Genomic DNA, 72,089 nt, shown 5'->3' with positions numbered 1-72,089 from the left:
CTCTGACAGCCAGGGTCATATCTATTCAGGAAGGCTTTTGCCACCAGCCCAGGGTTTTCCCAGTCCACCCTCTCCCCACCCCAGAGGACTCCTCTTGACCATCATCAAAAGAGGCATCACTTTGCCTTCCAAGGTGGTGAATGCGCGCACTCCCAGATCTGTATTTTGCTACATCTTTTAAAGGTCTGCCACCTATAGGCTCCCTTGGCTATAGTTCTCACCTTTTATTTTCTCTGCCCCCCTCCTCTTTCTCTGGCTGAAGATGAGCCTTATTCAGCCTTGAGCCCTGTTGGATCTCAGCCCAGCTCTCCGAAGCTCCCTCTCATCATGATGCTGTCTCCTTCCGGGACTGAATATTTTCTAGAAATCTCTAGAATCTGTCCCCATGGGCGTCCCCGCCCTCTGTTCCTCTGCCTTGCGGTTCTCCTGTCTCTGCCTGTGGCAACACTCCTTACACATAATCTGTAGTTTTTGGGGTTGTCTACATTTTTTTGTTTTATAGAAAATGCAGTTTGTGAGAATTTTTGGTTTGTTTCCATTTTCCCCTGTTATTTCTCTGTACATATTTCAGAGGAAGTGGGAAAATTCAGAACTAAATTGCCCATGTTCTTTCTAGAACCAGAAGTCTTGAAAACATACTATAAATATTTTTTCTTCATAGAAAAATATTTTTCTGTGGTGGATAGAGTGGATTTGCACTTAGCATCCATTCAGTCTCCTTCTGGTGAATCTTCTCATACTCCTTGCAAAAATGTCTGGGGGCGGGTTTGAGGTTGTGGCTATCAGAAATAGCCATGTAGTGTTTTGAAGGCCGGAGAGGCAGAGGCCATCTGCCTGCTGTTCAGCTTTTCTGCTAGAAAGCACAATCCTTGAGACACTGGGATTTTTCTTCATTGGAGATCCAGCATCCAGTCACTTACTTTGTAACAGTGTCGTGACCTCATCCCTAGATCTCAGCTAAGGCAGTGCGCTGTTTTTAAAAATTTTTATTTTCAATTGTGGCAAAATGTATGAAACATGAAATTTACCATCTTAACCATTTCTAAAGTGTATAGTTCAGTAGTGTTAAGCATATTCACATTGCTGTGCAACCAGTCTCCAGGACTTTTTCATCTTGCAAATCTGAAACTCTGTAACCGTTGAACTGCAACTCCTCATTTCCCCCTCCCCACAGCCCCTAGCAACCACCATGCCATTTTTTGTTTCTATGAGCTTAACTATTCTAGATAGGTCATAAGTAGCCTCATTCAGTATTTGTCTTTTTGTCACTGGCTTATTTTACTTAGCATAATGTCCTCAGGATTCATCCATGTAGCATGTGTCAGAACTTTTTTCTGTTTTAAGACTGAATAATATTCCATTGTTTGTATATACCACATTTTGTTTATCCATTCATTCATTGATGGACATGTGAGTTGCTTCCACCTCTTGGCTATTGTGAATACTGCTGCTGTGAACATGAGTGTAGGCCGTGTGCTTTTGAAGTCAACAGTTCTGCTGACAGCCTCCTGATTCCAATCTGCCTGATTATAGCAGAGGCAGAAATTTCTTTGGCAGGGCAGTCCTGCAGTGTTATTCGGCAGTGTGCTTCTCTGGCTCTTCTTTTTTTTTTTTAGTTTCTTAAACAACGAAATCCCTTTCTCTTTATGCCTATTAGAATAGTTTTGGTTTCCTGCAATTGGACCTTGTCTCATTCAGTTGTGAGTTTCAAAATAGTTACTGGCAACAAAACCTCAAGTATGGTAAGCTGTTCGGTTATCTGACTTATTTGAGTTTGCAGTAGGGACAATCCAGTTATTAATGGAAAATGGGACATGGCAATAGCAATATACAGTCATGTGCCGCATAATGACATTTCAGTCAACAATGGACCGCATATATGACGGTGGTCCCATAAGATTAGTACCATATAGGCTACGTGTGTAGTAGGCTATACCAACCAGGTTTGTGTAAGAACACTCTATAGTGTTCGAACAGTGATGAAATTGCCTAAGGACACATTTGTCAGAACATGTCCCCATCATTAAGCAATACATGACTGTAGTTATCTAAATTGTCACTTGGACTAAAGACCTTTACAGGAAAGTCTTGGGCAGGCTGAATGGTTGCTGTGATGGGCCATTATGGAGGGACTACAAGGAGTTGAGAGTGAGCTGGCTCCTTCTGATTTCTGCAGAGATTTAATGAAAGAAGGGTAAGGCTTAGGGTTTTAAATTCTCTGTTCAATTAAAGGCAGAGAACCAGGGACCTTCTATGAATACTTTTAAAAATGTAATATCTCTTGGCACTTCAGAGATGGTATAACCAAAAATCAAATACAGAGACCAACCTTACAAAGTATGTTTAATTCATAGTCTTTTCTGGTCTCTTCTATGAAATTTAGAATGTTGGTTGGGAGAGAAGGGGGCCGAGAATTGGAATGGGGACATTTAGGGGGATTTACATTAATCATAGGATCCTGAGCCCAAGCTTCACTGTACCTTGCTTGTCAAAAGAAGAGGCTCCCCTGGGGCTGATCCAGCGGCATAGTGGTTAAGTTTGCGCGCTCTGCTTCCGTGGCCTGGGGATCACAGGTTTGGATCCCGGGTGTGGATCTATGCATCACTAATAAAGTCATGCTGTGGCAGGCGTCCCACGTATAAAATAGAGGGAGATGGGCACAGATGTTAGCTCAGGGCCAATCTTCCTCAGCAAAAAGAGGAATAATGACAACAGATGTTAGCTCAAGGCTAATCTTCCTCACCAAAAAAAAAAAAAAAAAGACGAAGAAGAGGCTCGCTTTCCTTTTCCCTAGGAATGAAGGTAGAAAATATTGCTATTGAAATGGGCTTACTGATTTCAATGCTGATGATGGTGGCAAAGGTTGAATGGCAACTCTCAGTCACCAGAGCTAAGACAGGCATGGTTATCATAGTAGGCAGCAGAGTAGGAGGGGTCACCAGAAAGGCTTGACCTGCAGAGAACTTTGGCAATAGCTGCTGGATAAATGAGGATCCTGAAGCTGAAATAGAAGGGCAACTGATCCTATTCTTCTATAATACTCTAGATCTGGCAAACACAGCAGCCTGACTTGAATTATCACAGTAGTGAGGCATGATTTCTCAGGTGATTTCCAGAAGTCCATTAACAAAGAAGAGCATTAAAGTAAGAGCACTGTGAGAAGGCTAAAGTTTGTTTTGTAGATATTTATGCTGCACTTCACTAAGGGATCTGTGACCATTTATTGAAGTTGCTGTGTACCTAGACTTCTCAGGATTCCTGGGCTCCACTCTGATGCTGAGGCTTGCCACTTAAATATCACTGCATTCTACCAATTACAGTGGGGCTGTGGAGCTCAGGTGATGAATGGAGTTTTGGCGGGAGGCTGTCTCGTAGTGGATACAATGGTTCCACAGACATACCCTGGTTATTTCCCTCATTTATGGATGTAGATTTTAAAATAGGAATACTTGGCAATTAGCGGAATGTGTACATTGGCTCACTAACTTATGAAGTAAAGGCTATTTTGATGCAAGTGCCAAGAGGAAGCATTTGTAACCACCCTTCCCTATCAAAAGACCTAACCAAAAGCAATATCGATTTTCTGGGCAATTACAGACATTAATGTCATCTTCAAACCCTTGAAATAAGTAGAGGCGGTGTTTCCTATCATGTTCTCTTTTAACTTGGTTTTTGGTCTTGGAGAATAAAAAGGGATTTTTTTGTTTTTAAATTAGTAAGGTGGTGACTCAAATCTTAATTGCTATTCCAGATGCGCTCAATTTTCAACAACGCTCTAGCATATGGTTTGCAGCCATTGATTTGGAAAATACTTACACTGAACCAGCTGGAAAGACTTTTCATGCCCAGGGCCAGTCAGAGCTGGCAGCTTTATGGCTTATCTGTTAGAGAGAAACATATATATTTGTTTATGTCTATATATACACACTCACATATATGCACATGTGCATATACACACGGACTCACACACATTCATCACAAATGTGATGTGTGCTACTTTCAAAATCCAAATCCTTTATAAAGGCCCTTCAAGCCTTATGCCTCTTCTTATTGGTGGTAGTGGGGTATGGGGCAAGGTGCAGCAATTTATGTTTTATATCTTCGTTTTGGAGATCATATTCTGATATGTCCCAGACTCCAAAAAAATCATTGAGGTGGAAAGACTCTGCACTTTCCTGAGTTATATCTCCTTCTGGCACATAGCTGTTTTACAAAGGTGTTTACAACATCTGCTACTTCCTGCTCATAATGGCCTATTGTAATGATATCATCAATATAGTTGGCCAGCAGGATGTCCTGTGAGGTTGGTGATTCCATTAAAATGTAGTCACTATTTTAATGTGGGGCACAGACTATTATCTGTTTTATTTTTAATTTTTTTATTGAGATAAAAACCCCGTTAACATTAACTTTACCATCTCAATCATTTTTGTGTACATTCAGTAGTGTTAAGAATATTCACATTGCTGTGCAACAGGTCTCTAGAACTTTTTCATCTTGCAAAACTGTAACTATATGCCCACTAAGCCCTAATTTTCCCTCCCACCTCCCCCAGCTCTTGGCAACTATCTTTCTATTTTCTGTTAATATAATTTTGATTACTTTAGATACTTCATATGAGTGGAATCATACAATATTTGTCCTTTTGTGACTAGCTTATTTTGCTTAGCATAATGTCCTCAAGACTTGTTCATGTTGTAGCATGCGACAAGATTTGCTTCTTTTTCAAGGTTGCATAATATTTCATTGTATGTATATACCACATTTTCTTCATCCATTCATCTCTCTATGGACATTTGGGTTGCTTCCACCTCTTGGCTATTGTGATTAATGCTCAAATGAACATGTGTGTGCAAGTATCTCTTCAAGATCCTACTTTCGTTCTTTTGGATATATACCCAGAAGTGGGATTGCCAGACCATATGGTAATTTTATTTTTAATTTTTTGAGGAAACTCCATACTGTTATCTATAATGATTGCACCATTTTACATTCCCATCAGCAGTGCACAAGGGATCCAATTTCTCTGCATCCTCACCAACACTTGTTATTTTCTGTTCTTTTGATAGTGGCCACCTGATGTGTGTAAGGTGATATCTCATTGTGGTTTTGATTTGCATTTCCTTATGATTAGCGAAGTTGAGCATCTTTTCATACACTTGTTGGTTATTTGTGTATCTTCTTTGGAGGGTTGTCTATTCAAATTCTTGGCTCATTTTTTAATCAGGTTATTTGTTGTTTTGTTGTTGGGTTGCAGAAGGTCCTTATATATTCTGGATATTAACCCCTTATCAGATATATGATTTGCAAATATTTTCTCTCATTCTATAGATTGCCTTTTCATTCCAATGATTGTTTCCTTTGATGCACATAAGTTTTTAAGTTTGATATAGTCCCATTTGTCTTTTTTTGCTTTAGTTGGCTGTTCTTTTGGTGTCATGGCCATGAAATCATTGCCAAATCCAATGTCCTGAAGCTTTTCCTCTATATTTTCTTCTAGGAGTTTTATACTTCAGGGTCTTACATTTAAGTCTTTAATCCATTTTGAAATAATTTTTGTATATGGTGTAAGAGTCCAACTTCACTCTTTTGCATGTGGATATCCAGTTGTCCTAGCACTATTTGTTGAAGAGACTGCACTGTTGTGGAGTCTTGGCATCTTGTTAAAAATAACGTGGCCATACGTATCTGCAATAGTTTATTTCTGGGCTCTATTCTGTTCCATTGGTCTATATGTGCCAGTACCACACCATCTTGATTACCGTTGTTTTGTACTGTTGTTTTGAAATCAGGAAGTTTGAGGCCTCCAGCTTCATTCTTCTTTTTCAAGATTGTTGTGGCTGTTTGGAGTCCCTTGAGATTCTATATAAATTTTAGGATGGTTTTTCCTATTTCTACAAAAAAATGCCATTGGGATTTTGATGAGGATTGCACTGATTCTGTAGATTGTTTTGGATAGTATGAACATTCTAACAATATTAAGTCTTCCAATCCACAAGCACAGGATGTCTTCCCATTTATTTGTATTTCTTTGATTTCTTTTAGTGATATTTTGTAGTTTTCAGTGTAAAATCTTTTACCTCCGTGGTTAAGTTTATTCCTAAATATTTTATCCTTTCTGATGCTATAGTAAATAAGATTGTTTTCTTAATTTCCTTTTTGGATCGGTCATTATTAGTATATAAAATGCAACTGATTTTTGTGTGCTGATTGTGTATGCTACAATTTTGCTGAAATTGTTTGTTAGTTGTAACAGTTTTATTTTTGTGGAATCTTTAGGGTTTTCTACATATAAGATCATGTAATCTGCAAACAGAGATAATTTTCCAATTTGGATGCCTTTTATTGCTTTTTCTTGTCTAATTCCAGAGTTTGTTGAATAGTAGTAATGAGAATGGGCATTCTTGCTTTGTTCCTGATCTTAAAGGAAAATCTTTCAGTCTTTCACCATTGAGTATGGTATTAGCTGTGGGCTTGTCATATATGGCTTTTAATATTTTGAGGTTGTTTCCTTCTGTTCCTAGTTTGTTGAGAGTTCTTATATGAAATTATCTGTTTTATTTTTGATGAATATCCCAAGTGCTTAGAACTGTGCTGACACATAATAGGCACTCAATAAATATGTGTGGAAACAAAGAGAGAAGAAAAAGTCTAATGGTGAGAAGACTAAAGTCTCTATACCCTAAATCATCACAAATATCCAGAGAGTAGGCTCAGCCCTTGAGATAAGAGAGGGAAGGTATACTGTTGTGTATTCTGTGAAAGCAATGTTCTTCTAGTGTTCTTTACTCATTTGGACAGAGAAAAAGCGCGTTCTAGATCAATATTCAGCAATGCACTGCAGTAGCATTGCCATGCTCTAAGGGTTGGCTCAATAAAAATGGTGGAGAAGAGAGATGCTCACAGTGATAAGAGCGAAGGGAGAAGAGGGAGTGATGAAATCTCCAAAGTTACACACCGTCACTTTACTTTATTTTGTTAATAAGAAGTGAATCAATTACAATTACAGCCCAAACTCAAAGGGAGGTAATTAAGCCTCATCTCTTGAAGGAAAGAGTATCAAAGAATTTGTGGATATGTTTTAAAGACAACATTAAGAATATGGAAATGCAAGAAATATACTGAGAGAAAATATTCACAATACCTATATCTGACAAAGGATATATTCTTTTACATATATAAATAAATATATTTATATATTCTTTTTATAGTATAATGTAAGAAGACAAACAATCCAATAAAAATAGGCCAGATTTTTGTACAGACAATTCAGAAATGAAGATATATAAATGGCTAATGAGCACAAAAAAGATGCTCAAATAAGGTACCACTACATACTCACTAAGTGGCTAACATATAATAAAATAATCTCAATACCAAGTGTTAGTGAGTATGTGTGAGCATGAGTATAGCAACCAGACCTCTCAAACGTTGCTGGTGTATGTGTAAAATGATACCGCCATTGTGGAAAACTTCTTGGCAGTCCCTTATAAAGTTAAACGTACACTTACCCCATGATCCTACAATCCTCCTTTGAGGTCTTTACTCAAGAGGAAAAAAGACATGTCCACAACACATCTTAAATATGAGTGTTCGTAACAACTTTATTCATAACAGCCATAAGTTGAAAACAACCCGAATTTCCATCAACAAGTGAATAGAATTGAGATATAGTCATATGACGGATTACTACTCAGCAATAAGAAAGAACAACGTGCTGATATATAAAATAACATGGGTGGATCTCAAAAGCGTGGTCTGGAGCAAAATAAGCCTGATACAAAAAGAGTACTTCCTGTATGGCTTCATGTATATGAAATTCTAGAAATGAGAAATCTAATCTCTAATGAAAGAAAGCAACCAGTGGTTGCCTGGGCCTGAGGGAAAGGGGAAAAAAAGGGAACTTCCTGGCGTGATGGAATGTCCTACATCTTGATTATGGTGGTGGCCACATGGGTGTATAGCTTTGCCGAAACTTGTAGAATTGAATGCTTTACATGGGTGCATTTTATTATATGTTAATTACTCCTTAATAAAGTTGATCCAAAAAGGAAAAAATAATATTTGGCAGCTGGATAAAAGACCTAATATAAAAGACAAAATTTTAAAGATTTTTCTAAGTAAGAGAATATCTTGGTGATCTCAGGGTAAGAAAGGATTGCTCAAAACCACAAACCATAAAGAGAAAAAAACATGACCTGTACACTCTTTTCTCACTCCAAGTTTGTCATTTATGTTCTCATCCATGTTCTTTACACTTGCGGCAGTTATTATTAGTGTGTCTTTATTTCTAGGGAAACTTTTCTGAGTTTTCTTGACAAATGCACTGAAGGTTCCATATGTCCAAATATGCTTTCTCTTTCCTTCTCTCATTGTTATAGATGGACTTTACATTTTTAAATTTCTTCATATCAGGGAGGCTTACCTGTCTGAGGACACTCGAAATCGTTGTGGTATAGTGGAAATCTCATGCAATTCAGGGTCGCTATTCATTGTGTGAACATTGGTCACACTTAAAATCTTTAAACTTCAGTTTGTTTTGCTGCAAATTAAGATTTCCTGGTGAGGATAACATGAGCTAATAAATGTGAAAATACTTTGTAAATAGAAGAAATAAATAATTTACTCATTCTTTCATCTCTATTCTTTATACTCACAATTTTCTTTACCCTAGTTATTGGGGACAAGTATCCCACTTCATGGAAATAGCTAATCCTAGCACTTATTGAGTTCTCTGAGTCGTTTTTCCATAAATTATCTTTTACCTGGTTTGTATCTTCAATGACATCCTCTCTATTCGTTCTAGTTCTTTTGACAACAACATATTTCTGTCTACTATGTAGTATGAAAAACAAGCAAACAAACAAGAGAAATCTTTTTCTTACTGATCCTCAGACTCCCTCATCCTAGACCCTCTCTGTACCCTCCTTTAACATTACTACTTTCATACACTTACCCCTCTCTCTTTATCCCGCTGGCATCTACCTCCCACTCCTACTCCTAATCTGAAGTGGTGTTTTTAAAGGTCAACAACACTCCAATAATCAAATAAAAGAAATATTTTAAAACTTTACTCTCTCTATGCTCATCTTCTCTGCAGCTTTTGATGCTATGGACCACTCCCCTTCTTGATTCCCTCTCTGCTATTTCTCTTTTCTCATCCTATCAGTGTGCTCTTTGACCTCGGTGTACTATAAGTTTAGCCAATCAAGCTTGCTTAGGCACTTACTCTTCTATCCATCTTCCCTCCTGAGTCATCCTCTGCTGCTCTCTCCACCACAAATAGTCTCTCCTCTCAGTTTTTAAAGCCCAACCCTTTCATGAAAACATTTTTGACACTAACCAGTGAATTTTGAGTTCTCATCCTTCCTTTAAACGAATGCACCCCTAGAACTTTCACATTTCTATGGCTCTTCCTTTATTTTGTTTTTGTCTCTATAATTTACTGAATTACTCATCCTCACTTCAGTTTAGAACTAATTTGGAGGTAAGATATAGTTCACTTATATATATCGCTCACAGAAAGCCTCAAATATCTTGCACAAAATGGGTATATAATCATAGCCTATACAAATAAAAATAAACCTTAGAACAGAATGTTGTAAGGAGGAATCGTATATCTGGTTTTGCCCATTATAAGCATGAGAGTGTGCTCACTTGTGCTACAATAGATATCATTAAGGTACATATTCATACTTGAGACTTGGTGTTCTTTATCTATTATGAAATCAAAAGGAACAGCATTGAGAAGGACTCATATCACACCGTGAGATTAAAAATACTTTATTTTACTATAGGTAGTTTTAAAGGGGGAAGGCTATATTTTAAAATTAATCATCGTATTATATGGTTCAGGTAATGCATTCCCTCTTTTAGGATGAAAGATTGAGAAAACTATTCCTCCAGAACGGTTAGTTATGGCAGAACAGAAAGCAAACAACCAACCAAAAGGCAACCTTGACTCTTGAATTCTAAATAGACTTTCAAAACTCGGAGCTGAGATAATAGATTTAAAGGAAAGGTTTTTAAGTGTGAAAAGCCTGAATTTGGAGAATCAACAGCTCAAAGTTCATACCATGAAGTGTGTTTTTGAAAGACTGCAGGATGATAAGAGATAATTCTGTCACTAAAAATGAAACAAAAATATCCATAGAGCTGGGATGAGAAAAGCAGAGATGGGAAATAAAGCAAGAAAGTTAGTCTTTGATGAGTGTCTCAGCACGAGTTACCCCCACTCCTGGGTCAAAGTCTGGGAAGTTGAGGCAATAAAACCATGAAAAGGTTGAGTATCTGAGAATAGATGAAATTTTGTCCAATCTGAACTTTAGACTTGAAAAACGACCTCCGTGTTTTCGTTGTGCCAACACAGCACAGAAGAGTAGAGTAGACCTGGCAGCTCAGATGGAAGAGCCTGGACCTCATGGTCTCCACGTGCCCTGCAGATATAAGGTAGGGTCACTGATATCTCTGTTCTAGATTCCATGAGATGATGACCTCTGAGCTACAGACGTGACATGGCCCAACTGAGACAAGTTCATGATGGGGTATAAATGCTCCCCTCTGATGCCATGATGTTCTTACAGAATACCTAGAACTTAGGTGTTTTCCTAGGGAGAAAGAAGTGATTCAATCTAAATCTTAAATACCCAGGAAGAACTGGGATTCCTTGATCAAATGTTCTGCCATCAGGATGAATGGCAGTAAGAGGCAGAGAAGAAGCTGTAGAAAAATTTTTGAAAAGCAAAATTTTTGCACAACTGAATATATACGACTAAAATGCCACCTGGGGTAACATACTATAGTTCAAATGTTGGGTTGCAACCCATTAGTGAGCCATCAATTTGTGTGGCGCATCTAGCATTTTCAAAATAAATAAAATATAATTTAAAAATAAAATAGAAAATATTATACTACATCGTGCATAGTAAGGGTAAATGTTATTTTAAAGAACTCCTTTTCAGGTGTACACACATGCATATGTATACTGGGTCATAATGTGAATATATTTCTTATTGTGACCAGAGTTTTAAAAGTATTAAAACTCTTATTTTGGAGTATAGGTAATTGATTCCAATGTACAATTTTATTTACTTCTCATAAAGGAACTGGAGATAATTATTAATCAAAAAAGGGTAAAAAAGTGTCCTTTGTTGGTATTTCTTTCACAGAATAATGCCATTCCTTACATTCCTTCTCATGTAGAAAGAGCTGTCGAATCACCTGGTGTTACGATGGTTGTGCAGTAGCATTTAAAATTCCGGCTAGTTTGCATAAGCTAACTGAAATACAGACGATTACCAGAACAAAAATGATGGTTATTCATTATAAATGACTGAGAAGTCAGGAAACTAGATTACTGCATCCAGACCGTGAAAACAAGACCCATAATACAGCTGGGTCTGTTCTAGAGAGGCAGGTGGGGTTTTCCTTAATTCTAGTCACAGACTTTCCCACCTGGCTCGTGGTATTTATACAGGTGCAATCAGAGCGTCAGCCACGACACACACTGCCCCTTGTCTAGCCAAGACAGATCAAGGGTGATATGAGTATCCATGAGAATCCTCACTAATGAATTTAAATTAGTTTTTGGGGGGCCTGAAGAGTACTTGCAATGTTACTAATAACTTCTTCCTGGGTTAGACACAAGTTTCATCCATTTTTTCTAATTCAATTACGCCTAGTGTTGGAGTAACAGTCCATGCACTGCACATGCCACTGAGTGGGAGCCTGACTCCCTCATGTACCCCTTTGTGTAGCTCTCCTGAGAAGCCCTTAGTTTACTCATTTTGGAGGTTTCTAGGCGTCTTCTGAAAGTCTCTAGCTATTACACTGTATGCACAAGAGAGTGCTGCTCATGTTAGTAGGGCACAGATTATCATAATAAGAGTGAGTTAATTATTGATCCCCTGCACTGGCTGGCTGATTTCTTGAGTGGAATTAAATAGTTCCTGCAAAGCTGGCTGGAGAATCTTAAAAAAAAAAAAGAACAGACTAACTACTGCAGGCAAAATGGTAGATCTGTTCTCAACTCTGGTGAGGTCAATGCCACTGACGTGGCTGTATAGGTTTCAGTGGAAGTATTTTGTTGATTTCCCTAAGGCTAAAGATGAGCTTAATAATGTGAGGAAAATTCAAGAACCCGAAGGGACCAGTAAAATGAAATATACCTTCTGATGTTTCAACTGAATAGCTATTACATTTTTGTTAGCAGGATCAGGTTGGGGATGACAAATCCAGTAATCCATTAGATTATCTCTCCTTTGGTGGTAGAGAAAGGCTATGGGAGGTCAGACTTCTGAAAATGATATATATGTGTAAAAGCATATTGATAAACCTTTTGGGGCAATTCTAGGGGTTACCAGAGTACAACAACAAGTAAGAAAAGATAAATGGTCCAACAGCCTAAGGAAGATGACTTGTGGTTTTCAAAGTAGAAAACATGGATCCAAGGATCAATGCCTAGAAGCTCACCATAGTACTTTTGCTAACAGTATCTGATAAGGTCTTTTTATCAAAGTTTGAGGGCATCTTCTTCTAGAAGACTAAATCTCTGGGTTTTAGATCATTCAGAGTTCGCTTAGTAGAAATTTATGGGGAGGCTGCTTGTACTTGTTGATGATCAGACTGGGCATGTGCAGGAGTCTGTTGCAATACTTGATCATGTCAGCATGCAGCAGGGACTGAAGGTGAAATTCCTAAATACATGGGGTGGCCTCTTACTAATGCATAAGGTGAAAGCTGATGAATCCCCAAAGTAGTTGATTTTGTTGTCATTAAAGCTAATGAAATACTTTAGGCCAAGAGAAGTTGAGTGTCTCTGAAAGCATTGCTAATCTTAGTCTTAGAATTTCATTTATTTGCTCTACTTTTCCTGAAGATTGGGGATGAAGTTTTTCTTAGTAAAAGCCAAGGCTTTGCAAAATTCCTTACTGAGAGTTGCATTGAAATGTGTGCCCTGTCACTGAAGAGATGGGTTAGATTTCCTCATATCACAAACAAAAAAATCAAATGAATTTTTCACTACCATCAGAGCCTTCCTTTCCAGCAACAAAAAGCCTCAATGCATCCTGAGAATAAGCAATGACCGAAAGACACTTACAGCCCCCTTGTGGGGTACAGTGGGTTTGATTCCTGTCCATGTGCCGTCTTTACAGTCTTGACAGGATTTTGTTGTTGGCAATTAAGATGTACACTGGAAACATCCTTGGCAATACTATTAAAAATACCCAGCCAATGATGATTCAACATCATGGCCAATTTAGGTATGTTATCACGGGTAAAATAATGAAGCGTTTTTTCTAAACTCCAGAAGATCATTTTGTATGACCACACAACAATTTTGTGAGCACCACGATTACCTTCAAGCAGTGTGCATTCTGACCTTCCCCAATGTTTTTTCTCTGAATCAGGGGCTTATCTTTGGCAATTAATGATGGCCTCTTTGAATCTCTCCAAGGCTTTTCCTCTTTGAGTGGTATGGGGGCAATAACCTTCATGAATGATGCTTGTTTCATATAGTGGCCAGCTAGGTTATTATCATGAGATTCTGGATCATTACGCTTGGAATGAGTTGCCACTTTTATTGTGGCTAAAAGTTTAATTTGTTTCCATTTTTAATGTGAGTTTCTGCAGAGGTCAAGACACCTCTTTGACTCCTAAGCATTACCTACCTCGTGGCCCATCCTGCCAACTGAACTTCTGCCAGTATAAATACTTGCTCTTTAACTCTTGCGTCTTGGTTATCTAGAGCAGAGTGATCAATTCAGCCATTTGTTGGATTTAAGCTCATATTCTTCTGGTGAATTTCAGTCTGTGATAATATAGCCTGCTTAACATTTTCTGTTTCTTATTTTTAGGTACAAATAAATTTAAATCAGGGTTATCTACGGAAATTTCCAAAAAACTTCTCCCACAAAGGTCAAACAGTTACGGGATTCTCCTTCCTTAGGTAGAGAAAGGAGAATTGCTGGGTTCCAGGTGTTACAGCAATGGATCAAGATATTTAAAAGAGAAAGTAACAACATTCCCTTGAATATTAGTAAGGTGTCTAGTTGAGAAGTGCTGACAGTCTGCACGTTATGGAGAATCATCATATTTGTGGAGATAAGAGAACTACATCAGCTGAAGCTTTCTCAAACTCTGCCACGGCAGCCTTTACACAAGGTGCATATGCACGGGCCAATGAAATAAGCAATAGTATGAATAGTCCATACTGGTGGACATTTGGGCTGTTTCTAGTCTTTTGCTATTAAAATAATGAAGTCATGAATCACTGCGAATATTTCACACATGTGCCAGTCTATCTCGAAGAGGAAATGGCTTCAGGAATAGCTAGAACCGGGGCAAAAGGACGCTGGCAGAGCCCGCTGTGTCCATCCCCAGCTCTCCTTCTTGGGCTTCATTCTCACGCAGGCTCTTGCCACATTGCCCGGATTGGGCTCTGTCGCTAGACTCCTCACATTTAAATCCTGGCTCCACCACTTACTGGTTGTGTGATTTGTGAAAGGTACTATTTCTTTGATGTTTCAGTTTCCTCATTTTAAAAATGGAATTAAAAATAATTACTATTTTATAGGATTATTTGGGGAATTAAATGAGATTATACCTGGAAATTATTAATACCTTTTACTAGAGTTCCTGGAACATAGTAAACACTGAATAAATATTGGATATTATTATTATTGTTATTTTTCTACATTATTATTGAACCAGTCACCATGACCAGGGTTAAATGCCCCTGTAAACTATATGGATTGAGAACATAAAGTTTCTCAAAAGAGATGCTAGAAAGAATAAAAAATTTATATATACAAATAAATAAAATACATTGTATTGTAATCACAAAGTACCACATAAAACTAAAATTTGAATAAAGGTGCATAGGGAAGAGAATGAAAGCAAATTTATCAGAAATGTAATAGCAATTATGTTTGAATGGTTGGATATTGGTACATTTTTTAAAACTCCTATGTTTTCAAAAATGTCTATATCAAATATGTATTGCCTTCATAATAGTGTAACCAATAATCCATTCAACAAAATCTTATGGAGTGCCTGCTAGCTACGCACTCCTCTGGCCATTAGGAATGGAGGAGTGGGCCAGAGGCAAAATTCCCTGCTCTGTGGCGCTCACATTCCAAGGACAACAGTACTCTATTAAAAATCAAAAGAGAACCAGATCTGGATTTGAAAATAGAATTGTCAGCAATTTTACTTCGATACTTGCAGCTATGTGAAGGTCAGAAAGTCACTTAACATCTCTGAGCCTCAGTATCACCTAAAAAGCAGGGATAAAAGACCTACGTAACAAGGTTACTGTGAGAACTAAGTAAAATAATGGGTATGTGAGTGCTCTAAAATGTTAATCATTGTACAAATATATAAGATGTGATTATCGCGGACTTTTCTAAGTTAAGAATAATACTGTCAAATTATTTTTATGACAAATTGTGTATATAGAAAGGATTAGATGATGCAATATATAAATCCTTTTTGGTGGAATTGCTTGATAGTGTGAAGAGCTATCTGAATGTAAATTCTTCAGTTTTACATGATGAAGAAAGTGGACTTGAAACTATCCAAGATCTCTTATTGGTTACAAATGGGAACATGAAAGAATCTTTGGATAAATTTCATAGTTGAAGTTATTATCTAGGAAAGGTATCAGATTTTTACCACTCCTGAAATGCATTTCCTAAATTCTGCTTAATTTGCTAAAAATTCTTTTACATTTAAGCTATAACGAAATCCTCTTAAATATGGTTGAACATGTAAAACACTGCTTTTTTGTCCTGCCATTTCATTTTCATCAAATATTATTCTTTAGCGATCTCATCCAAGTAAAGAGTGCGTGGAGTTACGAATCATAGAATTTTATTATTAAAAGGAACATTAGGGATTCTCTAATCCAGTCCCTCATTTTACATTGAGAAAGTGGTGCTCCTGAGAAGCTAAATGACTTTCGCTCACAGCCGTGAGGTTACCATCTGAGGAGGGTCCCTTGGTTTTTGACTCCCAGTTCAGCCCTAGCAGCCTAGGGCTCATTCCAACAGAGCCAGACCTCTCAACAGTTTATGCCCTTCTATAAGTTTCCACAGATCCCCGGGACAGAGCACCCAGTGATGTAGGAAATGAAAACTTAACAGTTATGTTGTTAGATGACATCAGCATTATTTTTCCATAGAATAGTTACTATTTCTTTGGTTGAATTTTCTAACAGTTTGCTTAGTTGAACTTGTCCTTTCTCTTCCTCTTGGTCCAAGTTGCATTAATTGTCACCCCAATGCTTCCCTTCTAACAATCGAACTCTGGACTTCAAGAGCAGAGCAAAAACATATCTCACCCTCCACTTCTTGCAGGTTAGATTTAGATCTTCGTTTCGAAGGAAACAAGAGGATATCTTTAAACTTTTACACTTAGTTTAAAGCAGCCCACGCCATTTGCTTATTACTAAGATTCTGATTTGACCCACTATTCTTATTTGAAATCCCCGAAATCTATATCTTAGAGACAGAAAAAACAGAACCTTCCAGTTGTGCTCCTGACTTTACAAAGGTATAAGAAACTAGCACTGGCCCGTTCCATGGCTCCCACTAATACTACGTGTAGCATGGGCGATTCAGACTCCCCCCAAAAGAGCCCTGTGCTGGCTTCATCTACTCCTGCCTTGCAAGGGCCAGCTTCTCTGGAAGGACTCTGCATTGTTCCATATGTGACAAAACCCAGCAGCAGCATCCTTTCCAATGACTTTACCCTTCTTCTTTTGTGTCGTTTGTGGCTTGTTCTTACTTTAAAGGATGTCAGGATGTAGAGTTTCTGTTTCTGCGCTAGCTCGGGCATTTATTAGTCCTCATCGCCTCCAGCTCTGGCAAGCAGTGTTTTTAGTTCTACCCAGAGGCTTGCAAACGACTGGTACCTCGTAAGTTTCACACAGTTGTTATTAATGATTACTGCTCCTTCTCGCCTCCATGAGCAAGAGTTGGTCAGGACTTGTTTACAAAAAGAAACTACTCTTTGATTAGACAGGGAATGTCTTAAAGTGCAGCTAAAAGGAGAACAGATTTATAGGCCAATCTCTCATTTTAATGTTTTTATTGCAAATCAGTAAATGCGATTTCTAAAGTAAAGCTCAATGCAAATATTTTTAATGATCAATGTTATTGCAAGTTGCAGACATGTAGAGGAGCAGAAATATATTCTCCTGACCATCACTTTTCCCATGTAAATCTGAAGTTTATATTTGCATGGAATTTTGATCGTTGAAAATACTTTTTGACCTGATCGTCATAATTATTTTTCAAGTTTACTAACTAATTTTGAAATTGTGCCAGAGGATGGAGGGGCTAAACAAAGGAAATATTGTAGGAAAAAAACCTTTTGAGTAGGAATCAAGGAACAGCCTCTGTGACTTGCTGTGTGACCCTGGGCAACTTGCTTCATCACTTGGAGACTCTAACTTTAAACTGCAGTTTGACTGGATTAGCTGAAAGAGCTCTTCCAGGATTAATTATCCGTAGTGGTCTCTATCTCTGTGGTTTTATGACTTGCTAGAAATTACTTGGTGTGGAGGGGTGAGATTGTTTCCATTCTGTTTCTGCATTGTTGACAAGGTATATTGTTCATTTCTCATCATTTGAGCCCATCTGTTTCATAACACTGCAGATTTACAGTCCTTGTCTCAGGGCACCCACATTATCTATATTGCAAATGTGGAGGGTCACAGAGTGTTTTTAATAAGTTAGGATCAAAACAGCAGGACCATTACATAAGCTTCTGAGAACAGGCATGTGTTAAGGAAACTAATCACAGAAGCTCAAGTCATAACATTAAGCAGACCCAAAAGAGGGGCATTTACCCTCTATTGCAAACAGTCATTTTTACTTGGCTCTTGGCAGAGAGTAATGTTTGGATAATATATTTAAATGGTAGAATTTGCCAGCTCCTGATGCACAGGTTATTATTAACACATACTTTTTCTTCTTTTATCGAAGTGATAAATTCTCCACGGTTATTTTGTGATGTAGGCAGTGGGAAGTCATTGAATTTTACAGTTTCAAAACGCATGTGCTTTCCAAGACTCTGTTACAGCTGTGTTTTCCAGGGAGTCCAGTCTGGTTTATAAGTAGGCAAAACCTTTGGTTTATAAGAGGAAACTTTAGTAAAACTAATGTCGACAAAAAGAAAAAATTTGGAGGCTAAGGTTTTCTTATCTGAAATCAGATTTCATTTCAATGCAATTTCCTCTTTTGATCCTGATGTCTGCAATCTTGTCAGCAACCTTGAGTTTATTTATGGCTCCTTGGTATAATCTAGCTATGTGTGAAAGCCTGGTACCGGGCTTCCCTGAGTGCCGTGGTGATAGAGGTCAGTCCAGAGCAGAATCGTGAGGGAAGCAGCTGTCTTTCCTCTGTTCTGTTTGACCTGGCAACAACACATCTAGCCGGCGTTAGAAGTGGGCTTCTACAAGAGATGAAAATTTAAAGGTGGGTATATAGATGTGTATTTTGTAGACATATACATATATACCTAAATAGGCATTCAAATATGACCTGGCAAGTTGAATTTGGGAAGAGATGGCTCAAGTCAAAAATAGTAAAAATCAAAAGATTGCAGTGGTCTCAAAGCAGCAATTTTCAGTTGTATGTTAGGTCTTCAATCAAGACTAACGCCATACCAAGGAAAGAAAGTCAACAACACGGAGGGAGTTTCCACATTCTTGAGTTTCTGGCACTTAGACTCTATATCTTCTAGAAAACTCGACTCCCTTAAAATTTTGACTTAACATTTGTAAAATTTTCTTAAACAATCAAGTCTGTACCTAAACTTGAAGATCAAGTATTAAATACAGCTGAAATAATACCCTCAAAGGTTGTTTTGTTTAGTAGCATCTTTCTTTTATCAATTGAAAATGATGAAGAGATATTTGTTTGGGTTTCGAAATTCCATTTGCTCTGTTAAAACAACATTGCAGCCAAAAGCCCCTAATGAAAGTTTCCCTGTGACAAGCCTAAACAATGATCCAATAGGAATGAGAAACCAAACTAATGAGAAAATGATGTGAAAGGCCAGCTTTCTGCTCTCCCCGCAAGGATTTTAATTACAGAGAAATCAGCAGCTGTGCCAGGGGTAACACAGGAGTGCTGGCCATGCAAAATAACACCTTGGAGGGGAATGAATTTAAAGTAAATGGGCTGGAAATATTGGCTTTCCAAGCAATCAACAACAACACATGAGGGGAAACACGGAGCCTTTAATTAGGTTAAGTGTGCTGATCCCAGACTTCTCTGTAGCATCTGATTCCAGTGGGTGCAGATCCTTACTTGTGATCCCCGATTAAATGGGAAAAGAATCTTTCATACGAACTGTCCGTCACAGGTCTGGGAGAGCAAGATCTCATAAGCCATTGTACATTTTGCCCACTTAGGAAAGCACGTGTTCTCTTGACTCTGTGACTCACTGCAGGAATATAATGTTATTCATTGTTGTCATTGTCTTTTTGTACAGCTCAACTTATACAGAATATCTTAGACAAAACTTTTTTGTCTCAGTTTAAGACGGTTTATATTTTTTTCTCTTCCTGCTCCTTTCTATAGGAAGGTTATAGTTGAACTTAAATTACCTAAAACATGCTCTTATTAATCAGCCCACTAATGAGAGGTCCAGATATGCTGACGAGTACGTGAAATACCATTGTGTCAACCAAGAACGTCACAGTTTTCTCAAATGGGTTCAACATAGTAAATAACGCAAAATCCAAAGGAAAAGAGAAGCGGCTTTGAGGTTTTGTGACTAGGCTAAGCCCGAGCTTTTATTATTACTTTGCTCTTTTCATGAGTATTGCCATAGGCTTGACCCACTACTTGAATGTCGTGTTACACCTCGGAAGATGAAAGAGAATCACCCCGGCTGAGGGAAGAAAATAAGCACTTCAGTTCACCAATAAGGAGTGTGGCAAGGTGTGGCCCTATTCATTCACTCTGGGCCTCCCTTTCTTGGGGACAGGCAGCTGACCATGCATGGTGACACTGCCCAGTCCCTCAGGGCTTTCTGCTGAGAAAAGGCCTGTGTGTTGGAGTCAGGCTTGAGTTCAGGGCTCAGCTGTATGATCCACACAGTTTGCTCAAGCTTTCTGAGCCTTGGTTTGCTGAAGTAAGCAGCTTGTTGAAGACGACCTTGTTAGTAGGTGGAGGAGCTGGCGTTGGAACGGAAGGCTGTCTGACTCTAAGCTTGTGCTAATTTATTCAAGTTTCATTTTCTTGGTGACGATGCGTGTCTCACACGTAGTCAATACAGACGGGTTGAAACATAGATGGATTTCATTAGAAGGCTCGACTTCCTTCCTGAGAACTTCGCAAAACTCTGGCTGCTGCTTACTTGGTGACAAGACGGCTCTGAGAAGCCACGGCTCTTGGCTTTCACGGAACGTTCTGTGGCTGCGCTCGATCTGCAGCTCCCATCTGCTCCCGTGGCCCAGGTTCTGCTGTACGTTGTGTGTATGTTGTGCCGATGCGAGAAACCCAGAGGGGAAGAACTTCTACCTTTTAACGAATATGCAGATGTCAGAGGCAGGGTCGTGCTCATCGTCTCCTGACTGGTGAAAAACGGGGCTGCATTCTGTCAGTTCTTTTGACCTCCTTTTCTTATTTAATTTATATCTTAATGATTGAAATTGCTTCTAAAGAATTGGATGCCTTCTCCCTTTCCTTCCAAGCTGAAATATTTGGGACTCGGAAAATATTTGGACTTCTCTCTGTTGGCTGTACATTGTTACTGCTGGAGCCAGGAGTAACCTCAGTAGGCATTTGGCCCAACTTGGTTGTCAGAAAGAATAGTGTTCACTAGACTAGACTTTCTGGGAAGGTAGTGACCATGTCTGATTTTTCCCTATTATATATCCAATACCTAGTGTGGTGCCTGGTCCGTGGAAAGCACTCAGTAAATATTTGCTGAATGAATGAATGAGTAAAAAAACAGTGACTTTAGTTTTAGAATGGTTTATATACTCATTCATTCATTCAGCAAATATCCAGTAACCTCATACAGTGGATACATTCATTTAGAGGCTTAGGGGTATTTTTACACCAAGAACATTCTGTTGGATTCACTAGAAAACTATATTTTTCAATTCTAGACATGTGCTGGAAGCATTTTTGATATTTTTCTAAGGTTATGAGGCAATATTTATTTCATTCAATATACCCTATTTTTTAGGACAGCATTAGATTTACAGAAAAATTGTGAAGATAGTACAGAGGGTTCCCATATACCCTACACCCAGTTTCTCTTATTATTAGCATGATATATTAGTATGGTACATTTGTTATAGGTAATAAACCAATACTGACACAATATTATTAATCAAAGCCCATACTTTACTGATATTACCTAATGTCTTATTTCTGTTCCAGAATCCCATCCAGGAGAGCACATTCCATTTAGTCGTCATGTCACTTAGGCTCCTCTTGGCTGTGACCATTTCTCAGATTTTCCTTGTTTTGGATGATCTTGACAGTTTGGAGAAGTACTGGTAAGGTATTTTGTAGAACGTCCCTCAATTGGAATCTGTCTGATGATTTTCTCATGATTAGGGTGGGGTTATGGGGTTTGGGACCCAGGAAGATCACAGAGGAAAGTGCTGTTTTCATCCTTGATGTCAAGGTACTTGCTGTCAAGATGACTTATCTCTGTTGATGATGACCTTAATTACCTGACTGAGGGAAGGCTGGTGTGGCTTCTCCCCTGTAAAGTTACTCTCTACTCCCTTCTTCCTTTCTATACTGCACTCTTTGGAAGGAAGTCACTCTGCACGGCCCATTCTAGGAGTGCAGAGCTATGTTCCACATCCTTCAGGACAGAGTATCTACAAAAATTATTTGGAGTTCTGCCTGGGAGATTTGTCTCTTCTCCCTCATTTATTAATTTATTTAATCATTTATTTACATCAGTATGGACTCACAGATATTTATTTTATACTTTGGGTTTAATCCAATACTACTTTACTGATTTTTTTGGCTCAAATTGTTCTAGGTTTGACCATTGGGAGCTCTTTAAGTTCGCTCCTGTGTCTCTTTGACACACCTCCATTCCTATAATTTTTTTTTAAGCAGTTGGTAGTCTGCAACCCTTATGAGGGCCTTCACGAGAACCAGACCATGCTGGCACCCTGATCTTGTTCTTTCAGCCTCCAGAACTGTGAGAAATAAATTTCTGTTGTTTATAAGCCACCCAGTATGGTATTTTGTTATAGCAGTCCAAGATCTGGGTGCTAGCTACGCTTATTGCGATTGGAGTGTCATTGCTTCATTGCTTCTAGGTCCACTCAGTTGACAGAGCATGGAAATATATGTGTGTATACTAATCCGTGTATATACACACACATTTTTCCATATGTAACCATCTATATCTATATTAATCTTAACAAGAGTTTATACCAGCATCTCGAACTTTATTCTAGTGGATCATTCTAGCCTCTTCTTGCTTATCAGTAAACTCCGATTGCAACAGTGATAAACCTGTCTTCCTCCATCTTATATAGGTTTACCTAATAGTACAATTCCAGTGTACATGTATAACAGTGTCAGAATTGTTAACGCTTACCCCTGTGGGAAACAACTTTATCAACTGGATTACAGTGCTTATGTACAGTTTCTTTTGCCCTTAGTCTTACAAACTCCATTCATTTCCAGTTACTTAGGTCAGTAACCTTTCCTGCATCCATCCCCTTCAGTGAGGTGGTTTCATGCATTTGTAATACAATTACATCTTCTGAGCAAAATCTGTATTCCATTCTGGGATCCCTTGACTTCCTAAATGATTCTTTTAAATTTATATACATTAAGGTGTACTCTTAGAAAATAAAACAGTAAAAATAAATAAGCTAAGTGATCAACTCATGCAATTAATAAATAGTATAAATGCAAAGAAAGCAGAAGGAAGAAAACAATAGAGATAAGATGAGAAATTAACAAAACATTAAGCAAAGAAACAATTTAGAAGATTAAAGAAACCAAAAGCTGCTTTCTTTGAGAAAAATAAAACAATAGACAAGCTCTTGGGAAAATTTTAAGAAAATAAGACACCCATAACTTTTAAAATAATAAAGGAAACAAAAGTATAAATATATAGAATATTTAAAGATCATAACATAATACCATGAAAAACTTGAGAGCAGTGCATTTGAAAATTTAAGTAAAATGACAAATTTTAAAGGAAAATATGAATTAAAACTTTGAGTCAAGAAGAAATAGAAAGAAGACCTGAGTAGAATACAATCAGTAAATAAATGGAATAGTCATAACACTCCAAAGGATAATAGACCAGATGGTTCACAGGTGTGTTTTATCAAATATTCAAGAAACCAATAACCCCTAATATCATACAAATTGTTTCTAAGGATAGAGAGGAGGAAAGCTCCCCAATTAATTTTGTGAGGCAAAGATAACCTTTATAAGAAAACCAGACAAAGGCAGTATGAGAAAGAAAAATTAGAAGGCATTCTCATTCTGGAATATGAAAGCATAAATCCAAGACAAATATTTTATGGTTATTATATTCTATATATGGTTTCTGTGAAGACTTTATATCCTCTGTGTATTTGTATAAAATACACAAAATTTTTTTGTAAATACATATAAAATCAGGACTTGCACAACAAACCAGATGTTGGCATTAACTGTATATTTTATCTTACCCAAAACGTAGATGTAATAATCATTTTTATTATATACCTTTAAAAAATACTTTTCAATTCTTAGTTTAGGCCTCTAAGGATCCCTTGAGAGTAGTTTCAATTTACTTTTTTATGGTCATTTAGTTTAACCAGAATTTGGAATGAGCATGAAATGGGAATTTTAAAGGTATTTGCTTGAGCTCCTGTCAGAGAAGAATGTCATGACATTTAACCCCCAGAGGAACAGAACACTAAACCTGAGTTTCGGCCCTCTTCTGAGCCTGCCATGTCAGTTCCTGCCCCGAACACTCCAAAGAGCAGCATGCAAAGGAGAAAACCTCAAGGTGTCTTGAAGTTGTTTATCATTTTCATTCTGGCAGCATTGTTTGGGTGAAAAGATTAGAGACTTTCCTTCCCCACTAGTCCCACCCCAAATAGGAAACTGATTGTGTTTCCAGACACGTGTAGAGTGAAGAACTGCTTTGAGAGGATTGGGTGCCTTGCTCTTGTTGGATTAAGTGGGTGGGGGTAGAGGTTTATGAAGGGGATAGTAAAAGAGAAGCCAGGGGATGACCTGCTTTTAACCCAACCTCTGTGACACATGGATTCAGGGACAATTTCTGCATAGAATATCAGCTTCACTTGCCAAATGTCAACTTGAACAGTGTGGAACAGAAACATGGATCGTCTCAAACAGTGTTTAATATAAATGTTAATATAAAAATCACTTAAACTGGGCTTTAGAAACGTTTCCTTTGAACTCACATTTGAATACATTTGTCCGATTCTTAGAATCCTGTGTGCATTAACCTCTAAGCAATATTCCATATTGTGGGATGAACACTCCCACAAAGATACTGGTGAGACTAAAGATGAAGATGAGGTCTGGAAGTATTTTATATATATTAAAGAAAAAATTATTCTGACACTTGTTAAAATGGTAGGGCAGAGTTTCTTCAGGACTATGGCAATAGTTGTAGAGACTACTGGAATGGAGTTTTACGGTAGGGAGGAGAAATTGGGTTCAACTGTGGATACAACAAAGAAAAGTACAGATTTATAGCCAAGGAGCGGGGTGGGGGAGGGGTCAGTGAATGGAAAATTTCTACGAGAGAGTGTGGTGGTTCTTGCTAAACTGACCTAACAGGATTCTTGCAGAAGGCAGGCCAGGGTGATAAGATAATGCCTGGAAGGTGGTAAGGGATGAGGAGTTTGGTCAGATGTTGAAAGTTATTAGATATACGGGGGTGGGGGGGATTCTGGCTAAACTGACTTAGCAAGATTCTCGCTAAAATTGGGCAATGTAGGCCCTATAAAGATGGACGCTGAAGATCCAGGCCTAGAAGGTTTAGAGGAGCCTGACTACCATTAGGTCAAGGAGAGAGTCTTTTGTCACTTGTTGGGAAAGGAAGCTCATATGAAGCAATGAACACGGGAGAGTTAGGTGACGGTTTAGCACTGAATTTGAGGACGGTTTAATATGTGACTGATATAGGCCATCACTGTGTGTTTATACAGATACACACTGTACACATCTGAGGGGAATGTCTGGGAAGAACCAATGTTTTAAAAAAAGAATGAGGTCAAGCTAACATGGAATGTGGGCCAAAATATCAAGTTCAAGGAAAAAAGCCAGTTGAAAACTATGTATTTAGTATAATTCCATATTTGATAAAATGAATAATAATAAGAAATATTAGGTTATATACAGAAAAGGAAAAAGTATTAGAATGTGAACAGAGTTGTTAAAAATAGTCTTCTTTGGGGGCCGGCCCGGTGGCGCAAGCGGTTAAGTGCGCGCGCTCCGCTGCGGCAGCCCGGGGTTCACCGGGTCGGATCCCGGGCGTACACCGACGCACTGCTTGGCAAGCCATGCTGTGGCGGCGTCCCATATAAAGTGGAGGAAAATGGGCACAGATGTTAGCCCAGGGCCGTCTTCCTCAGCAAAAAAAAAAAAAAAGAGGAGGATTGGCAGATGTTAGCACAGGCCTGATCTCCTCACAAAAAAAAAAAAAAAAATAGTCTTCTTTGGGGAATGGAACTAGAGTGAAGGTTCAAGTTTCATGTAATGTGTTTTAGTAATGCTGTAGTTTTTTACCTTAGCAATTAGAAAAAAATATGTTCAAAGTGGGGGAGGGGCAACAGGGCCCTTATCCGTCCTTAGCTTCGTCCAGGACAGCTTAACCAAAGGAGCCATGTCAACAAACTCACTGGCCCCAAAAGCAGTACCTGAATCGTGTCATCAGCTCTCTCCTTCCCCGGGTGGGGCACGCAGTTCAGCTTTCAGCCTGGGACTCAGGCAGTGGCTGTGTGAGCTTCCTAAATGCCAAATACATAGGAAGAATTTAGATGGGAACACAAGTGTAATAAAGTGAATCAGAAGAAGATCAGTAGCAAGTACTCAATGTGCCAACAAAGCAAGTCTTTAGTAGAATGAGCACAAGTCCAACCAACTTTAAAGGTAAATTTGTGCCACTGGATTCCATGGAAAGCACAATCAGAGATTTCCCAAAGGTGGGGAATGAGAAGCATTCCTTCCAACATTGGCTTTATCTAAAACCCTGGATTTGATACTGGCACCTCTTATTAGCTGTGTGATGTTGGGGAAGTGACTTAACCCCTCTGACTCTTGGTTTCTCCAGCAGTGAAGTGTGGAAAATAATAGTATTTACCTCATAAGGTCATCGTCTGGATTAACAACATCAAGCTTCAGCTCAGAATATACTCTCAGCTCAGGGCTTGACGTATAATGAAGGCTAGGAAATATCTGCTATTAAAAAAACTATAATAAAAGAAGGTAAATATGTATAAGGACAAAACAGAAACAAAACCAAACCAACCACAGACAGCTCTTTATATGCTAAAACACAAAAGCATTAAATAAAGGTTTATTGGCATCATATTATAGACACATTCTATCACGTGTAAGCAGTACAGCAAATTCTATGTAATGAGATACATAGGCAAATACCAAGCAAGGTTGTTGTGGTATAGTGTAAGACAACATTAAAATGGGAAAATTCTACACAGTAAGAGGAACTTAGCAGTACTTAGTGAATTATTTCTCTTCTGTCTCCAGCTCTCCATATTTATACATGTCTAAAACAATTTGTTTATAAATGTCCAGGTCAAGTTTGAATATATTTTAACTCCTCTCCATTTTTATGAATCTACGCCTCATGTGTTCTATTCTGGTGACATTCTGGTTCACTACTAAGCACCAGAGCTCTCAATCGCACAAGTGGAAGTGGAAAGACGCAGACATTTGGTAGCTGTATCCACTTTGTATTCATTCTGTGACCTTGAGCACATTATGTAATTTCTTTGTTCCTTGGGTTCCTTGTCCGTTCAATGAGAATAAAATAATGTCTTCATGTCCAGGTTGTTATGAGGATTAAATAACTATTTCACATGGCTGGCACTCAGGATGTGCTTAAAGGTCGTTAGTGTCCCTACTTTTCCAAAAGGAATCTTAGAGATCATCACTTTTCTCATTTTACAATGAGAAGCTCAAGTCCACAGAAGTTATAAAAAAACACAGGCCAAAAGTCCCATTTCTACACTCTTTTCACTGCTGTCCTTTCTCTTCTTAGCTTGTTTAACTTCAATAGAGAAGAGAAAACTCAGTGGAATCAGAAAGCATTCTTTGCCTCTTTTTAATATAGGTAAGCCACCAAGAGACTTTTAAAGTAGGAGTGAGTTTTATGAAAGGTAATAAGTAGTCTAAGAACTGTTTTAAATCCTCAGAGATATTAAAAACAGAAGTTCTGTTCTTTCAAGATTTCCATAGCAGAACATAAGTATTCTGTATGCTTTGGCACCAAAAACTCCAGAACTGAGTATTTATCTGCACATTTCAACCCAGGCCTCCCGGAATGCTTGCCTGTGGAATTGGCAAAGGAACTGGCCTTCGGATTTAGAGCAGTCAAGTTTGCTCAGCACACAGCTGTATTTGAAGCACAGCTCTCTGCCATTAGTCAACGGAGCTTGGACAAAATGCAAGTAATTTAAATGTAAATGCTGTGACCTTACCCAGCTGTCATATCTTTGTCATCTTTTTCCATACCTGAGATCACCCATGGATAACCCAAGAGAACCCGTGATCATGCGCGTGATAGAAAACAGCAAAATTCGGCAACCTGTAATTTAGATCTTGCCCTCTTTATTTGAGGAAGAATGGCAGGCTTTATTCAGCAGGAAGGAGATATTCAATACTACCATTTAAAAATAGTCAGCTAAAAGAGTCTGTTATTTCTTTAAAAATGTGTTTTTAAAATGACATTTTACTGTAATAAAACATTGCATTTTATTTGGTTATTTAGAAAATATATGTATACTTGTTTGTCTCTCTTGCTTGTCTCACTTGCCTTTTTACTTGTCTCAAGTAACGTTCTTACCACATCCAGAAAAAGCTGGAAACGTTCAATGTCGCCAAGGCTACTTGTGGCTGCTATGATACGTGGAAACTCAACCATTGGAAATGGGCAGCATTTGTTACTCTACCCGTTGCTCTCAGCAAATTGGTCGTTTAGCAAACTGTATTTGTTGTTATAACTATTAAACAGTTAAGCCACAATCTAGTGATTTTAGCCATATGGATCTGCAGACGAGCATGAAATGGGTCAGAAAAATGCAGAAGCCTATGAGACATTTCTGTGGCTCTTGAGAGTAACACACTCCTTCTCAAGACTGCTCGTTGATCTGGCATTGTGGAACTTTTCCAGCCTGCCTGGTAAAAGTAGCTAATGCATTAATCTTATTTAATAGATCTGAGTTCATTTTATAGGAAGGGATGAGACTGAACAGTCAAACCTCTAACCCTGCTGTGTATTAATGTACTTGGTTCTGTTTACTATAAATAATTTTTCTCAGAAGTAAAACCCGTCATAGTTATAATTAAATATGGACATTTTGGGGTCTTGTCAAGTATATCTTAAAACAATTGTTTATATTATTCTGTGCTGCCCTATTTACACAAGTTGGAAGAATTATACCAAGAGCTAACTATAGACAAAAAATGGGTATTTGCTTATTTCCAAATTATGGCAATTTGATTGGATATGAATCTTGGCAGGTATTTACACAAGAAGAGAGAGACCGGAAACATTTTGAAATTGCTGCTTAAAACTCATCAGTTTCTGACAATAATACTGGATGCAAAACCAAAGCAACACATTAATTGCATCTCTTAGTTGTAAGACGGTTATTTTTTCCAGACTCTTCTGTCTGGATCTCATCATCCATAATGAGAACCCATCTGATTTACACCATAGTCTCAATTCAAAAAATTATTTCAAATTCTAAAATCTTGGGACACATCCATATCCTGGGAGGCTGCTTGAGGTGTCCCTGACTCAGTTTCTAGATTTCACATTTCTAACAAGTTTCAAGAAAATTTTACACTTTTCTGAAAGTTCTCCCCTGTAGCATAATGGGATAGTGAGTGACATTAATTCTCATTTCTGCTTTTTACCAGGACTCGGTGTCCCTCCCTGCATTTCTCTCCCCCCACCCAACACTTGTTCGGTAGCTGATGCCACTGTACCTTTATTAGTATCTGAATAATGATAATACAGCAATGTAACTATGCCTAAGGCCTTGTACTCTTCAATCTTAGAACCAATTATTTTCCTGTGATGGCCATCAATAGGCTTCTATTTCTTTTACACTTGAAAGAATATTTGAAAACATCTTTGAAAGAGGTATAAGGGTGGATACGAAAAGCCGTTCTAAGTAACTTCATCTCTAAACTTTGATTACTAAGTTATTCTCAAAGGTTGAGAAGGAGGAATACAAATAAACAGAAATGAAGGAAATCTACCCAGATACATGATCAACCATTCCTAAGGAATGGGAATGTCTATCAGTGGGACACAATTTTAATAGAGTGGATGGAGATCTAGGTCAAATTTTCCAGTGTAAGGTTGTGTGTAGGACAGAATCCAAAACCTTAATAAAATTAAGCTATATTAGATCTCTCACTTCTCTTGATCTCTCAGGCTCCTTAGGGAAAGAAATTAGATAAAACTATACTTTTCTTCATGCTCTAGTTCCTCTCTCTGCTCTCCTCTCTCCCACTTCCCACTTTCAAAACAACAACAAAGGCCCAAATCCCAAACCACTGTATATTTTTATGGCCAAAACTCTCTGGGGAAAACACAACGATGAGTGTGCCCTGATGCCTCCCAGGTCCTGCGGACACTACAAAGAGTGGACAGCTGGAGTCTGGCAGCGGTCACTTCGGGAAGAAAACCCAAGGGCAAGTTCCCAGCCGATGTTATCTCTATTACGCCATATCAAAGGGGGGAAGGAAGTGGCTGGAGATGCTCCAAATGACCTTGTTCTTCAAGTGAGATGCTAGTTTTTGTTTTGTTTTGCTTTGAGGCCAGCCAGCGAATAGAGACAAAGAAGTACGCCCTGGGTGAGTCGCCGCACGCTTTCTGGAGTGAAGAAGTGCTTACAATGAAGTCCTGGAGTGCATGTTAAACTGGGAGTACAGGAATCTGGGTTCTAGTCTTAACTGGTCTTCAATGTCCTCATCTGTGAAATGAGGTAGTAGAACTAGATGATCCCTAAATTGGAAGAGATCCTTTTTGGTTTCAGGTCCATCAGATCCCTTGAATTGTGTGCAAAACTGAACGTGTGTGTGTGTGTGTGTTTTCGTTGAAGGTGTCTGCACCTCCCAAACTATTAAGAACCATTAAGCCAATTTCAAACTCTCAAGATCATCTAAGTGACTTTTTTTTTTTATTGAAGTCACTTTATTTGGCTTTTCAGGATGCCAAAATAATAATTTTTTCAAATGTATTCTGAGTAATGAAAATGAGGAATACGTATGTCCTTTCCAGCACTAATCCTTTAATGCGCGTTTAAAAAATTAATCTAGACATTGATTATAAAGTAATTTAACCAAGAAAATCATCTGCTGTAATTTTTTATAGATTCTGAATAGTTTTAGATTTAAAAAACACAGGGCTTATCTTTAAACAATTGACTAATGATCTTACAACCTCAAGTTTGTGTGTGCATGCAAACTTAGATTAGAATACTTTGTCTCTAAAATTAACCACAAAAATCTTTTTTCTACAGGTTTGAAGTTGTCAGGTATAGGTTATACACACATTCTTGTGGAAATCTGAAATGGTTTTTAAGAATAGGTTGCTTTGAAATCAGAAATAAGACAAAAAGCTTATTTCCTTTTGGAAAATGATCCACAAGTGACTTTTTTTCTCCCAGGAATGGGTGATTTACATTCTGGTACGAATTTTGGAATCTGGGCAATTCCACTACTTATCTATTTCAACTGTGAGTCCGTTTTTTTTATTTTTCTGGTTTTCAATTTCTTTTTGCACCTGAAAAATAAAGATAGTGAACTTGAGCTAAATGTCCTTAAAGATTCCTTCCTCCTCAGTGATTCTCTGACTGTCCTTGGGATGCTAAGTGCCCTGTTCTCAGCTATCCTGGAGCTGAATGGAGACAAGGTGGTGCTTTCATATCAGCTACTTTCTGTTCATTAAGAACAAGTTTTTCTTTCTTGTCCTCAGTGCACCTGAATGCTCCTAAAATCTAAACACATAAGTAAATAAGACAGCTTTATTTTTAATAGGTTTTCCTCTTTCTTTATGAGTGATACAAGTTTCACAACGTATATTTAATGTTCCTGTAATTTTTAAAAGGCAATTTTCACTGAGGCTGTGAAAGAATTCTCAGATTTATCCAGACTATGTAGAAACCACCATCACAGCTGGCTGAAAAGTAAAAGCTTGGTTAAATTGACTTGGCCTGGTTCCCAGGGTTTCCCAGGCATTTAACAATGTCTGAGCGTTAAATCCATCATTTTCAGAAGCTGCAAAAACTCTTTGATTCACTGTAGTCCCATTTAGCACATTGCTCTGTAATAATGTATTTGTGAGTAATATGAGAAAGTGGATTGTCCTTCCAAAGGCACCAATTTATAACTTAGGATATAACATCTCTGGGATGTTGTCAATTTTAAAGTTCTTCCAAGTTGGTTGGTTACATGGTCATTGTGTACATGTTCTTTTTTTCTTTTAAAAAATTATTTCAGGCGTCATTACTGTTTTGTGCAGATGTGATAAATTTTGTTTTGATATCTCAACACTGATGAGTTGGATGATACCTTTACAAGACGGATGTTTTCTCCTAAGGTGAGCAGAGCACCTTTCATAAGGACACCTCTTATACTACCTTAGCCATAGGGATTCTATACTCCACAGGAATGGGACTCATGCACGCCCACCACATGACAGGTGGTGCCAGCATGTGGAGGGCAATGTAGAGGTTAAGGGATTATACCTGTCTCCACCTGTATTTACAGAAACACTTTGTAATTCAGAATCATAGAATCCTACAAAAGACAATGTCTTATGATAGAAGGTATCCTACAATGTCATCTTATTCAAATCTGTCACCACCTAATTTTGTAAACGGGAAAGAGGGACAATGGGAGGTGACATATTTTCTTGAAGTCAGATAGCTTAGGTGATTGTAAATTCCAGACTCTTCTGAATCCTGGTCCAATGTGCTCATGACACCTCATGTATAGAACCTATGAAGAATGAAACTATCTAAAACTGGCCTTTTGTATGGAGTCTTTGACAAATGGTATCTCTTTCTATTTGCCTAAATTTTATCTTATACCTAAATTGCTTTCTAAAAATTCATGAAAAATCAAAGTTAAAAGTATCAGACTGTTAATGTCACAAAACAGCAGCTCTGTAGTTTTCTCACTACTAATTATAGTTCTAACTGATGGTTGCTAAGCTGCTTCAGCCAAAAATTAAAATAATCATTTTGCTAATATTCGAGCAGATGGAAATACTTGGAATATCCCAATTTTGTACTTAAAATAGATGCTTATTTTTAAAATAAAGGTAATACATTTTAGGTTATTAAGGATGATTTGTTGAATACTTATTGAGCCACAGTGTTTGGTTTGTCTTATTCTTTTGAAATAAGTCCATTGCAGCTCTCTGAACTCTCACAACAGCTAGCTCCTATCCAATGTCAAAATACAAACTGTAATAACTGTCTCTAATGCCACAGTAACTTTAGAGAGATGCAGCATGCCCTTTATAACTATTAAAAAAGGGTCAATTCTGGTGCCAAATTACATAAAGACACAGTTTTCGGGACAGAATAGAAATTGAATACACCAAGGTAGCTGCTTGGGAAAAAGAACATTATATAGTCTAATATCTTTAATTTTATGTACATGAATATAATGTATGTCAACTTTGTACATGAGATACATACAGTATTTAAACATTTTACTCAACAGATAAGAATTTACAATAGCAATATAACTGACTAGAGGCCTGTCCACTTAATATACTTAGATTAGATCTGTACTTCAACAGGAAAAGAATTTAATAGTTTACAATCATAGAAACACTGACATTTGAAACAAGACTTTATAAAATAATTTATATATATCCTAGCATCTATAGAGAGGAATGATTTGCATTTGTGGATGTGTGCAATGAATGGAATATTTTAAATTTTTAGGTAATAAAATAATTTAGAAGCAGTTCATGCAGTGGTCAAAGCGAGGGATGGCAGTTCCTTCAAGATGTCCTCTATCTTTGACATCAGTGGCCATCAGACGCACACTAGGTACCATGGGGGCACACTAGGACAAGTCCCTCCAACAATTACTTATATAAACACCAATATACACAAGTTGATATCCTTCATTCCACAGTACAAGTTTGGGTCACAACTTCTCTCAGCTGTGGGAGTAGTCAGTCTATACTTAAAGTGATATAATGTCCCTCCTGGAGTTCTACGTAATATATCTCTAGACAAGGTAACTAACAGAACTTCCTGGTTTTCACGACTTTACTCTGATACTTCACAGAGTGCCCCCCAGGTCCTATGACATAAACATCCAGCAGGTAAGATTTTCCAGGCTGAAGACCTTTAATTGTTTCTGTGGTCACTGCTTTTTGCAGGTTTTGACTGTGGAAATATTTACAGAGGACCTTTTCTGATTTCTTCCTTATATCTGGTCCCAGGCATTGGTTTTGTTCTCTTCTCTTCTGGTCTTCATTGTAGTTTTCATCCACTTCCTTTTTGTAGATGCAAAACTTGTTCCTTTCCTGAGTGCCCAGCCAAGCCACGGTGGCCGAAGAACAGGTGCGTAGCTTGTCGAAGGCTTTGATTCTCGTGTCTTCAGGGAGAGAGGGAAAAGACTGCTTACCAGGCCTTGTGGTAGCTAGGATTTTCAACATAGATGCTCCTTTCTTGTTTCCTTTCAGTCGAATGAGATATTTTGCTTTAGGTTTTCCTCTAAGCTGAAACTGCCGAATGCCCTCCACATTCTGAGACAGAATAAGTTTCCCATCCCTTCTCACTTGGATTTGGACAGCGTCCAGACAAGAGTGGATAAAGAAGGTGACTTTTTGGTGAGAAGAGACTGGAGCAAACCGTAGAAACTTCGCTCCCTTCCTTTTAACAAAGACATCTGTAACTTTCCCATCTTTTAGCTCAACTGTCTTCTGTTTCGCTTCTTCCTTGGTCCTGGCAAAGGTGCCTACGTAAGCAGTACTCATGTTGCTGTTGCTGTTGGCCACGAAGACGTCAAAGTAGTACTGTGTGTCGGGTTTCAGATCCGAGACGGTGAAGATGTTCTTGTTTCCTATGCAGATTTTCTGAATGTCCACCTTGGGCCTGGAGTAGACATGCCGGCCCAGTTTTGGAGAAGGCTTTGTTAGGAAGCTGCGTTCTTTACCAGAATTATCTGAAGGAAATCCGAAGTGGGCAAAGTCAAAGGGGCTGAAGTCCAGACCAGGTTTGGGCGCCATCATAAAAGCATCATCCGCACTCAGTTTTGCTTCCACTGCACAGAGACTTTTGAAATTGTGCTCTTTGTTGATGACCACACAGTACTGAATGGGCTGTTTCAGCAAAGAGGCTGTGGGGCTCGGTTTCCAGGCCAAAGTGACCGTGGTGCGGCCCAGGGAGGTAACGTCTACCCTTGGGTCATAAGGTAACTCGGGGTAGGGCTGATCAGACTCTGGAGTTGTGGTGGCATAGACTTTGAAATGGGTGTCTTTCTCTGTTGAAAGAAGCTCCAACTGATATAAACCAGATGGAGAACTTGAAGATATAAAACACTCCACATCGTTGCCTTTGTAGGAGAATAACTCTGTGCCTTCCTCATTAATGATCTGCTGCTTCTGCTGCTCCAGAGGCTCTGTATCACCTAGAAGACACAAGAGAAGCACAGGATACACGTCAGGGCATATGCTGTGGCTTGCCAACCTTAAGTTGTGTTTTTAAGACTATCTTAGTTTTTCTCCATATAAAAATAACAAATGATCCTAGTAGAAAATTGGGAAATGGAGAACAAGATAAGAAATCGTCCATTAATTCAAGATCCAGAGACAGTCCTTTATTAATATTTTGGGTTATTTCCATCCAGTCTTTTCTTTCACATATTTTTATGCAATTGATATTATTCTCTTATTTTTCTCTGTAACTTAATAACATTTATTATCATGCATATATGTACCTAGACAAACCTCCATGTTTGAATCTTGTTTTTCTCTTTCAATATTATATCAAAAAAAATAACACTGTTGGTTAATTTTTTGACCATTATAAATAATGCTCTTATATATGTGTAAGGCTTTTCTGATTTTAAGTTCTTTCTTCAGGACAGACTCCAGTTAGTGGAATTTTTAGGTCAATGACTGCAAACCTTTTAGAGATTAATCCCTACTGTCAATCTGCTTATCAAAAGGATTCTGTCGGTTTGCATTTTGACTGGCCAGCCATTTCACTGATTTCACTTTTACTAGTAGGACTGGGCAATCTCATTAATATATAGAATGTAAAGCACCAGTAGAGACCTAATTTTCAATGTATAGAACATGTGTCCAGGAGCAATGTAGGGGAAGTATTGAAACCAAACTGATTTTTTCCATCTTCTGTTAGTGTTCATATCAGATATCACACACACATCCGTGTGTAGGTTTAAGGTTAGAGGCCCTGGAGAGGACTGGGTAGCCAGAGTGGGAATGAACCTTTTCCAGCTTGTCTCTGCAGATTGAGAGTGAGGTATATAGGATTTCATATTCCTAAACCAGGAGATTAACACAATCATCATATGACTATTCATCTTCTCCATCTCAGTCTCATCACTCCCCCTATGCACTGTCAACGTTTTCCTAATGACAGGGTTCCCTTCATCACTGTGACTATCGCAGCTTGCTAGCACCCTTTGCTTGGCACCCATGGTCAAGCCTTCACCTTTAAACTATGATGTCTTTGTCCCTTAAAGGGAGCAGCATCACTCCTGGGCCTCAGACAGACTCTTCTCATTTCCTCGTAGCTTGTTATTTGCTTTCCACCACCTACATCTTCTTAAAGGTGTAACTCACTCCTCGTACTGACTGTCTTCTCCTCCTGGACTTGTAGTGGTGCTGAATGCCCTTTGCTTCTCTCTGTTTCCACACTTTACTCCCCAGAGATCAGAGGTTTGTAACCTTGACTGTATATCAGAATCTCCTGGGGGGACCTTTTAACAGTCCCAATGTCCAGACTACACCTCAGGGCAATTAAATCAGAACCTCTGAGGGTAGAATGCAGACATCGATAGTATTTAAAGCCCCCAGTGGTGATTCCAATATTCAAGCAAGACTGCAAACCACAGCCAGAGAAGCTAATCCAAACCTCTTGTCTTTTCCTTGCTCCTCAGTCCCCACACCCGTCTCTCCTAACCTGTTATTTTACCAAGATCACTGTCATCTGATGCCATCCCCCATTTCCCTCATCTCCATCACAAAATTCCCACTTCACCTATGCTTCTATGCTGATTTTCCTTACTAACAGAGCGCTGTATGTTTCATGAGCCTTTTAGCCATCCATGTAGAGGTCCAGGGCCACATCTGTCACCCTGCTTACCTGAGCCTTCCCCGCTTGCCTCTTCGGGCAGCTCCTGGAGGCCCAGCTTCCACTCTAAAGGTGCATCGCAGGGAGTCACCGTGACTGATAACGGAGTATTGTCTTCCTCAACCATGAAGAAGTACCTGTGGGAACATGGACCACTCAGACTGAGATAATTCATTCTAACACTTACAATCATGACTGACTGGAAAAATCACTTGGTTTAATTTTTATTCATTTAACACAGAATAAAACTAGCTGTTTGACACAAATCACGATACTTTCAGCATTATCTGTGGAAGTCCCATAGCCCAACCAGGTAATTATGCAACCAGATTTACCATCAACACAGTGTGAAACAATATAAAGACGTTGAACCAAAACGTCTTATTTGGGTATTATTTGAGTTAAGAATCAACACTTACTGGTTTTGGGGTGTTATTTAACATAGGCCCTGCCACTGCAAAGTAAGTCACAACCAAGAGGAATTTCCATCTATGTTGCCCTCCAGGTGCTGTGTTTTCCATAAGTTTGGTGACAAATTTGTAAGTTACCCTGAGGGCACTGTAACATCATCACCAACTATTTCAAAAGATCATTTTCACAGCATTGTAATTCTAAAATGCATGTTGGTCTCTGGCAAAATAACCCTGTGTTCATGTTTTTACATAGTGACTTTATTCACAGCTTTACTACTCCATATCTTTTTGGATAGAGGTATTTAATCACCATTTGTGAAACGTTTTTAAAAAGTGAAGATCACTGTGTTAGTCAGTGGAAAGACCCATTTCTCTGTCACTAAGATTGTTACTGCACAAAATTGGGATTCTGTTGCCCAACGTGCATAAAAAACCCAATTATTACAGCATCAGCTTTTGGGAAAAGAAATCAGCTTTATTGCTAAATTGATCTGTAAGGAGACAGAGTCATATGCTCTCAGATCTGTCTCCCCACCCAGGGCTTGGGGCAAAATTTATGGGATGAAGGGCAGGGCGGTCTGAAATGTGGAGATAGATGATTGGAGGTAAGGAGAAGTGAGGTAATTGATGATCTGTGCAAGCATAGACAAGCTTCTGTTCTTCACAGGATGCATGTTCACAAAGTGGTGGTGTTAGTATGATCTGAGGGTGGAGTCTTTAGCTCTTTGACATCAACAAGGTCACTTATCGGGCATTTGCGCAGGCCCAGTTGATGGGCTGGTGAACTGGACAAGGGATCTCAGTTCCTGAAAAATCACTCTTAATTACTCTGTTGATAAGATGGGGTCAGTTGAATTGGTCCCAAAGTGTCTGTGGTTACAAGATTTTATGTTGAATTAAATTATCTGGTGATTTTTAAAACAAATTTCAAAAAATCAAAACATTCTGCTCTATGCTATCCTTTCAGATTTTTTTTATGACGACTCAAAAGACTTTCTAAGGAGAATAAAAATATTGCCTCACTGTAACAATGCTATATATTCTTATTCTGAATAACTTAGATGGTTTCATTTAATTATTTTTCAAATCCTATAATCTTGCAAATGAGGAAACAGTGGTTTCAGGTCTAGCGGGCCCAGAGTTACTCACTGGTTCCACGGCAAAGAATAAGCAAGTTTTACCTCCTGTAGATTGTACCTCCTGGGTGTCTGTTTCCTCTCCATGCTCTCCATATCCATCACCAACACCCTCTCCAAACTGCCCCCTATAGCCCTCTACTCCATCAGTCCCCTCTGCGCTTCCTTCTCACCTCCCAACCTCTAACCCACGGAGTGAAGGACGGTCTGTGCTTGCATATCTCTTCTCTAACTATGCTCATTCCCTGTACGATCTCACCCAGGCTCATGGCTTTAACCTCTTGTATGTCAACAACTCCCAAATTTCAATTGTCGGCCTGAACTGTTACCTAAATTTTAGATACGACTATCTTCTTGCCATCTTCACTTAGATATTATTGAGAATTTCACACTTAAGGTATCTAATCCAAAGGTCTGATTCTCTCCCCCAAATCAGCTTCTCCTGCCGTCTGTCTCTTCTCAGTAAATGCCAACCCCAACCTTCCAGTTGCTCAGGACAAACATTTTAGAGTCATTCCTGACTTTTTCTTTCTCTTCCACTCCGCATACACTGAATCAGCAGATATTTTTGGCTCCACCTTTGGCTCCCAAGAATCCGTCACTTTGTTCCACTTTCCCTGTTGCCACCTGATCCAAGCCACCATTCTTTCTTGCCTGAGCATTGCCATCGCCTTCTGACTGGTCTCCTTGTTTCCACTTTGACCCCCTTCGTTTATGGACCCCCTTCCAGGTGATGTGATCCTTTTATACCCAAGTCAGAACACTCCCTGCTGCTCCAAACACTCTAAGAGCTTCTCCTTTCATTCAGAGCAAGAGCCATAGAACTTGCAATGATTTGGGTCCCCAACCAAATCTCTCAACTCACCTCCTGCTGCTCTCTCCCTCCTTTACGCAGCTCCTTGCCGTCTTTGGAACATCTAGGGCCTGTGCCCCTGCTGTTCCTCCACCTGAGGCGCTTGTCCTCCAGCTGACCCTGTTCGCCCTGTCACTTCCTCAGCTCTCTACTCAAGCCCCGTCTTGCCACAGACCTACTCTCACTGCTTCTGTCAAAGATCACCTTCCTACCCAGGAAGCTCTCTTTCACCCCTCTTCATTTTTCTCCAAAGCACTTATCACTACCTGACATACTAGATATTCCTTTGTTTATGTTTTTATGTTTTCATCTCCCCCAACTAGAATGAAAGCTACAAGAGGGCAGAGCTTTTGGTTCATTGATGAAAACTTAGACACGAAGAAAATTCTTAATAAACATGTGTTGAATGCATTAATGAATAGGTTTAGATTTTAGCTTTTGGGGAAAGTCCTTAATTGTTCACAGAGCCTAAAACTTCCTCAGTGGTGGGGCCCCTGCCTATCTCACTGTCATGTCACTGTCCCTTTTGCTTTCTGTGCTCAAACCACATAGGGCTTCTCTAGTTCCCAGACCCCACCCCGCCTTAGAGCCACTGAGATGTTGTTTTCTCTGTCTGAAATACACCCCTTTGCCCTTACTAATATTTAAATGTCACTTCTGCAGGGATACCTTTTCTGACTCCTCATTCTGGATCAGGTTCTCTTACACACACTCAGAGTTGCCTATACTTTTTACTTTGGGCATTTATTGCAATTTGTAACTATATATTTATATTATTATTTGATTAATGTCATTTTCCCCACAAGGGCCCACTTAGAGATCATTTTCCCATGTTGTTGTAGTTCCAGCATTTAGCACAGATTTTTGCATGTAGTAGGTACTTGGTAAACAATTACTAAATGAATGAATAAAACTGAAGAATTCTAACACCAACCTTATTGTTCTAGCCTGAGCATACTTACACCTAGAGTCTGTTTCTATCTGAAAATACAGAATCCAAATGGAAATATATGTACTTTCCCCCCTTCACTATTCAAAGATGAATGAGGAGATGGAGGGTGGAGATAGGGCTCTGGGAGGACAAATAAAGACTCTATAAAAGCAAAAACAACTTGTTCATAGAATAGTAAAGTTAGACAATCATCCAGACAAAATAACTAGACGATTGAATTGTTTACTGTATGGAAATTTCATGTATCATAAGCATCCGAAAGACAGGTGTCAGATGGTTTAATTTTCAATTCAGTCCACTTTTTGGAGAGTAAAACTTTGTTCCTTTGGCCAGGTTGCATGGGAGATATTAACCACATACACACAACCGAACCTATCTATATCACAAAGAAATAGGTATGACAAAATAATTTATCTGACTTCAAGTAAGCAAAAAAATATTCAAAACTTTTGTTTTTATTTGCTTTTGGTTTTTATGTGGGTAGCAGAGCTAACCAATGCTGAAGCAGAAATCAATGTCCAAGTTCATCTATCACCTTCTATTCTCATTTCAAACAAGAAAGTAGTTTATTTCCCAAAGTAAGCAACTCTGTCTTAGTAACTTAAATATAGGCCATAAGTAACCAATGACAAATAAAACCATTGCATTCCACAAGGTAATCATTATACACATAAAACAGCAGGGCGTTCCTCTAAGTCAACATTTTCATATGGAAGCACTTATGATTAGGGATAAAAGATAATCTGAACAAAGTTTAACGATCTGACAAACATTTATTGTCTACCATGCACAGAGCACTCGTGGAGAGGGCAGCAGTCAGAGATGATGGGGCCTGCGCTGTGTGCTGCAGGTATTTACTGGCTAGTGAGGGAGGCAGAAATGAGATGAATATGCTCCAAATTATAATGCCAAAACTGAAGGATAAACACTCTGTGAACTATTTAGACTTTGGAATTTACGTATAAACATAAGCATAATTAATGAATTTGTTGTCTTTGGTATTGACTGAGGCCAAACTTTATCTGGAATTTCATCTTCAGCTGTAATATCAACAATGTCTAAGTGTGCCTCTCATTGCATATTTCAGCTCTAGAAACGATGTTTCTATTGTGGCTGCAATTCTTTACTTAACTAGTGTAATTTAACATTTCATCCAAATGTAAATATCAAAGCCCTCAATCATTATTTGTGGGAAAAAAGAAAGCATGAACAAACAAATGAAAGAAAATCAGAGGAAGGAAAGGAGTATGTGCTGACTGTTTTGAAATGTCTTGTAATAAAAACACGTGGTTTCAAAGAAAAAAATGTAATTTTTAAGACAACTTTTAGAACTAAAACTTATTATTTTTTTTGTGTGTGAGGAAGATCAGCCGTGAGCTAACATCCCATGCCAATCCTCTTCTTTTTTGCAGAGGAAGATTGCCTCTGGGCTAACATCCGTGCCCATCTTCCTCTACTTCATATGGGACGCCGCTACAGCATGGCTTGACAGGAGGCGCATCAGTGCATGCCTGGGATCTGAACTGGCGAACCCTGGGCCACTGGAGCAGAGCACACACACTTAACCACTGCGCCACCAGGCCAGCCCCAAAACTTATTTAATTTTTAAGAGACTAGAATATTTGATTCAATGATATGATTACATGATGTGGAATACTGTATTTAAAAATATACTGCAAAGCAGCGCACAGGTGCTTTTGGGAAATCACAGTAATTTTTAAAGAAAAATTTCAATTCATTCAAAAATTTCAAGAGAGAAAATAATATGAAAAGCAAAACGTGTTCAGCAAGAATTCAGCTAATATTTAAGACATTTGAATTATTAGGACTGCCTCCTATGCCCTTTCCTGTTTTCACAGACTGAGCATAGTGAGTACGAGGACACTGAGTTCTTTCAATGGAATCATCCTTGCATTTTGTGCCTTCACTCTTTTTTTTTTTTTTTTTTTTTTTTAAAGATTTTATTTATTTTATTTTTTCCCCCCAAAGCCCCAGTGGGTAGTTGTACGTCGTAGCTGCACATCCTTCTAGTTGCTGTATGTGGGACTCGGCCTCAGGATGAACGGAGAAGTGGTGCCTCGATGCGCACCCGGGATCCGAACCCGGGCCACCAGCATCGCAGCGCGCGCGCTTAACCACCAAGCCACAGGGCCGGCCCATGTGCCTTCACTCTTATGTCACTGAAATGACATAACTGAACTGTCATTGACATAAGTTATGTCAATGCTATAAATTGAATGTCATTGAAAGATTCATAATTATTTTATATATTACTGATACGTCAGTTCCTAATCTATTACATTCATTCAAACAAATAATTTCATTGAGGTTGGGCTGAAATGATACCCAAACAATACGTCATGTCAGTCAAAATAGGAAAACTGATCACCTGCTATCATTCAGACTGACCAGATGGTAAGAAGACTGGGCCATTTCGCGGAAGGGGTGCACTATCTTCCATTAGTACTGCCCATCAAAGCTGAAGTGACAGGAGAAAAATGACCTAATGACTTGACACAGCTCAATCTTTGGAAAATGGATTATTGATGATGTGACATGGTTTTATCCTTTGGAATGCCAATGTATCCCAGGGTAAAAGGAGAATTTGTTTTTAAAATATGGTAGAGAGAGGTTTTGGCACTGAAAAGTAAGTAATACAATTAGTTTATATGCTATATATACATATATTTATTTATATGATTTATACGTAATTTTTAAAGGTCAAAATATTCAGAAGCATTATGTGAGCCCAATTTGTTGATGCTGGAGTAAAGGTAAATGAACAGTGTCAATTTTTATGACTATTTGGTTTGATTCTCTCAGAATCTGATCCTATTGGTCAAAGAAATATTATTCTTATAAGACAGCGCAAACCCTTGAAGAATCACATGTACTCAATTAATTTCATTTTAATCTTACAGAGTTCTTCTTAGGAATTTCCTACTGTTCTGAAGAAAACAATCATTCCAAAATGTAAGAAATGCAAAGATTGCCCTCTCACCCAAAATGAGGTCAAAATCAGCAAGAATCAAAGAGCCGCAATTTTATGTTTGGAAGTTGCACCACCATTTTTTTCTTACATAGAGAAAATAGACAATGCTATTCAGAGGCTGATTGCACATTTTCTAAACTAAGTCTAAAAGATTACTTTCTTTTTTAAAGGCATCTTTTATGAGCTTATTGATAAAGTACTAAAGGAAGAATACCTTTTAGGTGTGTCTCTAAAGAGATAACTGCTAATTTCAGCTCCATCTGGAATTACTGACGAATCATGAAAAAATGCCTTGTCCCGGATCTGCATCTGAAAAAGCTCCTCATCTCTAGTGGGTAACTTCTGAGTCCTTGAGCTGAGTGGTAACAGCAGCCACAGCAGACACCAGTGGAGAGGCACCATCCTGGGGCAGCAGAAATGAACGCTTAGGTTAGTTCTGCAGGCAGACACTGGGAAAGCTGCAAACTTTCTAAAGGGTTAACACTATTTTAGTTTTGACAGAAAGTAGAGCTGCATTATGTATTTTAGATACATGCACATGGTCTTGAAGTTCAGATATTCAAAAGATTTTGAAATGAAAGGACTCTTGGTGCATTATTTCCCTGGGTATTCAGAGAAAATCCCCACTTCATTATGGCAGAAGCCAATACGGTCATTGTAGATATCTGTATACAAAGGCCTCAAAGCTTGAACCATGACATATGTCACAGACACCCATTGAGAACCAGAAAATTACCACCGCACAATTATTTTTATTCTTCCTTGAAGTTTGACTAAGGATTATGCATGTATAATATTATTCTTATTCCTAAAATCAGATTTTCATAAAGCAGATATTTTTAGAGATTATAAAGAGAGATTTAACTTTCTGATAGGTTGAGTAATTTGTCTAAAATCACAAGGTGAGTTGTTCGCCGATGCCTAATTATTATAGATAACCAGGCTCTTCAACACAACATTTATATATAAACTTTTACCATATTAGAAAGTGGACTTGGATTCCCACTCTTGGATCAAGTAAGACCATGGGAAAGTTGTATAGTTAGGTCATTTGTCTTCACCTCCAGCAGAGTTACGTATTTTCAACTCCAACAGAGTATTTTCATTGAGTTACATTTTGACGTTCATCACTGACTTTCATCAAAGATCCTATAAGTAATTACGGATCGTCCTCTACTGCACTTTGCTGGAGGGATGTTGCAAGGACACCATCTTCTACCTGTCTCAGCATCCCCAACAGGAAGCCTCAAGTAGGCAAGTTCTTTTCATGTCAAGCATTAGTGAAAGGCTTTGCTTCCTCTGAGGACTTGGTGCCTTTTTTCCTCACAGACAGAATGATGTAAGTTGTTTCCCTTACCTCTTTGACAACACACATCAGGAAATTCAAGTATTAGGGAAATATAGTGTTTTTACATTTAAGTACCTTAAATAGTGAAAAAGTCAAATGCAAAGCAAATATTTGTGATAATTTGAAATAAAGTAAATGCCAGTTTTATTTCTAAATAGTCGTTACTATAGCTATGAGGTCACCTCTACTTAAACCATCATTTGACTTTAATTTTATCTTTCTTTGAGTTCTATCAAAGATAGATTCATGCAACTGAAAATCTTTTGAAGAGAATAAGCTTTTCTTTTTTATGAGAGTGTGAGAAGCAGTTTCTTCACAGTGAGCTTACTCAAAACGTTCATTTAACTTCTCTTTTTTTTTGACAGTTTTCTCTGCCCTGTGTTCTGCAGTTTTCCATATAAAATATGTGCAGTAATTGAGAGTTCCTATGTACAAACCATGGGGCTGACTTCACTAACTGCATTATTGCACTTAGTCCTCACAAGAACCTTGTGAAGTAGGTACGATTCTTATGTAAGAACAAACCTCCTTTTACATAAGCAGAGAAAGGATATAAATCCACGTGCATCTGACTGCAGAGCCCAAACGTTTATCCTTTATACTCTCTCTCAAGAAGGCCCTAATAACTTCTTACAGGAGGCTCGTATTTCCCACCCTCATTTCTCAATTGTATTGTAACTGAAGGAAAACTTGACTGAGAGCTAAGAACCTTGACTTTTCAGTTTCAGTTCCTAATTAGATGTGTAAACTTAGGCAATTGACTTAACCACTCTGGACCTCAATTTTCTGAAGGGTTTGGAGAGATGATGTCTAAAACTCTCTCAACTCTGAAAATGAGTGATGATTCTGAGACTGAATACCAAACTCCTCTTGCCACCTAGCTAGCCGTTTAGGAAGAAGACCAGGCCTCCTCAAGGTTCATTGAATAATCTGTCCCTCGGACATCCAGACGACTGTCAAGGTGAAATCCAAGGGAAGCTGGGGAAACAGCAGGAGCTCACGTGAGTTACTAACAGCAGACAACGTCATATCTACACAGGATGCCTGGACGGATCAAAATCAAAAATCAGGGAACCTATTTGAAACAAATAGGAACGTGGTGGACTAAACTGGATGGGACCTCCACTCACAGCCCTGAATCCCTCCCCTCTGATGCCCTTCCTCCTGTAGCTAACAGAAATGGAAGATCTGAATGGAATTTGATATGCTGCCCCTGTTAAAAAATACTTATTATTTCAGCATAACAAAACATATTCAGTTTACTTTGTAGTAACATCCCTGAAGCTTTGCCTCCTGAGAGCAGAAGAGGCCAGACAATAAAATATGTCTCTTTAGAAATGGTTAGAACGTGGCTTTCCACACTTATTAGGAACTGAGAGCAGACATGCCACGGCAGCGCTTGAGCGAGATGCTGCACGTATTTGCCCTAGAACCACTCACGGGCAGCCTCACCTCATCAGGCCCCGTGTGTGCACAGAAAGCTGTCAGTCGCACAGTACCATGTACCATTGAGCAGGATGAGTTGCCCAATGCCCCGGGATATTTGGGATATTTAGGTCAGCCCAACAGTTAGAGAGCTACCTAGTTATGACTGGTGGGAATTTTCCCAGCATCCTCAGCTGCCCGTGGGAAGAACTTTCTCTTTATGAAATCAGCTAATGATAAGAGAGGAATCTTGAGTTAATAACAACATTAATAAATTTTGTTCTGTACATGCTGCACGCCAGGCACTCTTCTAGGTGCTTTATATATATCATCTCACGCAATGCTAGCAACAACCCTATGATGTAGGCATTATCGCTTTTTTCGTTTCAAAAATGATCACACTGAGGCATGGACAGGTAAGATCATACACTGAAAACAATATAGTGTGAGAAATATGAACCATTTATCATGAGAGACTTTAAAAATGTGGTAAATATGATTATCATATATTCCCCACATCAGCTACTTAGAAATTTAATATTTAGTCAACTGAACAACTTCAGATGATGGGATTATGCTGAGTAAGTGTTGAGAGACAATTCTCCATGGGTCTCTGCACTTGTTTTTGCATATCTTGGGAGCAGAAGAACTGCCTGCCTTTGTTCCCGATTATCTTTTCAAGGATGTTTGTGTAATGAACAGCCTTGGAAGATAAAGCCTCTGGCGTGAAAAGCAGGCATGATTACTACCCATTGTAAAAGATCTGGGTTCCTTACGCTCAGGGCTCCTCTCTGGTGATAAACCCCACCATATGGGCTGGTGCCATTGGTCCTCTTCGCATCATCCTGTGGGAATTGGGGGTCAGGGAGCCAGTGGGAGAAAATGATGATACTGTGGATTCTGTTATTGCTCTGAGTAATAAAGTCCTTTGTCTCTGACCCAGGGGTCTCGTGCCATCTACCATCCATGAAACTATGGCAGGCTCACTCGTTAGCTTGCAAGTAGGGTAACACCCTAAACTTCACAGTTCTTGACACTAGCTTTTACTTATTAAATTACTTTACTGGCTTATCTACTTTACTGGATCAGGTAGACATTTTTATTTAGATTACCACCAATAGGGAATAGACTCAGCAAAATTATCTTTTGCTTTCTTTACAAAAAATATCATATTTCCCCAGCTAAAATTCTATCACATCACACTTTTTGTTTCTGAAACAATTCTAACCATTTTAATTGCCACATCAACTATGAGCAAAACAGATACTTTTCACAAAAGTGTTTAAAATGAGTATGATCCCTTTTTTCTTTCCTTTTTATTGTATCTATATGAGAAGATGGATGTTAGCTGAACCTACTGTGGTAATCATTTCACAATATGTGTAAATCAAGCTATCATGCTGTAACCTTACACTTATACAGTGAAGTATGTCAATTATTTCTCAATAAAACTGAAAAAAATTAGCATAATCTCAAAACACATGACTTTATATCCTGTAGGATTATAGTTTTCAAAATGTTATCTAATAACATTCATCTATTGTTGGCAAAAAACGTACTCAGTTCTTTGGGACAGTTCATTTTGTTCAATTTGATCAGGTTACAGGCAGAAGTTTTTTAACAAAATGTATTTAAAAGGAGCATTGAATATAGCTAATCAAAAAATTATTATGCAGACATATTGTGCATATGTTTACAATTTATATTCACTGATTCAAATTTAAAGCCTTACTTAAATATTGTTTAAAGGGTAGTTTTAAGGTTTTATAGATTTTTCTCCTACCAAAAAACTGTTGTCTCTCAGGCATTCAGCTTAAGAATTAGCCACCTTAAATAAATAACTGAAAATACATTCTTCTTAAGAATAAGCCTTGGGTGACCCAGTCTATAAGAAAAGACTTTTCTTCTAAGATTACAAAAGTGCCCTCTAATGGCATAACTTTTCCTCTCACTTCTTTTTGTTACGTCTAGGTATCCAGAGCTTATCTCGACAAAGTTTAAATTAAATAACGATTCTCAGAATTTCTCTTTCAGCAGTATTTCTGTTGTCATGGGCATCCGGTGGATAACGTCGGAAACGTGTCTGTACAAGAAATCTTGCTATCTTTCTACAATCAAGGGTCTAGTTCCAACAGAAGTCAAAAGTTGCTAGATGATTCCAAACATTTTTGTTTTGCTAGGCAGATCAACCACCTTGGTTGCACAATTATTCACAGCCCAGAAAAACAAGGTGGTGTTATCCTATCACTGACAAGATTGACTTTGACGGTTTCAGCGGAAAAGTTCTGATGAATCACGAATATAGATGCTAATAGAAAACTCTGATATCGTTCATGTTGTCAGAGGCCTTCTTCATATTTGGCATACACCTTTAGATCCTGTCAAATCTAAAGAGAGAAAGGAAGAAGGACCTAATGATTTGATACACCTCAATCTTTAATCTCAATGATTAATAATCTAGATTATTGGTGATGTGAGATAGTTTTACCCTTTAGAATGCCAATGTGTCCAAGATTAAAAAGAGAAATTGTTTTTGAAACACAATTGTCCAAAGATTAACCATGTGTTCTGTACTTACAAAGGCAGAGAGAGGTGTGGGCACTGAAAAGTAAAAAACTTTAAATATAATTAGTTGATATGATACATACACACACACGTACATATATTTAAGGTCAAATTATTTAGAAGCATTATGAGTTCAGTTAGTTGATGTTACAGTAGAGGTAAATGAGCAGTGGTTCTAAAAGAAGAAACTTTTACACAGAAAAATTTATTTTTATATTTGCTACTCCCTCTCTGACGAGCGGGTAAACACTACGGCTCAGGAAGAGTGGAGAGGAGTTTTCTTTGAACGTTTTAGGACTATGGTGACCGGGGCTGCTTCTCCCACTCGTCTGCTTCACCTTCTCTGCTGGGCTCTCTGCTCCCTCAACCCACACAGGAAAGTGGAGGAGGATGGACTGTTTGGGATGAACCGAAGACCAGTTTTAAAGAAAATGCCAATGAAGGAAAATGAAGCATTGTTATTGTTCCATCAGGGGTAGGGAGTAGAGCAGATGATGAATAACTGAGAACATATAAATAGTTCTAAGACTTTATTTTCAGCATTGATTTGAACTTTTTATTCTACAAAGCCTTTGGTGTAAAGTAAATGGTCAAACTGACCTGGTATATCCTTTTCCTACAAACTCTGGAAATGCTTGAAAATTGTTAAATGGTCCAATGGTAAGCAAAAAAAAGAAAAAGAAAGAAAGAAAAACGAAAGGGAGCTTGAATAATTTACCAATGTATCAACTAAACACCCAGGATGACTTCCATCACCACAAAAACACAATATGCCTAAAAGCAAATAAAACTTGCCCCAGGATGTCTACAGCAGTTCCACTACTGTCATTTTGCAAAATTTATCCTCAATTACATAAGGTCAGTTAGTCAATTTACTATCTTGGTTAAACCACTGGCTCATTTAGTGAAAACAAAAATTTATTGAAATTGTGTAAACAACGATTATAAATAAATCTGTTTAACTTTTTGCTACTTTAAAAAATATATTAAATGGCTTTAGGGCTGGCCCCGTGGCTTAGTGGTTAAGTGTGCGCACTCTGCTGCTGGCGGCCAGGGTTCGGATCCCGGGCGCGCACCGACGCACCGCTTCTCCAGCCATGCTGAGGCCACGTCCCACATAACAGCAACTAGAAGGATGTGCAACTATGACATACAACTATCTACTGGGGCTTTGGGGGAAAAATATATATATATATTAAATGGCTTTAACCACAAGTCCTAATTGAGAATGTTGTCTTGAAAGTATGAAAATATTTTAAACCACTAATGAGCTTGCCTGTAATATTTATAGACTGCTGTTTAGTTATCTCACTCATGTAAGAAATTTGCAAATCTGATAAACAAAAAGTTCTTTCAGGTTTTCGTTTAACTGTCCAAGGCTCTCTGACTAGAGGTGTCAAATAAACTAAAGGCATTGTGGCCTCTCTCAGCACTCCAGATTCCTCAGAACAGCAGCCCACAGCTCTACCTACTGTGAGTAATATGATGAAAACAAATTCCTCCATCCCTCTACCACCAACCACCCAGGTCCCACAAGTTCCTTGCAGAAACATGTGGATGTATTTGTAAAAAAAAGTCATCAAGCTCTTAGAGACATTACATGTTACAAATCTGAATAAGATCAGATTCATCAGTATAAATTGCCACATAGAGGATACAATTTAAAAAACTCATAGCGTTATTAAGATTCACTTAAAAAGTATCTAATGCGCCCAATCCCGTGTAGGCCACAAACGTGAAATAAATTTACGATGACCAAAAAGAAGGACGGGCATTCTGAATTTACTTGAGGCAAATGCATCTGGAATAAATGAAATCTAACGTTTAATTACAGAGAGTGGAAAGTGCATGATTATAATTTAGGGAGGATCATTTCAAGGAATGGTCCGCCACAGAGATTTCTGTTATTTTCTTTTTCTTTTCAAATGCAAATATTTAGTCTTTTAACTTCTATTTTTACACTCGAGGGCATTTGTTTTTGGTTGAATCATCCATGCCGCATCTGATAATAAATCTGAAGCATCTGACCTAGCTGTAAAGAAAAAAAGGCAGCCTTGATTGGGGGAATGGCCCCCGTGTCGGTCACAAACGCCCAGCTTGGACATGTAGGTTCCCTTAAGCAGAAACTGAGCAATAAAAAAGCTGAACTCCCAGACGCTGTTTTGTTTTGTTGTCTTTTGCAAATAATGAAAATGTTAACCGAAATTAGTTGGTCATTCTTATAAATATAGAAATACCCTCTGCTGTGGTTGAAAATTTGAGGGAAATAGAGCATATTGTGGTTTGGTATGTTTCCATATTGGAAAAGGGTGACATGAAGCAGTGGGAAGTAAAGGGCTCCTGGTCTGCCCTAAGGAGCGGTCGCTGGCACGTGCTAGGTGCGTTCTTATTCCGAAATAACTGTAGGGTACACTGCGGTACGCTAACTCCCACAGCCCAACAAAGCACAGGCAGAGTAGGCACAGAATCCAAGGGGTAAAGCTCTCTAAATGCAGGCTGTCATCACACAGTGGAACGATTATTAAGGGTTTTAGAGTTCATTATGTCAATAATCTATGGATTAGGGACCCTTGCATGCATTTCAGCTGCAATGATTCCAACCTCCTCCACCACGTCTCTAAATGACTGCCAACTTTCATTCTGGAAGGAAATTAAATTAGTATGAAAAAGCCATGTAAAATTAAAACATGCCAAAGATTGGAATAAAGTTTCCATTCTGTCATCCCCTCCCCTCTGATCCTCATGGTGTGCAGTTCATGGCGGGGCCAAGGCTAGGGCATTCTAATTTTAAAAGTTGGCCAAGCCTACAGAATAAGAACAGCTTGAAAGAGGATCAGATCTTAAAGTCAGTAACCCTGTATTCCCATCATCATTAATGCCAATAAAAAGAATAACAAACAATAGAAATGGCCAAAATAAATGCACTATAGATAGGAGAAGTCTTTGATCCAGGAAGCCAGATCATTTCAGTAAAGAATGGAGTAGATCTCCTAAAACGCATCTAATAGGTGATTAGAAGATATGATAAATTCAAAAGCAATTTAGAAGATAATGCAAAGTAAAACTGGAACAAAATACTGAATATCTTCCTCCTATCAAAGTTTCCTCTGTGTGTGTAACTGAGATAGCTGGGATAACTTCCACTATCTTAGGAGAAGCTAATGATTCCTGGAATAATGAAGGCCCCTGAGAGAGGAATAATATACTTGGTTGCTTTTCTTACTTTAGTTTGGCAACTAAGCCTTATTTCCTGTTGATCTGCAACAAAATGAAAATGACTTCCTGTGCAATGTTCCCCAAAGTAGTTAACAAACTGCACACCCCATCCTCTACTGAAATGTAGCTAAGATGGGACATGGCAGCATGCCAGGAACATCTAGCAACAGCACATATCAGCCTAGAAGGTAAGACACAAATTGTCATGGTCAACAAATACCGAACCCCTGCTGTGTGTAACAGCCTAAAAATACACTCAAAGTACAAAGATATTTAACGTGGACCCATTCTGTTCTGCTGTTTACAATCGAGTTGAGTGGACATTAATCATGCACAAAAGTACCCTGCAATATAAGGTAACACACCAGGAGGAAAAGGGTGGCTCGGGATAATAAGTGTGGAACAGAGTTGGTGTGAAGAATCACCAAGAGTTGGTGAAGACAGAGCAGGACTCAGAGAGGAAGTAGGATAAGGAGAGAAGAAAGAACTAGATTTGGGGAAGGGAGATGGAGGCGGGGAGGTCATGGAGCTGAGGCACAGAAGTAGAAGTGCATCAGTGGGAGTTAAAAAAAATGTCCATTGAGCACCTTCTGTGTGCCAGACACTGAATGATGTGCCAGCAATACACGACATCCTCTCTCCTCAAGGTAGGTACGGTTTAGTGAATAGGGAGGAAGAAAATATTGTTACATAGGGATAAAGAGAGATCAGTGGGGAACTAATTGTGAAGGTTTGTAGAAGCAAAATCTACCTTTATAAAACTTAGAAAGCTAAAAGATAATTGCCTAATGGTTTACAGCTGGTTTCCTAGCAACTGCTGAAATCCCTGGGAAGAATTCTAAGAGGGCCCCTAAAGTTTCATAACACATGGTAAGACCACAGGGAAAGAGTATGGAGGCAAGTTCAAGTCTTTCCTCAAGACAGGCTACTTTTTCAAAGATCACTATTTGCACTATTTCTCTTTTCCGCACAGAATTTCCCTCCCCTGCTGCCCTCAAGGTTAGGAAGCAGGTTCAGTGGAAGGATCACAGACAGAGAGTCGAGACACCTCCACTGTAGGCAGGAGCACCATCCATGTTGATGGCTTGTTGGCCCTGGTGTTCTCCATGGTACCCTCTCTGTGAACCCCTGAGAGTCTAGGGTTAGCTTATCATATCTCTTATGAAAGCTGGCAGCTAAGACAGAAACTCAGCTCTCAAGGATACACACTGCAATTTGGGCTCCTCTGTATCTAATTCTAAGACAAGAAAGAAGAGGCTAAGGATACAAGTGAAGAAAAACCAACCTACTTTTATGGAAACGTATCTACCCATTTCATGTATTTAATAGTTACTATTGTAGGTTAACCGTGGGAGAGGGTTTGCCACAACTATGGTAACAGCACAGAAGACTATTAATGTTAATTTCTATTAGCAAGTAAACCCAATTCTAATTCCCTTGGAAATAATCATTAAGACACTAGAGGTGAGTTGTAGACTTAATGGAGGTTAAGACTATAGTACCTCAATTATAGACTTGATATTTTTATAGTTATTTTAGGCAAGAAGGGAACTTTTCAGTAAGATACTCCATAGATTTCTTAAGATATGAAAAACTAAATATAGTCAAAAGAGCTAAAAATCAAGAGAATAAGAATTTTCCAAACACTCCTTCCATACTCGAAACTGAACTGGGTGATATGAGGGCTCAAATGAAATATCCTAGTTATTTATAATCTACTCATAAAAGCAAAACTTATTTTCTCAGGCAACAGAGCCCAATAATGTCAGTACAGTCACTATTTTTTTACTCAACATATATGTAATGGAGCCTTGATACATGCAAGTCACCTTCTAGAGACAGTGGTGATCTCATGAAGCCATGTTCTAGTGAGGGGGATAGTGCACACACAGATACAGAAATAAGAAAGCATGACTGGTGGGGTATTCATTGTTATACAGAGAATTAAAATAGGCCTGTGTGAAAGTGTGTGATAGCCACTAAATATTCCACTTTAGCTGGAATATTTAGAGAAGGTTTTTTGGAAGACATTACATTACTCTGAGATATGAACAAGAGGAAGCCAGTGAAACAAATGTCAGGAGAAAGAGTATTCCAGCAGAGAAACCGCTGATGCAGAGGCCCTAAAGTGGCACTAAGCTTGCGGTATTGACGAAAGGAAAGGATATTAGGGTGGAACAGAGTGGGTAAAGGGGAGAGTGAAAGCAAAGGGCAGATCACATGGAGCTCTGCAAACCACATTAAGGAGCTCGGATTCTATTCTGAGTGTGATGTAAAGTCCTATAAGCAGACCAGGCCTAGGATTTGATCCACGTTTTTAGGAATAACTCTGTCTATTGTGCATAAAATGGATTTTAGAGAAGGGATAATTACAGAAACAAAAAATGATCTCATCTTTGTAAAAGCAAAAAGATCAGAGGAAGGCTACTGCAGTTGTCCGTGGTAGACGTGGTGATGGCTTAGACTTCATGGAAGAGATGGAGAGGAACGGAGAGACCTGGGATGTGTTTTACACACAGGGCCACCAGAACGCGCAGGTGGGTCAGAGGTAGGAAGTGAGGAAAAGAGAGGAACCTGTGTTCCTACAGTCCTTGAGTATAAGAACAGAGGCATGATAAAATGATAACACATAAGTAACAAGAAGATGGAAGAAATCAGAAAGAAATGAAATTAATCAAGCAGAATTTCCAGGTGGCATCAAATAACTTAGGAATTGCTGGCCATCTTAGATGCAGTTTTTAAAAGCTAATTCTTGTATTAGACAAGTTATTAGAAAAGAAGAAGGTGTTTCCTTCATGTTAAGGAAACATAACGGAGCACAGGCTAAGGGGCAAGTGCAAGATGTGTGGGTAGAAATAACAAAAGTATTGATTTCAATTGTCACGGTGGGAAATGGGATCTGCTGGACACAGGGAAGGTGGGGGAGACATCGGGGAAGGACAAACACTTATTGTATACACACACACACACACGCACACATGCCACAAGTTGTTTATTTGACTTATATTTCAAGTGAAGGGATGCATAATATTTGAGGCCGACTAACGTGTCAAAAGTACCCAAAGGAGGAAGAAGTCCGAGGCCATGTTTTAGTTCTACTAAGGGGCTGTTCCTGATAAGTGAGCAGGAAGCGAAGAGAGACAGAAATGGAAGTGTTGAAGAAAATCTGACAAGAAAACATTGTAATTTGGCCTAAGAGACCAGACTTCTTCATAAGCTGTGTCCAAATAGATAGGCTGAATAAAACTTGTGGAACTTCCTGTGAACCCACACCTGCCCAGTGTCATATAACTGATGCTGCCAGCACTTTCTGGAAGCAGCACCATTGAGAGAGGAATCCTAAAGGCAGTAGGACAATATGAGAATCAGGTGGACTACACAGCACGGGCAAGGAAGGGGCTGGAGGTGAGCTCAGCGACGCACAGGAAAAAGCAGGCTGCAGAAAGCAAAGAGGTGACTGGCGGGGTCACAGGACAGACACCATGCTTTGAGGTCAAATACTCTAAATGAGAAAAATCAGTAATCTTTTCAGACATTTTGTAAAACGCATATTAAGTGTTCACTAAATACTGATGGACCGATGGACCAAACTGAATAATCATTCTGTCTTCTGAAGTGAGATCACTACTGGTTTTGCTTGTTAGTAACAGCAAGGATAAAACTAAGACTAAAACAAAACACTGGAGCAGGAACAAAAGATTCTAAAAAGCAATCAATCTCTTCACTCATCCATCAGCAATAACCTTTAATTTTTATATACTTCCCATCCATCTCACATAGTACGTACTACTTTCTCAAAGGATCTTCAGAATTCAAAAGGCTCTTTTAGTTCTAATCACCACACTAACAAAACCAGGTATTTAAATTATTCAAGTTCAAAGATATTCCGGTTCTTACGACAAACCTGGTTTTAAAAATCGCTTTGGTAATTCTGCCAACTACGTCTGCTAAACACATGGGCTGCATCTTCCCTAAAGTTTTGATCAAAGAAATCTTTTATAACCCAGCCTCTAGTGATGTAATAAAAGGTGATGCCCATCAACAAGGCAGGGACAACAGACACTTTTTGAAAAGAGCAGGCATGATGGAATTTTGGAGATCACAGACTGATTCAACAAATATTTATTGGGCACTTCCCCTGTGCCAGGCACTGCCTGAGATCCTAGGAATATAGCAATGGACAAGACGTGTGACCTTCTCATGCTGGCAGAGCTTACACTGTGGTGGGTAAGACAGATGATGAAGAAGTAAATGACTATATATGATGATTCCAGAAGGTGGTAGCACTATGAAGAAAATGAAACTGGCGAGGAGGCTGGAGCGGCCTATGGCAGGGGGAAGGTTGGGGGAAGGAGGCCTTCTAGGCTGAGTGGTCAAGGAAGGCTGCTCTGAGGAAGTGATGTTTCAGTGAGAACTTGAATGGAGAGGAGTAAGCCATCAGAGTGTTGGGACTGGAAAGGACTTTTCACAGATGAGGAAACTGGGGAAGACTGATGGGAAGGACCTATTTGGTCCACTGGGCTTCACAGCCAGGAATCTGCCTCATCTGTGCCTTAGCTGTAACCCTCAGCCACCAAGAGGGACACAATGGGAAGCCCCAGGGACCAGAAGAAGGCACTGACTCACTGAGGCCGGGACCCTCACATCAGGTGAGGGACAACTGACCAGTGTCAAACCTAGGGGTGCTGGGATGGGCGGTGACACCAGATGTTTTAAGGTCCATTATCAGATGAAAGGGGGATTAGCAGCGCTCTGGCTAGCCCAGCGAGTCCCAGTGGCTGGCAAAGCATTATAGAGAAGGAGATTGGAGCTCAGTAAAATAAAGACTTATCTGACAAAGCCATTAAACTGAAAAGAGCAGTTTAAAGAGCAGGAGGTGTTCTGACAGAGGAAGGATGCTTCCTGACTTTCCAGAGTGAGATACCAAAAAAAGAGTGCTATAAAATCTCCGGCGAGATTCTTAATAGGATTGGAGCGGTGTGGTGTTTACTTCGATGGTTGTCATCTGAGCTCTCTCCGTACACTGGCAGGAAGGGAGCGCATGTTTATTAAGGTCCTATTGCCAGTCCCCGGGGGACCTCAGGGGCTGATAAGGCAGAATCACAACCCTCCGGTGAAACCAGACACTTTGATTCTTATGGTACTTCCTTAGCTCACCTGAATGATAGCTATTTTTATATTTTTCCCTGTCCCTGAAAAAAAAAAGCTCTTCATGAGGCTTACATAATATAAGTTTATTCAAGTAAGTGCCCCTTAGACAAAAATTGCTTTTTACTCATCTTTATATCCCCTACGTAGACTTTTTTGGTTCTTGCACAAAGCAGGCACTAAATAAATATATGCTTAATTCTATTGCTTTCAAGAAGCTTATAGCAGAGAATAAGGTAATTGGAAATCTCTTCCATTAGAAAAAATCCCTGAAATTTCTGGACTATGCAAGGAAGTCAGAGGTGGTTGTTTTCCAAAGCATCAAGGCCAGTCATTAGCTCCAGACCCATTTTCCCTGTGATGCCCAGGCATTAACCCTCAACGGTGTGAAGTGGCTCAGCATGGGCCTCTCCAAGCCAGGCTCAGGAGTCAGGCTGAAATTTGAATCTGGGCCCCATTCCTTCCTCTGCCAGAATTCCTCTGTATCACTGTGACTAAGGGCAGATTAAGCAAACGTAACCATTCTGAGCCTTGGTTTCCATGTCTGTTGACTGAAATGGAACAGAAGTTCCTGGCAAGGCTGCTGAAGGGTTACCTGAGATGCTGCATGAAAATCAGCACATGCTAGTATACCCTCAGCGGCACAGTCCTGCCAGTTACTAGGCACCTCAGTGTTACTCGATTTTCCAATCCTCATGTCCTACTAAGCATCGAATCCTGCCAATCAACCTGCTGCATACTCTCTCAGATTTGTTCTGTCTTCTCAACCCAAACTGCCAATGCCTTAAATTATCCACGTACTACTGCATCTCCCCTAACGGCTCACATCCATTTCCTACATCTCTCCTCAATCATTTTGCACAGAACAGACATTGTTACCTTTACGGACAAAAATTGGTTTCACTCTTTTGCTAAAAAAAAAAAGTCCAGTGGCTTTCCAAGAACTAGAGGATGAAGCCCATGGCACACGAGGTCCTTTACCCTCTGGCCGCTACTCATGCTACCAAACCCATTGCCTACAACTCCCCCCACTTGGCTTCACACTCCCAGCACGGGCCCCAGGCCTTGGCACGGGCCACCTCCTTGCTAGGATGCCTTTGCCAGGATGCCTTTGTCGCTTCTCTGGGTGGCAAACTCCTACTTACTCTTCAAGACTCAAGCATCAACGACTACAGGAAAATTTAGTTGTGCACTTTTCTATGCTCATACTTCTATTGAAGACCACTGTAAATTCTGTTTGTACATATTCTTGAGATCTCCGGGGTAGAAAGGACATCTTCTTTATCTCTACAACAATTGTAATGCTGACCACAGAGCCCAACACCAAGCCGATGCTCATGACATTTTGCAGGTGTGTAATGAACGAATGAAAATGAAAATAATAAAGTTGGCTATTGTTGCTGATCTATGGAATTTGTTTCATAAGAGATAATATAAACTAAATAGGAAATAAGTGATAGATGCTTTTGATAATTTGAGAGGTGCTAAACTTATAATAGGTTATTGTGTTAGACCTAAAAAGTTGGGCAGTAGATCTCTAATCTTTCGAGGTGGACATCATGGACATCTGTTGGCATGGCTGCCACAGACAGACGGTGTGTGCTTGATGGCCCAGGGGCCTGGTATAAGGACGCATCTTTTCTGTCCTTTAGAACCCAAAAATGTTGTGGTAAGAACAACATTGTGCAATTCTCAGGAGGGCCTCTTTCCTCTGAAAACGTGTGAAATCTGGTTTGGTTGGAATACATTCTGATCTGAGAACAGGAATGGTATAGACCAGTGCTTCTCAAACATAACGTGCACACCAATCACCCAGCTCTCCTGCTGAAATGCAGATGCTGATTTGATGGGTCTGGAGTGGGCCTTGAGACTCGTCCTTCCTCACGAGGTCCGGGAGATGCAGATGCCAATAGTCTGCGGACTGCACTGAGTCCCTCTGCCTCCTCCCATCCTAGGACCCATCACCTCGTAATAGCAGCACTCCCATTTCCATCTCTAGGATTTTCATTGTTCCAACTTTCTGATTTCTAATTTTCATTCATTACCAAAGTTTAATATTTTAAACATGTACTTAGGGAGAAGCATGGATGAAACAGAGATTGTCCATATCCTTTCTTCCTTTTACTTTGAGAATTGTTATTATATCCACATGATTTCACAGCTTTCTCTTTCCTGTACTTTCTTTACATAAAAAAAAAAAAACATGCAATGCAGGTTTATTCCCTCTGGGGAGTATGTCTATGTTTATCTTAAAGCCCAATAACCGACTAGTGGACCATTAGGAGACTGTGACATGATTCAAATTACACCAAAGTTTTTAATTTGTTCATATACTTAATTTGCAAATACAGTACTAATAAGTAAGATGCTATCAAGAAGAAGTCATTTATGGGAGCCGTCCCTGTGGCGCAAGCATTTAAGTGTGTGCACTCAGCTTCAGCAGCCCGGGGTTCGCATGCTCGGATCCTGGCGCACACCGACCCACTGCTTGTCAAGCCATGCTGTGGCGGCATCTCACATAAAGTAGAGGAAGATGGGCACGGATGTTAGTTCAGGGCCAATCTTCCTCAGCCAAAAAAAAAAAAAAGAGGAAGTCATTTATTATTACCATAGAATAATAAATACCATAGACTAAAGAAGCGGCCTTTGATTCCATGCGCCCAATCCCACATTTACCTAAATATCTGACGGTCCCGAAGCTTCACCTCCTTCCCCTCCCCCTGGCAGTCATTTTGTGTTTTGTATGACAGCATTAAACTCTGTTCTCAAAGAGGATTTGAGATGGCCTCCAGTGCCAAAGCACAGGATGAAACCAAAATAGTAATTTAAAAACAACTATAATTGGGATAAAATAATTCAAAGATAGATGAGAGAGGTAGATGCACCAGGGACCTTAAAATAGTTAAAATAGCTAAATCCTGGGGCCAGCCCTGTGGCCAAGTGGTTAAAGTTCTGCACGCTCTGCTTCAGGGGCCCAGGTTTGTGGGTTTGGATCCCAGGTGCAGCCCTACACCATTTGTCAGCCATGCTGTGGCGGTGACCCACATACAAAATAGAGGAAGAAATCAGCCACAGATGTTAGCTCAGGTCTATTCTTTCTCAAGTTAAAAAGACGAAGATTGGCAACAGATGTTAGCTCCGGGCAAATCCTCCTCAGGAAAAAAAAAATAGCTAAATCTCAAATCATTCTCATTTCCAAAAAGAAGAAAAAAAGGAGAAGGGTGCACAAGTATGAAATTGTCTCATTTTTGTAAAAAGAAATAAGTTAAAGTAACAGTTTTCAAATCTGTACTACTTCTATCATCCCTCTTATAAAATCCAAGGCCAAAAACAAACTATAAACTTAGAGGAGCCATGTCTGGAGAGATGAGATAATATTCTCCAAGGACACTGGTTCTTGACAATCTGGTTGTTGAAAGAACCTAGTAGAAATGATAGTTCGTATATCACTTCCCTTTTCTTTCTCAATCTCAATCTCTCTTCTATCTCATGTCTCAATGTCTGAGGTGAACTCTTTCCACATCTTGGGTTCCTGTCAATTCAAGATTAGATTTTCTTACAAATACTTGAATTTAATTTTTGGCCTGTTCTTTACTCTTTTCTACCCCTCACTGTCACGTAATTTTTATGTATGTATGCGTGTATTCATTCATTCATTCAAGTTTTGGGACAGTTAAAAGGCTGCCGGAGTAAAATAGCAAACGCTCACTGGACTTAGAGCAAGAAGATTTAGGCTGAGGTAGTTCTGAGTAAACCACGATTGGCTTTTGTACTTTGAGCAAGTCTCTTAATCTCTTTGAGTCTCAGTTTCCTCATCTACAAAATGGAGATGATTATTCCTAGGATTGTTATGAGATCAAAAGTAGTGGATGTGAACGCTCTTTTAAAATTAAAAAAAGATTCTGTTTATCTACAAATAGTATAAGCCAGCTTCTTAAAGGAGGTGCAAAATATTATTCAACAGCAAAAGACATGTTTTGACTTGCTCTTATGAGAAGGAGTTGCAGCATCAGATTATTCTATCTTTATTTCCCTAATCTATCAGGTACAATGTTACGTTCCTATTTAAATAGAGACTGACTAGAAACACAGAGGAAAGGCCAAGATGTTGGGTTTTTAAAAATAATCACAGAAACAGTAGGAAACTCTTAATATTCTTTTTGTTAGCCTTGATACACCAGAGCTGATGCCATCAATATTGTTTAATAAGCAAAGCTGGATTAGAACTGGTTCAGAGGTGAGTCTGATCAGGGTTTTTAGGCGCAAGATCCAGCAGCGGATGGAAGGTATGCGTGTCGAGATTAGAGAGTGGAGGATTAGGCTCCGTTCCTGGGATGTTCTGCATTATTATTTCTGGATTAAGAGATGATTAAGGAACAGGACACTCAAAAGGCAGACGATGTGGACAGACCCCACAGTCACTTTTAATGAAGAGTTTATAGCAAATTATGATGAAATAATACAAGCATATAAGCCTACAATAATTAGAGAGATGACAAACCATGAAATACTGACCTAATATGGGAATTCAGACCCAAAATTATTTCATCCCTTTTCCCCCAAAGAAGTAAGATATGCAGTTAGGTGTGTTTTTTCTTCTTTTTAAATTGTTTTCTAAGGGAAGCAGCAAGGAGAGCCTGCAGCCAGTGAAAGCTGGGGGTCAAAATGTTCAGTGGACATTACACAAGATAGAGTCTGCCAAGAAAAAAAGATGTTTCAAAACTGCCTCTTTGTTGTCACTGGTTTGTAGGTATGAATAAACTTTAACCATAGAGACATTTTTAAATTATAGGCTCAATTTGGTGGCTGAAGTGTTAATATGGCTGTGTATACATAAATACTTTCACTGTCTGAACTGAAAAGTCCTCATTGTGTCTTAAAGGGTTTTAAACTATCATAATATTTGGAATATCTTATCATATATGTATAATAGCGTTCATTTTTCCATTGAAATGTACAATTTCATCCAATTTTTTGGAAATCATTTATTTAAAAAATCTTAGAACTGATCTAACTTCAAATCTTACCTCTCAAAAATGCCAGATTATTAATGGAATAATGGAATAAATGTAGAGCTGAATTACTATTAATTACTACTAATTTAAAAAGGGATTATGCAGCATACTGATTTTCCAGTGTTGTACCTACCATACACAATTGGAGTATGTTTCAATATCAAGGGTTATGTGTCTCTAATAAACTTATAACCCATTTTTCTAATCCTCAATTTTCTTATTAGACTCTACTTACTGAAGAAAATGTTTCATCATTTCCTTTTCCAGACAACTTATCTCCAAAGTATGTTAAAGGCTTTGTCTATTACGCGCGCACACACACACACATCAGACTCAACAAATAGTGTATCTTAGGGCATTTTAACACCCAGGTTTGAAATGCTGGTCAGCTGGACTAATTAAGAGGAGGGCTGAAGAAAGGAAAAGAAATTTGCCTTCAAGAGTTGATTCCAGGGCTATATGTACACTTACTTAATAAAGCAAAGTGATAAGCTAGTTGCCGTTTGTGATTGGGGTGAAATTTGTGCAAATGGAGGTTGGGGATGTGGAGGTTCGGGGAAGTTTATACCAGAACTTACATTTATTCAGAAATTGATACTTCATTTCACTTTCAACAATTTTCCTTATTAAAAAAGCCTTTAACCTTCTGGAAGGAGAGGTGTGGGAACATCATTTATCTATTTATCACTGCTAGCCTTTTGTCTTATTTTGAACCAGAATATTTTTACTCTCAAAGACAAGTTGTTTAGGCATGACCTTAAATACTGATTTAAAAGTGGAAAAGTGTAATCATTTTCCCCTAAAAAATTCCCTAATAAGTTAACTATTACCAAAACAAACAAACTTGTAGCACATAAGCAGCCTACAATTAAGTTCTTGTGGATTTAGACTAAATCCACTTTTGAATCATTAACTTGTAAAAAAGTTCTAAGCAAACTGTGTCCTTGGAAATTAATTTGGCAATTAATCTCAATTTAAAATTTTTAGATATGTCCATCAATTTTGCTTCGAAAACGAAAGAGTTATCACTTTGTTTTAAAAGTTTGTGAGTTTAGTAAGTCTCTGAACTGAAACAGAGTCTCAGATTTCTTAGGAGTAGGAAGATATAATATCTTCCTCACTGGGTTCCTGTGATGAATAAGGAAAATGATGGATATGTTAGTATCTTGTGAAGAATTAAGGGTTATACAAAGTTTAATATTAATAATAAATAGAATCATTTCCATTTCCATTGTGAAATTCAAAGCATACAACTTTAACATAAGTTAATAATTGAAACCCTTATTGAAAAACAAAATTTCAAATAAAAAATTTCAAAGTGTAACACAATATACATTTTCCTGAGAGCATTAAAAAGGTTGGATAACATTTTTTTAACTCGTAGAATACTGAAATTTTCGAACATAATAGAATATAGTATCTGTTTATTGGTAGCAGAGGAATTATGCAATGTTTATGAAAATAACTAAGAATACTCTTGAAGATAATGGTGACTAATTTATTTGAGGGCTCTTTCAGCTTCCTGTTTACCTCCTTTCAAGACTTCTGGCTCTGTAATGTGTTGTCTCCAAATCTCTTAGAGTTGTGATTAAAATACATATATTTCACATATGTAAAATAACTTAAGGCACTCTATACTGGAACGAGTATCATAGTTAGTTATAGTGGATGAAATTGTATATTTCAAATCTTTTTCTGGTTAATTTGTGGGCAGGGCTGACTTCTTGTCAGAGCTGATTAGAATGTCATTGTTTTCACTTTGTATTATTTTTACTTCATAGAAGCTGTCACCTATGCCATTTTTTACTGTTCAATGACCATCTGATATGCTGAGTTAAGAGTGCATTTGTCAATAGATATATTAAGAAAGCTTATTTTCCTTCTTTATACATAAGAGTAAATGTAAACAGACCTCCTGATATTTTCTCCTTTCATAATAACGAGACATCTTGTGCACCATAATCAGGCAAAGAGGACACTCCCTTTTAGAGACCTCTGCTTTACCTGATTGACATTATCAGAAGCTGAGAACCTGTTCAGTATGATTTTAGAGATAATGGGAAACTTCCACGTCAATTGTTTAAAAGAGTATCCTGCATCTTTTATTTCACTTAAAAGACAAGTTTTTAAAGACAAATACTCACTGGACCTAACTTTGCAAAGGTAATCTCAAATGTCCTTTCTAATTCCTCGACATCAAGATTCTACATCTTACATTCACACCAAGGGACGTAATTTGTGGGGCCCAGGGTAAGGTGAAAATTTATGAGGTCCAGTGCAAGACCTCTTGTTCAAAAATTAAGAATTTCAAGATGGCAACAGCAGAGCATTCAACTAAGCACAGGGCCCTTCTAAGTGTAGCCCATGAAGCTGGCCCCAGTATAATTATAGCAGTGTATAGGAAACTGAGAATCAATTACCAGAGGAAGACAATAAAGAGCAGGTATATACTAAAGGTAGGCTGCCCAAAGAAGGAGAGGCTAAGAGAACCAAAGATATAGATCACCCCTCTCTAAATTCTGTCTTAAGCTACACTCATTCCACTCTGGCTTTATCTAGCTATTAACATCTTTGAAAGATATTAGCTGATACCAGCTTACCCTGTTTCCCATCCCGGGGGTATATTTTCATATTTACAGGGGACACTGAAAAACAAAGTTACTCTCAAGATGAAGAATCATCTTCTTGCGGGTAGTGTTCTAGCATGACGAGAGACCTTGGTAACATGTGGAGGTAGAGTGGCTTCCCCATACCTCTCAGGCCATCTCTCAGCGGGCCTGCCTGTGGGTTCATCTAATCTTCCCACTGCCATCATTAGAGTGTTAAACTTTTATCTCCCACTTAGGAGGCAGTTTTATTTTTTCACAAAACAGTAATATATTTTCATAGCACATTTTAGCAAACTTTGAAGGATCAGCCCTAGAACTGAGATATCTGAAACCTGGGGAGACAAAGAGATAAATGATCGCTGTCTTTTCTCAGCTGGCCACGTGCTTCAGCTAGCACTCCTGTTTCTGATCTCTGTCACCACGGCTGGAAACAAATATCTCATCCATTACAGGATTCAGTTACTTCTGAATCAACCCCAATTTGAAGCTTTTGATAATATCAGTGAATTTTAGTGAATGCTGTAATTTAATATGAAATTACAACATTTCTTGAGTGCTATCAACAGATTAATATTTAGCTTTAAATCTAGTGTATACTTACAGGTAAAAATGTATTTATTATTTTTTTTAAATGTATTTTAAACAAGATAACTAAAATGGATCAAGTACATTTATGTTTGTGTGTGTGGTTTTTTTTTTTTTTTTTTGTATGACTGGTAATTTAATCAGAAACACATTTTATTACTAGAATAAAATGCATAATGTTACACTTGGCAATGCCTATGCGCTTAGAGTACATATGACCTGAATAAAAGAGCGTAATCAAAGACATCTCCTAGGTTCATATGGATGGGTATGGTTTATTTTTCACTACAATGTGCTATAAATTGTAACCATCTATACTCCAGGAGGCATCTAACACTTGTAGCACCTAAGTTGGAGAAACTAATCCTAAATAAATCAAGCCTTTTTACACTAGCTTTTCTCTTTTAAACATAATATTTTCAAGTAAGTACCACAATGTTGCCCTTCATTTTGTCGGTCAACTATCCAGGCATGGTGTTATCTATCTTTGTACACAAACACTCGTTCATAGTTTCTATATTATAACTTAAGATATAGTCATGTTGATTTCAAAAACAAGACATCACACATTACAAATCTTTCCAATTAAGAGTTCAGCGTTTACTACTTTTTTTAGACAATTATAAACCCGTCTCATATTTTATGTAGATCTGTGTGTATAAGGACATTGTCTCAGAGAAGAAGATGTAGTTATGATGATTTTTAGCTGCTGATAAAACGCCCATTTGAATATAGTCCATATCTTTGGCTATGTCTTTAGATTGTGGAAGAGATGCTCTCTGAGCACACAGCTGGATGAAGAGGGTGTTTACCTTGATTTCACGTTAGGGAGAAGAAACACTAAGAGACAGAAATTTATAGAGCCGCCATCTACTTCACAGTCACAACCATTTGGGATATTGGCTGAAATCATTCCAATTAGAAAACAGATATGAGTAAGGCCGGCCCTGTGGCTTAGCGGTTAAGTGCGTGCGCTGCGATGCTGGTGGCCCGGGTTCGGATCCCAGGTGCGCATTGAGGCACCACTTCTCTGTTCATCCTGAGGCCGAGTCCCACATACAGCAACTAGAAGGATGTGCAGCTACGACACACAACTATCCAATGGGGCTTTGGGGGGAAAAATAAAATAAATAAAATCTTTAAAAAAAAAAAAAAGAAAACAGATATGAGTATTTGTTGCTAACTCGATTTTTGTTATTTGGTTATTATATTTAAAATCTCCATACTGCAGAGGCAGTGTCTAAGAGTTCCACTCAAATGAGTTGATTTCCAATTGTGCGTAATCATGTTTTTATTGAGTTCCTTCCAAAATTTATATAACCCCATTATTTCTAAAAATGTTTTTTCTTTCGTAACTATATAAAAGGCAGCAAATTTTTTCAAAAGAATAATAAAGAGACATTTGATAAGTTATATACTTTCTGCCATATTTTTCTTTTTTAAAGAAAAGATTCAGAGTTTTCACAAGTGAAACCAAAAATAAATACTTTAGAGAAATATACGAAACATTAAATATGTGTCATGTTCAATTTGCTACAGGAAGAAATTAACAAACGAAAACCAAAAACTATTCACCAACTTTCTAAAAGAAATCAGTTTCCAACAGATCCGGAAATTATTGAAGGAATAATGACATGTAATATTGGCAGTTTCTATACTTATAAGCTTCAGGTCTGTGGACTTTAAAGCAGAGTTTAAATCAAATCTAGTTCAGTGAGTTCTTAAAAAAGTTGACATTGTAACAGGACCCAATATCCAGCTGTTCTGTGGTCAAATCTGTCTCTTCATCCCAAAGGGAAAAGTGTGCAGAAACATATTGCTAGTTTGCTTTTATTCCTCACTGATCAAATACCTTTCTCTTAATTTTTAAATGCAAAACAAGCAATACTTTTTTATTTTGGGTAAATTAATATCATGTATTTCATATTTTCCAAATATTTCAAACAACTAAAATGCATGAGTTTGTTGGTTTGCAGCTTTTAGTAAAATACCAAAAGCAAGAGGGAAGGTGTGGATATAGCATCTTCGGGTTTAGGAAGTGTGTTTAGGAAGTAAGCAGCCGAGAATGCACCTGCGTTTGGCACTGGCTTGGACACCAGTGGGCTACACAACAGCAAATGCCAGTGTCATCTCAGAAGTGTAAGAGACACAGGAATCTATACTCACATCCAAACAAACACAGACTCACACTAATATGGTGTGGTTTTTCCCAGAAACATAGCTGAATTTATAGTCAACAAGCACTATATGATGCAATAAAATATTAGCAGTTTTGTTTTTCCATATCATACTATGTGATTCTTTTTTAACAACAACAATAGCAAAGTATTCACTTTTCTTCCTAGGTGGAAATTAACATGTGGAAGCATGACTGCATGCATTATGGATGTCAATTTGCATTTGTAACATAGTGGAAAAATGAAACAGAATTTAGCCTAACTTCAGGGTATAAATTGCAGAGTATTTTTAAAAGGAATATTTAAATACTGGAGGACGTGAACTTTGAAATCAGTTTTCAAAGCAAAGATTTGGTGTGATTTACTCTTCAACTATAACTTTGTTTAGCTGTTACTTCTGCTAAATGATTGTGAACCAACGGGGGGAGAATACATTATATTCTTCAGAATAATTGGTCCAAAATAAATATTTAGAGGTTTTAGAAACTGTTTCAAAGTCAAATGAATAAACTGAGTGATATTTGTAGATTATGCTTGCCTTGGACCCAATACAGATGATTATGGGATATGCTTTCTTCCTGGTGACCGGCTGATGGCAACTGACCCTGGGAAGGTTCATTCATTACCAGGCTGCTGCTCTGGGTGCCTGGCTCTCCAAAGCAAGACCTGACAAGACGACACCGAGCAAAAAAGAGTGTGAGAGCACACCGCCTGGTCACTAGAAACCACCACCTTGTCACTGGGAAAACTAAGGAAGAGAGACTAAAATAATTTTAATCAGTGCAAATTATGTGGAACTCACACTACTCCTATGCTGTTAATTCAGGCGTAATTTTTCCATTTCCAATATCTACTCATCCATCATAGTAAAATGAAAAATAAGTTCTGTCCTAACAATAATGACAAAAAAAACACCGTCAGTTTTAAAACAAAAAATTCTGACCTCTAGAGAGACTGAATAGAACTACTATAGAAATGAACATAGGAATCTAACAACAGACAGATACATTTTATTTCCACCTTTCCCTCTTCATTTCAAATAATTTGTTAGAGTTTCACAACACATTTTTTCCCCTAACACACAGAGACTGGTCAGAAGTGAGAAAATGAAAATCTGAATTGCCAGGTTCATGAAGCCAATTGAAAACGTCGCTGCATGCAGTTATCTGAAGACTGACGCGCCGAGGCTACTTGGAACGCAGCATCGCCAAGGTTATGACGGTACTCTTTCCTCTCTAACACTCCTACTTCACCACATGAATGTTCAGTAGACCCGGGACAAATCAACTCAGGGTGGGGGCTTCCCTCATTCTTAGAAGGATATTCTTCAATTATACATTTTGTTACATCTTGAGAGATAAAAGCTGAATCTGCAAGCGATTAAAAGATGTTTTATATTTATGGTTTCAATTCGGCTGAAATAAATGCGTAATTTAAACCACACATAATTCATAGCAATTTAGGTCCATTACAGAGTTCTAGCTTCTTTTTTATGATAGTTACTAATTAAAACAGAGTGTTACTGCCACTCCGAGCCTGCAACTTTGCCATACAGGTTTAATGGATAAAACGTTCTGACATAGAAATGAAAACAACAATATAGACAAAGCTCTAAGCTGTTATGTTTGAGAGTATGGTAAAGATTAAGGACATTCACTAAAGTTAAGAATTGTGCAGAGAAAGCACTTGTGATTTCTTTCTTTAAAGGAAGAAGTAAAGGATTTTTAAGAAGAATCTGAAATAGTACTAATTTCTCTAACTTCTGAGCCCCTCATTCCCAGCTGACCCCTCCCCCCCAGAATTTAAACTCATCAGAGTCACTTTTAAAGGATAAATGACGGGATATTTTAATATAATCCTGAATATAGGTTTAGATTGAAAATGGGAATTGGGACCATAATTAATTATGTTGCCAAGTTTTTTGAACTTTAAGACAGATTGAGGCAAATGAGGACATTTCATAAGACTGCAACCTTCTACAAGTTCATGGGTTAAAACTTGGGTAAAATGACAGTATCGTTTTGACATGTGATTAATCCCATATGCAGAATGAGTGTGAAGAATTAATACCCTTTTGGTGTTTTCACTTTCCGAAACCACTGTAATAAGAGACTGACATAAAATCAAAACCAAATTTCAACACAATCTGCAGCTAGGGTTACGGCCTTATTATCACTCTTAATAAGCAATAATGAATAATAATAAATACCGATCGCCCTCAGTACCCTTTGCTCTGTACGCATATTTGCTCTCTCATCCATCCATCACATCTTTCAGGATAATAAAACAATTCAATCCCACCAAACCCTCACCACCGCTCCCTCAGGAGGGATGTTTTATCTCTACTTCTGTGAGCCCAGGGAGGATTTTACTTGTTTGAAGGGGGCGGAGAATGGAGCGGGGTCCTATTTATTTCCATTGACGACTCCCCTGGTTCTCACAGGCGCTCAGGGACCGGGTGGGAGGAGGAGAGGAGGAGGTGCGGAGATTCCCTCCTTCAGAAAAGAAAAAGGGTTCAGAAAGCGAGGCGGGGGTGGGGGGCAGAAAGCGAGGGGGGGCGCGGGGGGGCGGTGGTGGTTTGGGGGGGTAGAGTGTTTGCGGAGATCAGCAACTAAATGAAAACATAAATTCTTTTTTGTGATTTAGCGGGATCGAAAGATGAGAAGTAAACAAATTTACCAACCCAACTAAGTTGCTAAAAAGAACTCTGTTTATAAAAAGAAAAAAAAAAATCAAACCCAGAAACATTTGCTCAGGTTCATTTCCCGCTCAAGGGCTTGGTTTCAGGGAGCTACTTGTGCCCAGAGCAGGAGATGGACAGCGCCCCGAAGGGGACCTGGTCTGAAGGACAGCTCAGCGCCAGCGCAGAGGTGCCCGCGGGAAACTCCGAGGGCCTCGGCGACCCGCGCGGAGCCCGTGCGGAGAGCTGCGTGGAGTCCTCCCGTCTCGGCCTCGGGCAGGGGTGCAGGGAGGAGAGGGCACGAAGGGCGCACAATGAAACGAAACCGCACCCCAAATTCAGCAGTTTGCGAAGTGCCCCAAGAGAGCAACTGGGACTCGGAACCACTCGTTCGGATTCCCGGGGCCGCCCCGGCTCTGAGCTCAGTACTGAAGGCAGCGCGGACCAGAGCGAACCCCGACTCGCGCACAGACGGGGCTAGGGCACGGTCGCTCCGTCTGGGGCGGGAGGAAGTGTCCCCTTGATGGCTACTCTGCCTTCCCGGCAAAAGTAGGATCCGGTCCCAGGCCACCCTGCTCTGCTCGAGGAAGTTTCTCTAACGATGCTCGCCTGCCGCGCAGGAGGACAAATGAAGAGCCAGAGCTGTGGGAGGTCGGCCGGGCGAGGCGGACCGAGATCCCAGCGCCCGGGGCGCCGGTCCAGAACCTGCGCCCGCCCTGCCCCGCGCGCTGCCTAGACCCCCGCTCTTCGCCCCACTCGCAGACGCGCCCTGCAAGCCCCCAGCCCCGCAGACTTTCTCCAGCGGCGGGCTGAGGGCATGAACACGGAGAGAGAGGCAGCAGCCCTCCCGGCAGGCGAGCAAAGTAAGTGTCCAGGCCAAGCCGGGGATAGAGGCTCTGCGGCTCCCCGGACCCCAGTATGCCCGGCCTGGGCACTGTCTCTCCCCCTCCTCCTAACTCCGCTCGGGCCGCCCAGCCACGAAGCCAGCCTGGAAAACCAAGGGAGACCTGCTGCACGCCCCTTGCGCCCTCAGCTCCTCGGGACAGGGCGCCCTCGCCCAACCGTGACCGAGAACCTCGCTGGGCCCCTTCAAGTTAGAGGACGCGCGCCTCCACCCCCATCGCAGAGGAGCCCTCGGGTGAGAAGGCTCCCTGTGCCAGGTCTCGGGGTGGCGGACGAAGGCGTCGGGGCGTCGGGAGATTGCTTTCCTTTCACTACTTACCTTAAAAAAAAATGTTTGTTTCTCCTGGGGGGAAGAGGAAACCTCCCTCCCCGAGATGTGGCGTGCGAAACGGTCCAAGTCCCCGGCTCCGGCCAAGATGCTAAGCACCACTACTCAGGAACCGAAGGGACCGTTGGGCGGAGGAGGAGGCAGATAAAAGAGAAAACTAAATCGGCCGAAGTGTCCCAACTTTGTGGTCGGCGCTGCAAACTTCAAAGGCGAGCGAGGGCTGGCGGCGCGCGGGCGCCGAAGTTGCTGCGAAGTGGCGCGGAGAGAAGCGCGGGGCTGGGGGATCCCGGGGCGGCGCGGGGCAGCGGCGGGAGGTCCTTTAAAAGGCGGCGAGCGCGCGGGGGCCGGGCGGCGGGAGGATGCTGCAGCGCCGAGCGGGGCCGGCGAGGCTCGGCGGGCGGCCGCTCGGGGCACGGGCGCCGGGCTGGAGCGTGGCGGGGGACAGCCGGGCGCACGGGGCGGCGGCGGCGGGCGCGCGGTCGCTTCGCTCCGCTCTCTCGCGGCTCCGAGCGGGGAGTGTGTGTTCGCTCCCGAGTGTCACTGCTGAAGCCCGGAGCCGCTCCCCCGCCCGCCCCAGCGCTGCCCGCCCGCCCCCTCCCTCCTCTGCCCGCTGCCTCCCCCTCGGTTCCTCCCTCCCTCACTCCCGCTGCGCGCCACCGCGCGCGCGCATACACACACACACACACACACACACACACACACACACTCCACATACCCGGCGACCCAGCGCTCCCCAAACAGGGCGGCATCGCGGGGGCCATACTGCGGTCCTCACCTCCCCGCCAGACGCGGGGAAGGAGAGGGAGACCTCTTAAACCCCCTCAAAGCCACAAAACCCAGGGAGACGCGTACGCGGGACCATCGCACCGTCAGGGAGACCCGGGTGCACAGTGAGGGGGAACTCTGGGGTTGGTTTGGGGGCGGGGTGGGGAGACGAGCTAAATCAAGAAGATTGGAGGCGGAAAGCAGAGCGTGCAAACTGTGCATTCATGTCCCACTTTTCACCCGACCGCCTGCCTACCGCAGCCTCGCTCGGGAGCGCGTCCCCCTCGGCGCACACCGAGGCTCCTCGGGTTTGAAACTCAGCAGCTGTTTTAACAATTGAAAAGCGGCCCTACAGGACCAGTGAGAGACGGAGCAGAGTGTGAAGCCATTAAG

The 72,089-nt window shown here is 39.5% G+C and overlaps 1 protein-coding gene across 1 annotated transcript; it reads right to left on the bottom strand.

Annotated features, from left to right (window-relative positions):
* Positions 1-32,918: 32,918 nt before the first annotated feature.
* Positions 32,919-71,349, bottom strand: NDNF (neuron derived neurotrophic factor). The gene is made up of 4 exons (XM_004426535.3): positions 70,923-71,349; positions 43,147-43,335; positions 36,599-36,723; positions 32,919-34,895 (listed from the first exon to the last, which is right to left on the bottom strand). The coding sequence occupies exons 2-4, from the start codon at positions 43,332-43,334 to the stop codon at positions 33,502-33,504; spliced, it is 1,707 nt and encodes a 568-aa protein (XP_004426592.1). The 5' UTR covers position 43,335; positions 70,923-71,349; the 3' UTR covers positions 32,919-33,501.
* Between the last annotated feature and the right edge of the window lie 740 nt (positions 71,350-72,089).

Source organism: Ceratotherium simum, chromosome 12 (assembly GCF_057802395.1).
Source record: "Ceratotherium simum simum isolate JZ-2026a chromosome 12, ASM5780239v1, whole genome shotgun sequence".
Taxonomy (NCBI): domain Eukaryota; kingdom Metazoa; phylum Chordata; class Mammalia; order Perissodactyla; family Rhinocerotidae; genus Ceratotherium; species Ceratotherium simum.
Note: the sequence above shows the minus strand (reverse complement) of the source record. Positions and strands in the feature narration are given on the sequence as shown.

Coding starts and splice junctions, on each gene's coding strand:
- NDNF (XM_004426535.3), bottom strand. CDS start 43,334: ATGGTGCCTCTCCACTGGTGTCTGCTGTGGCTGCTGTTACCACTCAGC. Junction 36,724..43,146: donor TTTAGAGACACACCTAAAAG/GTATTCTTCCTT, acceptor ATGTTCCCACAG/GTACTTCTTCATGGTTGAGG. Junction 34,896..36,598: donor GGCAAGCGGGGAAGGCTCAG/GTAAGCAGGGTG, acceptor TGTGTCTTCTAG/GTGATACAGAGCCTCTGGAG.